Source organism: Symphodus melops (genome assembly GCF_947650265.1).
Source record: "Symphodus melops genome assembly, chromosome: 6".
NCBI lineage: Eukaryota > Metazoa > Chordata > Actinopteri > Labriformes > Labridae > Symphodus > Symphodus melops.
In genome coordinates, this window is record NC_136696.1 from 10,372,165 (window position 1) to 10,427,076 (window position 54,912).

General features: G+C 40.6%; 4 protein-coding genes across 5 annotated transcripts; 2 read left to right on the top strand and 2 right to left on the bottom strand.

Annotated features, from left to right (window-relative positions):
- Positions 1-2,890: 2,890 nt before the first annotated feature.
- On the bottom strand, positions 2,891-19,529 carry tango6 (transport and golgi organization 6 homolog). The gene is made up of 18 exons (XM_079346215.1): positions 19,316-19,529; positions 18,032-18,690; positions 17,590-17,712; positions 17,272-17,431; positions 16,821-16,927; positions 16,249-16,411; positions 16,047-16,114; positions 15,837-15,949; positions 15,333-15,512; positions 15,088-15,214; positions 14,249-14,446; positions 13,296-13,439; positions 12,541-13,077; positions 11,242-11,299; positions 10,982-11,140; positions 8,175-8,326; positions 6,868-6,981; positions 2,891-3,279 (listed from the first exon to the last, which is right to left on the bottom strand). Exons 1-18 carry the CDS (start codon positions 19,365-19,367, stop codon positions 3,103-3,105), a joined length of 3,291 nt encoding a protein of 1,096 aa, XP_079202341.1. The 5' UTR covers positions 19,368-19,529; the 3' UTR covers positions 2,891-3,102.
- A 3,481-nt stretch (positions 19,530-23,010) lies between these two features.
- On the top strand, positions 23,011-24,190 carry LOC306825957 (uncharacterized protein). The gene is made up of 5 exons (XM_079346954.1): positions 23,011-23,068; positions 23,179-23,238; positions 23,312-23,370; positions 23,453-24,036; positions 24,115-24,190. The coding sequence occupies exons 2-4, from the start codon at positions 23,234-23,236 to the stop codon at positions 24,025-24,027; spliced, it is 639 nt and encodes a 212-aa protein (XP_079203080.1). The 5' UTR covers positions 23,011-23,068; positions 23,179-23,233; the 3' UTR covers positions 24,028-24,036; positions 24,115-24,190.
- A 1,874-nt stretch (positions 24,191-26,064) lies between these two features.
- On the top strand, positions 26,065-27,243 carry LOC306824804 (uncharacterized protein). The gene is made up of 5 exons (XM_079345158.1): positions 26,065-26,121; positions 26,232-26,291; positions 26,365-26,423; positions 26,506-27,089; positions 27,168-27,243. The coding sequence occupies exons 2-4, from the start codon at positions 26,287-26,289 to the stop codon at positions 27,078-27,080; spliced, it is 639 nt and encodes a 212-aa protein (XP_079201284.1). The 5' UTR covers positions 26,065-26,121; positions 26,232-26,286; the 3' UTR covers positions 27,081-27,089; positions 27,168-27,243.
- A 1,179-nt stretch (positions 27,244-28,422) lies between these two features.
- On the bottom strand, positions 28,423-53,943 carry plcg2 (phospholipase C, gamma 2). Of its 2 annotated transcripts, none has more exons than XM_079346898.1 (33): positions 53,477-53,943; positions 50,263-50,454; positions 49,398-49,547; positions 48,311-48,404; positions 48,138-48,185; positions 47,777-47,861; positions 46,895-46,975; positions 46,766-46,809; positions 46,586-46,658; positions 45,580-45,681; positions 45,226-45,344; positions 44,157-44,242; positions 43,934-44,051; positions 43,543-43,711; positions 43,303-43,398; positions 41,071-41,157; positions 40,632-40,798; positions 39,788-39,988; positions 37,528-37,650; positions 37,273-37,453; positions 36,627-36,695; positions 36,418-36,527; positions 36,134-36,230; positions 35,971-36,043; positions 35,132-35,304; positions 34,816-34,918; positions 33,648-33,851; positions 32,809-32,948; positions 31,620-31,728; positions 31,363-31,530; positions 29,469-29,557; positions 29,218-29,378; positions 28,423-29,131 (listed from the first exon to the last, which is right to left on the bottom strand). In XM_079346898.1, exons 1-33 carry the CDS (start codon positions 53,598-53,600, stop codon positions 29,089-29,091), a joined length of 3,879 nt encoding a protein of 1,292 aa, XP_079203024.1. In that variant the 5' UTR covers positions 53,601-53,943; the 3' UTR covers positions 28,423-29,088. The 2 variants fall into 2 exon arrangements, with proteins under 2 accessions (XP_079203024.1, XP_079203025.1); XM_079346899.1 differs by lacking the exon at positions 53,477-53,943 and adding an exon at positions 50,588-50,611.
- Between the last annotated feature and the right edge of the window lie 969 nt (positions 53,944-54,912).

Genomic DNA, 54,912 nt, shown 5'->3' on the forward strand with positions numbered 1-54,912 from the left:
GTGAAACAAACAGAGTACAGTAAAAATATACAACATTTGATCACATAACACTAGATGAGGATAAATTCAAATACATACAACAACAGGACTATATAAAATTATATAAACCATTTTAAATGAGAGATTTAAGATACAATTTAAAAGTGAGTACAGCTTGGTTTGTTTAAGCCAGCATTTCACCTTTTTAACCATTCCTCTATGCGCTCCAGATAACAGACACAGAGAAGCTTCCTTAAAATCCAATAACATAAAATATGAGGAAATTCATAAAGTCTGATGCCCATAAGGGACGTGCTCAAACATTATCACTTGTTTTATGTGGGTTTTTCCCGTATTGTGGCTCACTTTTTTACAAAGCCAGGGCTCTGAGAGGACAAGACGCTGTGATCCTACAGGCAGACAGGTAGCTATAGAGATAGAGGGAAACACACCAAAGCCTTAAAGGAGACTTTGAAGAAAAGGAGCTGATATGACGTCCTCGATTGGCCAGTTGAGACCGACTCCAAGGGTGAGCAAATCCAAAGTGGCTCAGTTGGTAAAGTCGGTCATCTCCTAACTGGAAGGTCGGGATTTAATCCCCAGCCAGAACCCAAATTGCTCTTGCTGCTTCGTCGGTGGCGTAAGAATGGGATTATTTATTTCCAGTGGACTTGCATAGCAGCCTCTGCCATCAGTGTGTGAATGGGTGTGACCTGTGTGTGAAAGAGCTTTGAGTAGTCAGAAGAACAGAAAAGCGCTATGCAAGCTCAACTTGATTTCTCATTTGCCAAAGTAGCAACTACCCATGTTGAAAAATGAAGCCAAGGCAGAAGATACAGTCTATATATAAATTCTACATTTTTAAATGCAAGTAACAGACACACAATATGGCATGCCACTGGCTTTATTGTGCTAACAAATGCAAGATGTTCATTGTCACTTTAAATATACAGAGGCAATCATTACAACTGGGGATGTATTGAATTTTCTTTTAAACATGTATGCACTGTTTGATGTTTTTTTTAATTGATGGCCTCATTGAAGAAGCTTCTCTTCGACTCGAGGGCAGCAGTAAGAACAGGCTGTTGTGTGGATGTGAGGATTCCTTGATGGGCTGCAGGGTGTTCCTGTGGTACCACTGAAGACAGTATTGGTGTGTGCAGCCATCATACCTATCTTGTTAGTCTGTTGAGTGCTTTGTCATACATTGTGCTACTTACAATGGGAGTCTGATGCTGCTGGCTTACCTCTGCAGAGAGGACAGCTTACTGTAGTAATGAGAAAATCATTTCTCAGGAATGACCCGTTTGTCGTGTTTATTTGCATCATGATTCAGAAGATTTGAGTTAGAGGACAGCGAAATAACTCTAACACCGTCACTGCGGCTCGTCTACTATTTATACTCTTTGAGCCTGAGCCCTAGACTCTCATATGGGAATATATGAATATATATATCATAAAGTTATTTGTTTAGAGAATGCTGCTGTAGAGATGTGGAAACCTGAGGCATCATACCTCAAGCAACACATCTCATTATCCTGTTTCTCTCAACAGTAAACTCTGAGCTCTGTTAAATTACTAGAAATCTTTTTCTCTGTCTTTACTGTTCAGCTCATTGGTGATGCAACGTGTGTTGTATGTTAGAATATTAATAGGACACCAAGCTGTTTCGGAACAGGAGTGACCTTGATCAAAATGCTGAGTGTATTCAAATTTATGATCCAATTTAACATTTCATAGTTTCAAAACTCTTGATGGATAATTGCAGAAAACAAGATGGTTAAAAAAAACCCTGCATGGTTTAGAGAACTGTGTGACGTCCTATTAAAAGACAATCTCAGCTAATATTAAATCAACCTTTGTCTTTCCCAGAGGTACAAACACCCTGTTAACCTTGTCTGTAATGAACATCCTGCAGGTGGAGTGGTGTTAGGTGCAGTTTGAGCTCAAGAATTATATTCTCGAGGGATGATGACATTTTTTTTCTGTTCCTTATTAGTCTTCTGTACAAAGAGTTAGTGAGGGAATAAATAAACAGAGGGAGAGGATACAACTCAACTTTAATGTGGCATGCATGTTTTGGATTTATTAAATGATATAGGGATCAGAAATAGTTCATTTGTATTTTTTGGAGAGAAAAAAAAAAGTTACTTGAAGAAAGCAGTAGTCAAAGTAACACTTCTTTGGGCGGAATAAGGAAACTGACATCAGGTACCAAAAACTGCACCTGATTGTTTCATAATCAATCCACAGGTCTATATCAGTTTTTGTTTGATGTAAGAAAGTTACAGCAGATGATGATACTCAATCTATACAGTATTTTTTTTTTTATACATTCAATTTTGAAATGAGCCTATCTGCAGCACGTTACCTAATTTATGTTATCAACAATATTTACCACCACCCGAAGTGGATATTCACTTTGTCACTCAAATTCTGCCTCAGAGAATAAATCACCTGCAGAGTAATCCCAGGTGTAAGAGCCATGGTTGTGTGACTGTGGAGAGGCCTAAATCTGCCAGCATGATGAAAGAGTCCATGTTTCTGCTCGGCCTGCCTCAATACCTCCTCCACAGGGGGAAATATCCACAGATTGCAAACAAAGCTGAAGCTCCTTATGTTTGCTGTTTGAGGGACAGAGAGAAGGTCATGCCTCATACAGCGTTAGCTTTCTGCTCAATGGATGAAACAAAAGCAGGAATGTCTCATTGCTCTCTGTCAGCACTGAGCCCGACTCTGTTCAAACTGTGCTGGACCCCATTTATTCTTGTTTACACATACAGGTCCAGCTTATGACTTGACTCCACTTCAAGTTCGAATAAGTATGTGCTAAAGAAGACATTATCTTCTGCTCACCAGCAGGATGTAGTAAAGATGCATAAAAAAAAAAAAAAAAAAAGTGGAAACCGTATTTAAAAAAACTGAACTTTATTTGAGGGTCTCATTTGATCTTATGCCTTTGACATATTTCTTGTAATTTGTGATACTGAAAGTTCAACCTCGTACTTCAGAATTTGACTTTATTTTCAGAACTGCTACTGTTCATAAGTAAAGAACATCCCATATAAAGTCCTCAAAAAAGTCCAAATTACTAAGACCCAGCTAAAAAACAAAACTGAGCTTTTATGGAAGCACAACAATCTTCTTCTCCAGCTTCTGCTCAGGAAAGATATATCTCCTCATCACGTCATCGAGCTCCTCCAGAGCCAGCTGGGCGTGGAGCACAGACACATCGTCCTGGTCAGAGCGGACCACCCACTTCAGAGCTCGATACAGGTCCAACAGAACATCTCTAAGAACCTGGAGGAGTCGTAAGAAAAGAGACGGAGGTCACACTGTGGGAACAACACTCATACACCATTTTGGAAAGTTATTTGGAATAACAAACATAGAAGTTGCCAGGGTAAGAAAAAGAAAAACTGGTTAACTAAACCCTGGGTTTTATTCATCCAATAAATAAATTCAGTTTGGCACAAATCTCCCTCTAAAAAGTAATCACTTTCAATTTGATCATTTACTCTTAATTATCACCTGATAAACCTCACCTCAGAGAATATAAACTATCTCTTTATGCTTTTAATAAATCAAACCCTATTTTTGATACGATTTATTATCTGCACTTCCCATAACATAAATATCTACTGTACATGTTTACATACTAAAGACTTCTCTGTGTTCAGGTTAGTAAATGGGGATATTTGCCTTTTTGTCATCATTCTGCACACGCAGGCTTTATGTTATTATGAAGCATGCTCAGTTTACTAACAGCTGGACTCGAGAAAAGAAAGGGACGCACAGTCGAGCGTGCGTCGGCGCATCTGAGGAACAACGCGGAGAACATGACGGCTACTTTGTGGCTTATTTTGACTCATGTTTAGTCAGACACAGACGTAAAACTCTGGCTGTGGACTTCAGGGTTAAAGCAATGCGTGGGCACGATTGCCAGTGCGAGCTCACCCTGAGAGGAGCACTTTTGGATTTTCAGGTGAGTAAAAGAATAGGAGGGAGGAGCCACAGTAAGCTGATGAAGAACAACTCCTCGTCATGGTAACAAACTCTTTGTCCTGCTGTCATGTGAAAAACTACTGTCCCTGAATGCAGCATGAAACCTGACTAGTTTGAGTTACTGACTTTTATTACTAACTCAGTAAGTTTGTCAGGGTGCAGTGTAAACAGACAGTTATTCTTCTAAGAATCTTAAGAACCTTTAGCTAAAGAGCTTCTTATAAATACTACGGCCAAACTCGAGCAGCTTCATTGAAACAGTTTTATGATTCAGTACATTCGATGACCCCTGCTTTCTTGTTTGTGTCCAGTTATCCACACCACACCAGCAGACCTTCTCCCCTCTGCTTTGACCTAACGGTTGAACTCTGGCCTGTCAGGGTCTGTCCCTCTCAGCCGTTCTCATGGCCCTGTGTGTATCATTAGGCCTGTACAGCTGCTGCTGCTCCATAATGACAGGACCTGGTCTGAGACCAGCAGCTGGACAGCTCACTGTAATCGTGGCAGCGGCCCAGCAGCCACCTCAGTCTCCAGCCAGCAGCTCACACACAGGCGAGCGGCAGGACGAGCTGATAGACTAGTATTTAATCGTAATGGTGATTTGTATTTTGTCGAGTCTGACACGATTGGTGCTTTAAGTTCTCTGCTCCTCTTATGATGGTTTTATTGCAGCATGTGAGGTTGATACAGTTTGCATTTCTGTAGTTTGATAATTACACATACTGTATCACGGATCATAACTGTGTTTCATGAGAACACAACTCAAGGATAAAAAGAAACCGTTGACAGGATTCTTCACAAACTGGATGGTCATACATTTCTTGTTCCATTGATGTATTCAAAGCGAAGCTGAAGACCAGCCTTTTCACTGTTGTTTATGGCTGATGTTTATAATGATGCGTTGTGTCTGTTTGTTGTGTTTTTAAGCTGTGGATAGCACTTTGACTAAAAGTGCTCTATAAATAAAATTATTAAATTATTATAAAAGGTACGACTTTCTCATTCCCTCTGATGGGAGCTCAATGAACCTCATAGTGCTATAAAAAGAAAAGGGGTCGTGTTTATGTACTGTTTAACACTCCAAAGCTACACAGTCAATCCAGTCATCGTGCTGCCTCTCTGCTTCCTTTTAAGGAAACCAGCGAGCTGTGATGTCATTCGTTTGGATCCTGTTTGCTAAATATCAAAAAAACAACACATCAGGAAAGATTTGCCAGAGACTAGAGAACTTGACAAAGTGAGAAAGAGCTGGCACTTTAAAACATGTTGTTTGGAGTGAGTGTAACAAGCTAACATTTACTCTATAACCCCCTCCTGATGAGCACAGGGAAACTGGGGGCTAGATTACAGGACCTGTCAGCGTCTGTAACAACAGCCTCTCACTCTCAAAAACACCCTCAGCTCCATTATTCACCCTGTTTGAAACCTGGAGAGGACCAGGAGCAAACGGAGTCCCTCTGCCTCCAGCATTCCTCCGTTTGACGCATTCAAAATCTGTTAAGTAGGATCCGCTTGTTTTGATTTGTTTCCTCTGACAGAGGAGACATTCTTGAACCATGGTGGCAGGGTCGCTGGCCCCACAGTGACCTCGCTGACCTCTTAATGGCAAAGAAGTACACAAGTGAAGCTAGCCATCATTTGACCTCGACAGGGACAGGGGCTGCATATTAGCAACAAACATGTATACAAGGCATCTACTTTGTATTTGTCACATGAAGCAATGTTCATTGCACGTGTAACCGTTAAATAAAAAAATAAATAAACACACCCCTTTGCGGGTGTGTGTGTGTGTGTGTGTGTGTGTGTGTGCATTGAATGCTTTATAGATTAACAACAACAACAAAAAAACAAAGGTGTCATTTTCCATGTAGCAGAGTTTCAGTTTTCGTTTTTTAACAGAAAATGGATGCAGGTGGTTTGGTCAATAAAAAAAGTGTAACTTCAACAAAGATGGGAACCCTTCTTATTTTAGGGCTGTCCTCATTATTACTTTAATTGTGAATTATTAAAGGTACCAAACTTTTTTTTTTATATCATTCTATTTTGTCCCCTTAGGCACACTGTAGGTAAGCCATCATAATGTCTTCCTGTAGTCACAGTGGTTGTAAAGAACAAGCCCACTGTGCCTATGAATGGTGCTCAGAAAATCTCCCAGACTGCTCAGCTGAACAGTCCAAATTTATATCCACCTAATGCCTTCAAACATTTTTATTTCTTACTATACTCTTTTGCTGTTTTCACATAACTATTTTTAATACAATGATTAATGGCATGTTTTAATAATAAATGGTTAACAGACTTAATCATTTTTATAGACCACAGTGCAGAGCAAAAAAGCCTCCAAAAGGGGAAAATTGTCTTCAAACAGTTTGACTTCAACGTTGAAGCTCCTGAAAAGCACTTAAACAAATACAGAAATGAAAACTCGGAAGATCAATGTCAAATATCAAAGGAAAAAATAAGACTATTTTAAAATCAATCAACTACATTTTAAGATCAATGTGAAATGATCATTCATCTTTAAGTGATGTGACTTCCATCCCGGGTTTCTTAAAAGCCCGATGGTGGAATATTACCAGCTCTGAAACTTCCTCAAACCCTGATCACTTCCTGTCGTCACACAGACTTTGAAGTCTGTTCATTGTAAAGCTGAGACAAACACTTTTGGATAACTTGGACATTTTTTTTCTTTTGACCGGCCTTTAACACTGAAGCAATCACTCACTGACACCTTCACGTCTGACCTGGAGGTCCAGTTCAAGTATTTCTATTCTTTAAATCATTCCTATTGTTGGTTGTAAAAGGTGTTTGCTCACTGTGTGTGTGTGTGTGTGTGTGTGTGTGTGTGTGTGTGTGTGTGTGTGTGTGTGTGTGTGTGTGTACCTGGGTAGTTTTGTCGCTGAGGCCTCGGAGCAGCAGGGTGATAACATGGACGGCAGCTCTCCTCACCTCTGCCTCCTTCTCCGTCTTTATCAGAGCAGTCAGACAGGAGCTCAGCTACACACACAGATAATACATTTTAAGTTAAATAAAAATGACTTCAACAGTAAAAGAAAAGAAATAAAGAAAAAAAGAAAAAAAAAGGCGGCAGTGGAGCTGTGTTGTATTGGACACTCGCTGCCTTCACTGCTGAGGTCAGTAAGAAATCTGAACGGGAATCGACTGATGTATTGATCACATATCTAAATCAACAAGTGCCTTCAATACTCTCGACTTACACACACACACAAACACACATTCAAAGACGTGTGGCCAGTGTGGAGACGTACACAAGTTCATGAATAAGCAGCCCTGTTAATCCAGCTGACAGCGTGCCTTATTCATTCTAGAACACTCGAGTGAACACACACGCGTACACACACGCGTACACACACACACACCTCTGACCACTGCAGCAGCAAGGTACACACACGTGTAAATGTGGGCACATTTTCTGCAAACTCAGACGGTGCTCGGAGTGTGCGAGCATGTATTTGTGTAGCACATATAAGCAAGGAATCACACACACACCTACACACACACACACACACACACACACACACACACACACACACAAACACACACACCTACACACAAACACACACACACACACACAAACACACACACCTACACACAAACACACACCTACACACAAACACACACACACCTACACACAAACACACACACACACACACACACACACACACACACACACACACACACACACACACACACACACACACACACACACACACACACACACACACACACACACACACACACACACACACACACACACACACACACACACACACACACACACACACACACACACACACACACACACACACACACACACACACACACCTTTCTTATGATACGCTCGCAGAACTGTTACAAATCATTTGTTGTCTTAGGAGTAAAGCTTGATGACACCTCAGGCTTTATTGGGACAGAAGATTTAAAAAAATGTTTCTTATCAAGTATTTACAACTCGAGGCTTAATGCTGCCAAATCTGACTTACTGCCTGTTTATAAATGACTGTAAATAAATCCTCCTCTTGAGCATCACTATATTATACTGATACAACCTAACAGGGCTTGGATATATTGCTTTTAATAAAAAGTGAAGGATGTCCAACAACACTCTGATGAGTTTGTGACTAACATGCCTTTAAGAACTATGACGTTTCAGATGATGAGAACTTTACCTCCTGAGCCAGCGTTCCCAGGGAATAGTCCAGTCTCTGACAGAGCTCCCCAAGGTTGGACAGACTGCTCGCCCGCACGCTTTGGTCTGGATCCCTGGTCCCTTGGAGGAAGACGCCCAGCAGAGGACGGCCGAGATGAGGCGCCAGCTCCCCTGGAAGAAAGAGAGACGGGGAAGAAGAGCTTACTTAAAGCACTCAGCTATCATCAAGTTTAAAAAAAAAAAAAGGACCTTTTTTTTTTTTTTTTTTTTGCAGGAATTCAAAGCACACGACTAGACCACCACTGTAACACAGGAGGCCCTGCTCGCACAGTTTGTGAGGAGTCCAACCTGGATGTGACACCCCACAGGTGTTTACCAACAAGTTAACATCACTCTGTTTGCTCCACAGAGTGACAGTGCTGGGAGTCAGGGCGGTTCAGCTGGAGGAGATGCTTGCGCCAAAATCTCTACCGAAACAAGTTCTGAAGCCGTCTGGACATAAACATTTAAAAAAGACACTCAGAGCTTCAGTCAGCATAAAACATGTCAAACTAGTCAAAGCCAAAAAAACAGAACAGGTGAGAAAGAGAGAGAGGACTGTAGCAGACGGTCTACGAATACACACAATAAACAGTGTAATACTGCTGTTTATAGTTTGTCATACTCTGTTATAAGGTGTGTGAGAGACACGGCTTCAGAGCTTTCAAACATTCAAAGAACAAAGCTGACTGCTGACTAAAGCTGCTCCTGCCAGGCAGCAGTGAGGCGAGCCAGAGCCTTCATGGAGAGGAGAGAAGCAGCCGACTGGAGAGCAGTAGTAAGACCTGTTAGAGCTCTGTGTGTGTGTGTGTGTCTGTGTGTGTGTGTGTGTGTGTGTGTGTGTGTGTGTGTGTGTGTGTGTTAGCTATATTATCCTGATCCAGAAAGCAGATACTCACACCCACACATTCAACTACCTGATCTATTTGCTTGTCCTTGATTACCCTTTCAGGGAGCCAACAAACCCTCCTCAGACTCCCCCCTCCCCCCTTTAGACCCCCATCTGACCAGCCAAACACACGCTCCTTTCAGGGCATCACACCTGCACGTATCACTACATCACAAACGCACCTGGCAAAAGGGTGATACAACATTTCTACAGATACTCCTCAAACTTGCTGACCTGCATTTCCACCCTCGACTGTATAAATAGAGAAACACGACTTGTGTGTTGGTAGCAGTTTTGTTGCAGAGTTTCTCTCTTTAGCAAGCTATCGAGACGAACTGACATCAAGTAACCGATAGCAAGAGGCTGACTGTTTTTGTCAATAACTATTTACGTGTCCCAAGTTTTGTACTCACAAGGAAATGACTTCAATCAAACTCTATTCTTTATGTATATTTGTGTTTCTGCAATGCAAGCTCCACGATTTCTTCAAGAACTTTCCTGCAAGTGCAAGAATGCCAGCAACAGAGAGAAAACATAAGCAGAGCCAAACATTCATTTATTCAACATTTACTCAACCAGACCAGTCAATTAAGAAAACCTTTTTCTTTACAAATGACTGCCTGGCAAGAGTCAAACGTTGGCCCCTGAGGGTGTTTAAGACAAACACAGAGGCTCTCTGGGTGTCTGTGCAGCAAACTGAAGGTCTATCCAATCTCTGAGCTCGGTTATAAACCCCCCGATTGTCCCAGGAAAGTGGTACGATGGCAATCTGGCAGATAAAAGCGGAGCGGAGGGCAAAAACAAAACAGGGTTTTCTGTCAGGGAGAGATTGTGATACACAAGGGGCCCTACTGAACAGAGATCAGCATGGACGACACATCTGCACAGTGGCTTTCTGTGCAGTCAGAACTGTCCATCAGTTACTAATGAACATGTTGTAAACACATACAGACGCATGAATGAACAAACATCTCATCTGTCCGAAAATGTTTACCACCCAAACAAAGTCAAAGTCCTGTTCTCTTCGAGATGAACAACCGGGAAAAGTGCAGGAATCAGATGTCAGATCAGGTCCAGAGATGATGCTATTTGTTGATCCTTCATGCCAGGCCACAGTTATTAAATGTTTAGAAATCTCATTAACGACTAAAATGTGACACTGGACAAAGCTTTAAAAGAGACTAGAACAACAACACACAGAGTAATTATTAACTTCAAGGAGGTACATGGGTTCAGTGTTTTAGTCAAGACCACCCTAACCGAGACCAGAGTGCTCCAAAACAGAGACTAGACTGAGACATGTCAGGGGTGAGACTGAGACTGATGTGCAGCAGGCGTGTCACTCACTCAGACTGTCAAACCGGGAAGGTTGCCGACATAACCAGGGAATCAAAATGTAATTATGAATGAATCGAAAATTACTGGATTTTATAGAAAGAGGTGTTTTTATTCTAATCCCCGTTATGACATGAAAACAGTTGATCAGTGGTGGTCTTGATTTAAAACTGGAGTCCTCCAAGGCTGACACTGAGACTAGGCAGGGGAACATTGCTTTTGCTTTCCGAGACAGGACCGAGACCTTCAACAAGTGGTCTTGAGACCTAGACTGATTTCGAGTGTTTTCTGAGATTTTACTCAGGCAAGAATAAAAACACAAGAACCGAGGAAAGTTTCTGATGCTCCAAAAGAAAACCAAAGTGTTCAGATAACAGTCAAGAGAAAGCGGGGTGGAAGTGCGACAGCAAGGAGAGCTTGCACAGAGTTTAATCCCTCTGCACTAAAGTTGATTTTTTTCTGTTGAACACAAAAGTGGTCTGGAAGTCGTAACAAGTTCGGTTAATGTCTTTAAAATAATCAACCAAACACGACTGTGAACAAACGTTCATGCTGATGCTCACCCATCGCCCTGCTCGCCCTCATCAGGACTTCTCCCACTTTGAGGCGGGTCTCCAGGGAGCGCTCCTTATTGGATGTTGGGAGGGAGGGGCCATGCTGGAAGTCCTTTAGGAGCCTTTCCAGGATCCTCTCAGGGTACGAATCCGCCAGGGCAGCCAGACCTGAACACAGTTCATACTCCTGAGTGTCTCTTTAGCATGATCCACGGATTCAAGATGTTCATAAATGATCAATCAAAACAAGGAGTTATGTGACTTTTTACCTTGAATGGCTGACAGGTAGACAAAGGAGTCTTCGTGCTCCACGTTTTCTAAGAAGAGCTGAAGAAGACGAACCATCAGATTTATCACAACTTAGCGAGAGGGAATCAACACAGCGTCTCTAACTGAGAAGAGTCTGTGTGAAAAACATCAGCGATACAACAAAGGCAGATCAATACTGGCACAGAAGTGAATACATCAAAAAGATGTAACAGATATCAAAGGGAATAATCTCAACATGACACCCAGATATTTGAAGAAGACTTGAAGATGGGTTTGGTTTTTTTTTGGGGGGGGGGGGGGGGGGGGGGGGGGTCTGCTTAGAGAACATACAAGGAAGTACTGAGGAGATGTGAGCATAAACATCTGAAAGGTGACCTGAATTCCCCCCGATTTAAAGGGAAAAAAAAGAAGAAAAATCAATAAGAGGGGGTTCTCCCATAGAAGTGGGGTGCTGGTGTAACGTGCACACAGCGGGGGTGCTGATTACAGAGAATTCTAAATGAGTTGCTTTCCTTCTCTCACCCATACCACCTTAACAAGTCCCGAGGGTGGCTCCACCCTGGTTACCCTGGGGAGGAGGTTCAACCGCCTCATCTATTATACATTCAAACCTAGAACGGTCCAGGAGGTAAAAGCACATCATACATGACCTCTAATCGTGCTGTCTGGTACATGTACACATCAGCAGATACAAACTTGTAAGGTAAGCTTAAAGGAGCAATGTGTAACTCAAACTCAAATTAGTAGTGAAGTCCAAATTAACATTGGAGAGAGCTGCCCGCTGCCCGCTGCCCCCCCCCCCCCCCCCAAACTAATATAGACACTTAGAAGGAGGACATACAGACTGATATGACACAGTAAGGTCATTTTTTAACTTAAGTCCCAAACATGAATAACACAAATTGTGTAGACATTTCAGCAGCTGAAGTTCCAATATCAGAATGATTATCAATGTCAACATTGTCCCTCTGAAACCGTCTATCGGGTCATTGGCGAGGAATCCACTCAGTTCACTGATCAGTAATAACGAAGGAGCTCCCCAGAAAATCTACAAGTTTCATGTAAACTGTTGTTGGATTGATAACATCAATGACAGCACAGTGCGAGTGGAGAGTGTAACGTTGCTCTGGCAAGCAAACTGTCAGCAATCAATATTTTTCTTCCTGTTAATGTAGATGTGTTTGTGCTCCGCCCCTTCATGGAGAGGAACTCTGTATTAGACATTATCAACATGTGGGAACTGTATCAGCATCGGACTTTATGTTAAGACTAAAACAAAATGATGAAAAAAAACCCACCATCAGGACGTTCTCCTTGCCCTGGACGGCATCTGGATTTTTGTTTTGCACCATCTGTGTCAAGACCCTCAGGGCGAACGCTCTGGTGGGCACATCCGGGTCACATGCCTCCAGCAGGCAGTCAGAGAAAGACTTTATAGGGGGCCGAGGTTCACTTGTGGAAGTCGTCCTCTCTACACTTTGTCGACTTCCTCCTGCTGTAGACCCTCCTGAAGAAGCAGACGGTGTGACTGACGTGACGCTCTTTGAATCAACATCTGCGGGAGATGAGTTTGGACTGGTCTGTGCTTTGCTTGCTTCAGCTCTCGTCTTCGGCTTCTTCCTGCAAGGCACACTCTTGTTCTCTGCTATCGCGTCAGGGTTTCTCGGGGATTGAGCCGCAGCAGGGAGGTTTTCAGGCCGGTAAGCTCCGTGTGTGGCAATTACAGCTCGGAGGTTGGACGCCAGCTCCCGGATAAAAATGTCCGAGTGCTTCTGAGAAAGCGTCTCTAGCGGTGGCAGCAGTCTGGACATGGAGGAAAAGTCCTCTACGCTGAGCTGGAATATTTAAACATGGGAGAGGATGAACGGGTGACAGCAGGGTGTGCTCAACAAGTTCTATGTTACATTTACAGAAACCTTAAAGATACACAGGTTTTAAATTCTTCTAAAGTCAGATCTGTAGGACGTTCACTGTAAAGCTCCTGTTTGTTTTAAGAGTGACTCAGATCGTCTGTGTTACCATGCACAACATGGATGTGTTTCGTTAACTCTACCTGAGGTCCTGACAGCAGAGTGGCCACGAGGCCGATCCCCATGCTCAGCGTCTCGCTCTCTACTGGATTCTCCAGAGCTGGATCAGTGGTGTGATTCAGACCCACACAGGCCCTCTGGAGCAGAGACACCAGGAAGTGGACAACCTGGAGAAGGAAAAACAGCGTTACAGACAAAACGAATACCATGAAAGAGAGTTAAATGCGTTTCATTTAAACTTCAGGGTGGATGCGATGTAAGGACTTAAGTGCTACACACAAGAGTTAAATGTAATAAGAAATAAGTAGCAGAACCTTTTAAAGGTTGTACTCAGAGAACATTCAGCTGTTATAAAAATAATACATCTAAAAATAGGACATTATCCGGTCAGGTCAGGCTATTTTATCAGAGTCGATTCTTAATCTGTGAAGGAATGTTTGTCGGCCGCACAGCAGCCGCCAGCCAGTCAGACAGACAGCTTCCCCCGCACGCCCTTCATGACACCAACCAGAGGAGCTGGCAAATAGGCTATTTTTGTGTGGCAGCATGACTCACTGTGGCCTGATTCCATTAAAAAAAAAAAAAATCCCAACGGAACAAAGACGGGTTTTAAAATATGCCAGAAAGGAAAGATGCAATCCTAGGAGGATGAGTTAACACATGAGAGATGTTTCAGGGAGGTCAAGGAAGTTTTCAAATGACCCAGTGACATCTGTCACACAAATGTCATTAAGACTCGTTTAAGCATCTTGTTTTTAGGTGCTACGCTGCTTACAACTCAATGGACGTCACCTGAACTGGATTTCTTCATCTTTGCGCAAACGTTTTTTTAACTGCTCCAAGTGATTTCTCCAGTCATGGCTGTGACGTCATCTTTTTTGGGCAATAGCTTCCCACCGGAGCGTGCCCGTTTAAATTGCTTCCTGCAGAGACATGGTCACTTGTGGATTCTGTCAACCCATCATCTTTTGCTCACCTGGGTGTTTTTTCTCAGCAGCACAGTGTGCTCCACACACTCCACCATCACAGCCAACACCTGAAGCAAAGCCAGTCTCTGTCCTCGCCTCTCAGCTCGACCAAGCAGCTGCTGTTCCACCTCTAAGAGTGTCATGGCCGACACGTCCAACTCTTCATCTTTGTGATCGTCTTCTGCGGCCGCCCAACCGGTCAACTCCTGTCGGCAGAGCAGGGAAAGGAGGGAAAGACAGAAACACTCCACTGTGAAAACAAATAAACAAAGACATCTTTTATTGTGAAGGAGTTCAAGTATCTCGGGTTCTTGTCAGCAAGATGATTCGCAAGATTGACGGACGGTTTTGTGCAGCAGCATTAGTATTGCAAGCACTGTGACTCTGCCGTACCATCATGATGACCAGTCGATCTACGTTCCAACTCTCACCAATGGTTACGAGCTGTTGGCAGTGACTGAAACACTATAGTGCAGCTACAAACAGCTGAAATGAGGCTGGCTGGGTTCAGACTTAGAGATGGGGTGAAGAGCTCGGACATCCTCAAAGGACTCGCCTAAAGCCACTGCTGCTTCCCATCGAAAGAAGCCAGTTGAGGTGGCTCAGGCATCTGATTAGGATGCCTACTGGTCACATCCCTTTGGAGATCTTCAGGTCACGTCCAACCAGGTGGGAGAAAAACACATATCCCTTCTGGCCTGGGACATCGGGGAAAACTAGCCACTACGACCCGACTCCAGATAAGTGGAAGAAAATGGAGGGATTGACAACTTTTATTGCACTTCTTTCAATAAATTAAATCCTTTGGCGTATACATTTTGCAGCTCATATTCACTCCTTGCTGTACCTGCAGTAAGTCCAGGAAGAAGTCTCCTGGCAGGTCAGAGTCTCTGACTTCAGCCAGCAGCTGCATCAGACACTCCAGTCTCCACTGCTCTCCGGACAGCTTCTCATACAGAGCATCATCCTCGTCACTACAAGGCCGACAGTCAAGAGAAAAATAACAAGTTTATCAAATGCCTCCGATCTGAATGACACAAAAGCGCTATTCAAACTGCGTCCACAGAGGTGTGTAGGGAGACGATCAGTCACCTGCAGCTCTCTCTGGAGCAGAGTCGGACTCCTCCATCGCTGCCAGGGTTAAATCTGAAGTCTGCTGCGACTTGGTTTTTCTTCCCTCCCTGCAGGCCGGAGAGCTGCTTCAGAGCAGGCAGGGCCACAGACGGCTCAGAGTGACTCAGGTACCACAGCAGAATCTCCTGACAGGGGGCGCTGCAGAGCACGGAGCAAAAACATGCGGCTCAATCTCAGAGTCTTACCTTAAATCAATTTTATTTATTTTATTTATCTTTCCTTTTGTTTGTCTTTTTTTCCCCCACTCTGTATTGTATCTTAACATAACATAGTAATAAATATTTAAGATCAGATTGTTTTGGAATCTCTCATACATGGACGAAGGAAGATACAAGAAGAACAACAATTTCTACACAAAAATAATCCCTTGCAATCATCACTTCTCACGCCCTAGAAGTGCATTACATCTGTTTCGGATTATGTTGCTGATAAAAATATATAAAAATAAATTAGAAATCTTACCGTAGGTGGGAGACATTCTGCTTCGTGAAACAGAACAGTGTGAAGATCACAGGAAGAACGTCTTCTAGAGCTTTGAGGAGAGACGCTGATGGACTGTTTCCTATTACCCAGATCTGTGAGCGACAAGAGGAAAGGGAAGCAGCACTTTAAAGGTGTCAGACCTCTTTTCAACAACAAAGTACATCGTTATACCGTTTTTAATTCCCTCACCTTATAAACATCATCAACACAACGAGTCAGCTCCCACTCCTCCACAGCTGTCTGAGAACACCCCTCATCTGGAAAACACACACACACACACAATGATTTTAAGACACGTTTAATTCTTCAATGTGTTGATGCTGTTGTGACAACATGATGCTTCTATATAATGATCAGACACATGTGGAGAACTGACTGCGATGTGACCGACCAGAAGCCGTGGTGCAGCGGTGGAGAGGAGCGAGCAGAGGACTCAGCAGGTACTCCTGAGCAAAGCTGGGCTTCTCCTGCGCCATCGAGAGCAACGCTCTAGTGGCCACACGCTGGAACTGTAGGGCCGTCAGCTTGTCTTTGAAGTGCAGGAGCTCCAGGATCTAATACAAATACAAACACAATATGCGAGACTTAAATGAATTTATATCTCCGATTTTGTTATAAGAATAACAAACTAATGGGATTACGCGTTAAGATTTGGACACATGAAAACATTCTCACAATAAATTGCTTTGGGCAACAACATAAGCAGTTAGACATAGACCAGCAAATTCAGAACCAAATAATTTGGGGATTGAATGTTAGCATATTTGAAATCAGTGCATTGACCACTCATTGCATATTTTAATAAAACAGAAACAATTGTTTAAAGGAAAAATGTTGCAGATCATTTTAGTTGCACCGAGAGGGCTGGAAGTAATGACTCTATTATTCTCATCTGAGAATAAAAGAGTGTGTGTGTGTGTGTGTGTGTGTGTGTGTGTGTGTGCGTGTGTTTGTTGTGCTGACCTGAGGACAGACTTGTCTGTAGTAGCTGTCTGCCGACACAGACTGTTGAGGGCAGGTTCTCAGGATCCGAGCCACACACTCACATTTCTTCCAGTCTGACTCGCCCCCTACAGGACAACAGTGTGTTTCCAGTTCAGACAGAAAAAAAAAAAAACAGAAACAGAAACACAGCTTCCACAATACTAAATCAGAATGTTTGTTTCAAAGTAGTTTTTAAATAATTTAACAAATATAATTAAAAAAAACATTCAAGAATATTGCATCAAATCTGCATCATAGATGAAGTAATGAAGAGCTCTTTGTGTAGGAATGTAAGAGACACTGTTGTGAGATTTCTTTAGGCTCTGCAACATTTCACTTGAGAGAGATACAAAGACAATTATCAATGTGAAGTGATGACAATCAGGTATGGCACCTTTCATCCTCCTAGCCCTCCTTTATTCCTGCTCACCTGTTCCTCCTCCCAGGATGGCTCTGACTACAGCCTGGACTCCATTAGGCTGCATCAGGCGTTCAGATAGCAGCTGACCACACAGACGCCTCAGCCAGGCCGGAGCTGATCCTCGAGCCGTCCTGCTGCTGGAACCCCCGGAGACCCCCACAGCAGCAGACTGAAGCATTCATCAAAAAAAATAAAATTAAAAAAAATAAAGACATGACAGGCAGCTGTCGAACACCTGCGTTTATATTGTACTGACAAGCAAAGTTTATGTGAAGCACATAAAACTCTACGTCTAGTATGATCCTCTACAGACATGGACATGCAGACCTGAGTGGGTCCACCCTGGAGGATCAGCAGCTCCTTGATCACGATTGGCTGGTAAACTTTCCCGAGAAGGCTTTTGAGTGCCGCCTTACACATTAGAGCTTCCTCAGCACTGAGATCCTGGAGCTGAAGAATTTACAATAAGACAGAAAAACAAGAATGTGTATTGAAGAAAGCATGCCATGAAAACATGTTTACTGTAAACTACTGTAAAACAGTGTGTAGTGAATGGCAATAGATTAGCTAATAAGACAACAGCAATGAAGACATCATTACATTGGTCTGTGATGTCACTTTAAATGGTTGTTTGAGGCCTGTACTGACAGAAGCCCTTATAAGCTGTACCAACTGTTTGGTAATAGCGCTACACATACTAAATGCAGGCACCAGGTTTATACAAACGCATATCCAGCCCACATTAGCTCTCTCGTTTTAACATCACTACCTTATCTTCCTCTGTGCCGCCTTCCTCTGCCCTCTGTGGTTGGAAGCCGAGATGGCACAGTGCTGCCATCACATCCCCCAGATGTCGTGTGAACACCAGTGTAGCGAGAGCGGACAGCTCTGCCAGCTTCAACAGGACCTTTGTGGTGGTAAGAAGCCGGCGTCTTCTGACTACGACTGTCCCAACGCAGACCAGTTTTTCCACCGTGGCCCCAAACGCTGACCTGCAGCCCAAAGGCACCCCAACTCCAGGAGCCAGGTAAGGGCAAAGCCCCAGAGACACCACAAACTGAAGAGCAGCTCCGAGCGTCTTCTGCTGAGCGACACTAAGGACGTCAGGAGGGAGAGGAGGAGCCATCTCTGCAGTGCGTTGCTTTACTGCGGAGGGAGGAGGCATCTTCTCGAAGAGTTCCAGTTCAACGGAGAGGTGTTGTGCCAAGGCGAGGAACAGGAGGAGACATTCCTGGACAAAGGCCCAAACAGTGTCTTCCGTGTCGCTGGAGAACCAGTCCGCGTCCGCCATCACCTCCTCCCTCAGCTTCCTCACCTTCGTGAGGCTGGAGTCACTGTCAAGCTGCTCCAGGAGGAGGGCTCTGTTGGCTCGCAGCACCACCAAAAGAGCCTCCTGGGGCGAGGACTGAGCGCTGTGCACAGACCCATCTACAGACAATGCCACAGAGGTTAGATAAGGCTCTTTCTTGTTTGCATCCTTTTTGTAGATTTGCTGACAGAAAGTTGTTTCACATTGTCAAAGTCATCAGGTCACAGCAGCGATACACTACAGTCAAGCCAAATGAAGGCATGTAAGAAGTGATTTCAAAATGTTATACACTCATAATATATATTATTATAATTTCAGTTAAGAAATATTTAGTTCAAATAAACAAAACATGACAAATAGTGATTTATTAAACAATATAGCAAGTAGTACAGTATTTTTTATTGTTTGTTCTCGAGATTTTAATTTATTTTATTTTGTATATATCTATAAGAATTATTACCGTTTTGTTCCTAGGTATTTCTTACTTTGACACAAATAAATAATATTGAGTTTAAAGCTGAATGCCACTTTTCTTGTGTGTATGGAAGTGTATGCCTTGGGCACCAAAATGGTTCGGGCCAGCTCTGCATCCAGCTTTTGTTATTAAAGGACAGTAAATATACAGCACCTCCGTCAAATACTTCACACAGCTAGTGAGAGCATGCTCCTGTAAGGAGTACAATTACCTCTTTAATTTAGTAATAATAGCGAATTTATCTTCTGTCTGACAAACTCTCCACTTACCTCCCAAAGGTTTGATGAGGATATTTAACGCAGAGAGAAGAGCTGACGTCATCGCGCCATCGTATAGAATTTCATAGCCACCTGGACATGATTTACAAAACTACTATTTGTATAATCTACCATAATACTAAAAGCATGCCCTGTTTTTTTTTTTTGAAACATTAGGCGCGGAATTTAGACGTCACTGTGCAGCCTCTCACGGGATTGGCTGCAGCTACGTTCAGGGGAGCGCCGAAATGTCGGAAATGTCATTAGAAAGACCAGTCCACAATTTTGACATTAAATAAGAACTTTTTAAGAAATATTAAGCATGCAAGTAGTAAAGGAAGTACACAGTTCAGCGGTAGGCTATATGAATCATGGACTAGTTATGGAAAATACGTTTTTTATATAATATTTCATATCATTCATGCAATTAGTCTAGGAAGTAGGCCAACTAAATTCAGCAGTTTATGAATGATGAACTCCTTGTGGAAAATAAGGTTTTTATTACACACAAAAGGTGATAAAACAGCCTAATTCTCTGTGAAGGATTTTGACAAAGGATTACTCGAGATACACAGTAAAAGTACTTCATATTATTCATGCAATGGATCTAGGAAGTAGCCTACAAAGTTCAGCGCTATATGAATGATGGACTACTTGTGGGAAATAAGTGTTTTTATTAGACATCAAAATTGGGGTAAATTATTTTGGCCTCTGTCAAGGATTTCAGTACTTCATATTATACAAGCAAATAGGTAGGTATCTGGAAGGACACCTTTTTCCTTACTGGGTTTAATTACTGTAAAAAGTATCATAGGCTATGTTTCATGGGTCTGAGTGTGAGACTGCAGTCTGCCCCCCAATCACTACCAGCTCTTCAGAGCAGTTTCAGTATGATTACCGTATGGCTGGCTTGACCGCAGTATAAGAAACCGCGTATTCAACAACCTTGGGGCTAGTGTAGACATCACCCCAGTGTTACCCTCAGCCATGTTGGGGCTTGGCTTGTACAGACTTGGAAGAAAGGCGTTGCTGTCAAGGTCAGAACTCTCAGTGGCGGTGGCATGTTTGAAACAGCACGGTTTAAGAGCCTGAGGAGAAACATGCAAGCCAGAATTAATTGTAGGGAAATTTACTTCATTGTTAGACCGCTGAAGAATTTCTCCTTTCATTTTTCAATATTGCCTTACCTTTTCCAACAGGGCCACAGGTAGTGCCTCAGATAAGCCGACACACAAGCAAAATCAAATAAAATAATAAAACCTCAGTAGCTCAAGCTGGTGCTCACTAAAAACAAACTGCAATTTACTTTCCTCATTTCCACACAGGTTACTGAAGAAAGTTCAAGGGAACTGTAGCCTACTTGCCCTTACATATTTTCATAATATGGAGCCCTTGTGTGGCCTCACCATGAACTTAGTGCTGCTTTCAAATGCTCCTTGGCTTTGTTCAGACTGCCACCCAAATCAGATCAGAATCCAATCTAACTGACTGACTGACTGTCCATATTACAAATTCCAAGTGACCAGATCCAAAACCTATCCGTATTGGCGTGGTCTGATCCCCATTGTGGTCTATTGTAACAGGTTACACCCAGGAAATACAACAGCAAAATGGATGACAGAGGAGTGTCTATTTCTGATGCAAACAATCTTGTGGAGCAGTCTGTCCACAGGCTTGTTTTACCTCATGTGTTTTTATTCTTGCTGTTTCCTTTCACTGACCAAAGTTAACTTCCAGCTTGCTGGATCTATGATGTTATTTGTTCTTTTTTGATGGTGTCACATTGACAGAGATGCAGAAAATCCTGAGAATCAGAACATCCTCAAAGTTAAGACTATAGCTCCTTATAATGATGAAAGTTATTCACAAAGTGTCTTCGCCCTTAAGAGAGCTCCTATAAGTGTAGAACAGTTAGGATTAGTACGGAGGACTGGTGTCAAACTCCAGTCCTGGAGGGCCGGCTTCCTCAGACTTTTAGACGTCTCCCTGCTCTAACACACCTGCTTTAAACCGATGTGTTGTCATCAAGCTCTGCAGAAGCCTGATAATGAGTCACTCATTGGATTCAGCTGCGTCCAAGCAGGAAGACATCTAACAATTCTGAGGAAGCCGGCCCTCCAGGACTGGAGTTTGACACCCCTGGGCTAAAGACTTTCTCAAGCTGAGGAGAAAATGGATAAATATTCTTTAAACACTATATGAAGAATATTTTGGACTCATAGTGAACAGACATTTCAGTCGGTCTATAACATTTTTTAGTTCACACATGTCTGTTTCTGTACGTGTGGTCAGCTCCACAGGTGCATCCAATCACTAATTAAGGCTCTTCACCTGCTGAAGAAGCTGCAGCACAAGTGGAAATGTGATTTTAAAACATCTTGTAGACTATAAGCTTATAAAGAAAAACATCTTACAAATGATCACAAAGATGCTAATTTCATAGCGTTTATATTACACAATGTCTAACAAGATTCTATAATTGACTTTTTAATCCCCAGCCGACAAGATGTACCAAACATAACATGCCCACTTGTGCAGCTACCCCTTTACCTGCTGATCATTACATCAGCAGGTAAGAGCCTTAGTTAGTGATTGGATGCACCTGTGGATCTGACTACACAACATGCGTGTCTCATTTTACACTGAAAAAAGTCATTGATGGATTAAAACGTCTGCACAAATCATTTGTGTCTGTTCTGCCCAAATATGAGTTAAAAATACTCTTCATATAGTGTTTAAAGAACATTTCTCTATTTTCTTTTCACCTTAAAGCCTGAATCTTAAGCCTGTTAGAAATCCTCCTCATTACCCCGAACAGTTTGACACCTTAGGAGCTCTTTTAAGGGCTAAGACACTTTGTGAATAACTTTCATCTTTACAAGGATCTAGTCTGAAATTTGAGAAGAAATTCTTAGAAAATGTCCTGATTCTGAGAATTTTCTTAGAATATTGTCACTAGGATGAACTTTTAGTACTTAGGATGTTTTGTGAATAAGGGCCCAGTTTCTCCGAGCCAATGAGCAGTCAGTATTCAGGCAAAAGCAAAGAGTAATGTCTGACGTATCTCATATCCTCCAGCCCAAGTATGAGTTGGGATATCTGTTTTTAACAGATTAAATCATGCACTGTGAAACTCTAGATGACTTTGAACGTACTGTGAGAAGTTAAACAAAAAAAAGAAATAAGTAAAAGAACATAAGTCCCATATGATGGCTAAGGATGTTAGCATTGAGCGAGAGGCTTGAATAAATACATGTATTTATGTATTTGTCCCACAGCTCATTGCAATCCTTACAGAGTTCATTCTATTTAGCTTATGGAAAATCGACCATGTTTAATTACGTGTTATGAAAGGTTTGTTTATATTTGGAGTATCAAACTGATCAGAGGATACAACTGTATCCTCGTAAACTGTCCTATGAGGTGTAAAACTACATTTTAATTATCCACCTACAATTTAGCAGTTGGTTGGTTGGCTGGCTTGATAGTGGTAGAGTAATGTATATATCTTGGAATAAGTTGTTAAACTGTACTTGTCAGGTGAAACAGTGGTTTATAAGAAGTTTTATAAATCATCATGGCTAGACTTGCTAAGATTTGAGTGTTTACTGTGCAGACTGTTTCTGCGGCCCTTCTTAACGAGGAGCGTTGAACCAACAGGTGTATCTAATCTGCAATCAGTTTCCTCTGCATTAAGAATGGTTTAAAAGCAGCACTGAGCTTCTCTACACACCACAGAGAGGCTGCAGCTGGGGAAAGTTAAAGGTTTGGTTATAGCTGGCAAATGATGTTTGTTTGACCCACACTGTTTAAATGTCTTCATGGGTGTGACTTTAATGCTGATCAGAACTTTTCTGTTTGTCTGTTCTCCTCAGGATCGCTGCACTATCAACTTCAATTGATCACAAACTGGTTATCGGTAGCAGCAGAATGAGGTGGGGAAGTGGTCTTTTCAAAACAAGAAATTCAATTTTCAATTGTGTTTTAATAACCAAGTTCCCTCCACAGGGTTTTGTGGATTTCATTTCTGCTGATTGGAAGCATCACCTGTGGCCCTGTGGCAAAGGGTGAGTTGTATTGTCTCGCTTGCATCAAATTTTTGTATTGTCAAGGCTTAAGTATATCAAAGAATGTGTTCTTTGTCCTTAGGCCCTGGGTTGAACAGTGGCGGACCAAGCTACAGTCCACAAGCTCCTGGGTTTTTTTGGGGATTAGGAAGAAGGGAGAGTTCTGACCAAGGCAGCAGCAGCTCCTCTCTACCAAATTTACACAACCAAAATGCCAACATGGCCCAGGGTAACGCTGCTGGCTATGGTCGCTATGGGGCTGCTGTCTCCAACAATGTTCCTTATGCACCTTCTCAAGGGTATGGAAACAGTGCTCTAGGTGGCAACTATGGCGTTCAATATCCTGGTGCTTATGGAGGAGCGAGCTCGTACGGGTCTGTGTCTGATCCTCAAGATGAGGCTGGGAACTCTGGATCTTCTACAGACGCCGGTGCAAGTGTTGAAGCACTTCTGCCAGTGTTCAGTGACGTGTCTGATCTGGAGCCAGTCTCCTCCTTCAGTTCTCGTTCACGTTACCAGAGAGGAAGAGCCGTGTTTGTTCAAACCCGCTACAGCCCAGCAGAGCCCGCTCACTCACCCGTGTCGTTTTACAATCCTGTGAAAACTGTTCAAGTGCAAAAGAGTCCTGCTAAAGAGCCAACTAAAGGAGGCTACTAAACCTCTTGGGTAAGCTGCAACTTGCTCAACATCATGCTCAAATGTATACGCATCTGCTGACTATTGTACTTTTGTTTTTCTCTGCAGGTCTCGAATGGCTGAGCTGCATCATTGTTCCTTTGTGATCATGGTCTGACTCTAATAAAATGGATTGCATAAACTTCAGTTTTTGGGTACCTTGTTAGGCTTCCTTATCTTTAAAAAGATTCTTTTGGAGTGGCCCTCTGAGCATTTTTGACCGCATACCTTTTCAAAATGGTAAATGTTCTTAAGACTATTAAACTAGTTCCATCTCTATGGGTTAATTTTGACCCGTATTGAGTTCATACAAAAAAAAAAACTTTAAGAGATCAAATGCAAAACCAGTGCTTTTACAAAATTTGCTAATCAGACCAATAGAAATGGACCTTCATGTAGGGAAATGTCGGCTTATTTAAAACGATGCAACTTGGCATTTTAGAGTTGCTACATGGGACTCCTGGAAAAAAGACTTGAGTCTCAATGGGTCTTCCCTACATGTCTACAGTGTAAATAAAAGATTATTAAAAAGTTGACTTGCTTGTCAAATTTTGCTGTTCACCCTTGTTTGGTTTCACTTAGTTTGAAAATGTACAATTGCTTCAGCTCACGACAAACATCAGAGCTACAGCAGGATGGCTAAATGACAAAAGCAGACTTGTGTATAAGAATGCATTACAGTGGCTTAAAAAGAGCCAGTACAAGGCTACAGTAGAAGCAAGTCTGTATGAATAAAACACTAATGCAAATGTTGCATAAGGATAACTGTGTTAGTAGTCCCCGTAACTTGTGCAAGAGGTTGGTTTAGTGACCTACTGGAAGCAGGTTTGGTTGGACAGTAACTGCAGCAGGAATAAGGGACCTGTGGGATCTCTCCTTCAGATACCGTGGGTGGTTAAGCCTGAAGCTGAAGGAGCTGCCCAGTGCAGATACAGTACTGTGATCTGGAGGCAGTTCTGCTGGCACCAGTCCCCTAAGTCCAGGTTGAGTTCTCTATCCTTCCCCTTGTCCACATTAGTCAAAAGGCCGGGAAATGGCACACAGAGTCATCAGAGAACTTCTGCAGGTGACGGTCGTGTTATGGGAGAAGTCTGCAGTGTACAGGGTGAAAAGGAAGGGAGCCAAGACTGTCCCCTGTGGGGCCCCTGTTCCTCAGATGACCAGGTCAAACACAGTCCCATGTCCTCACAAACTGTGGGCGGTTTGTCAGGTAGACCAGGAGCCACGATGTGAGGTGCAGGTCAACTCCTGTGTTTTGCAGCTTGTCCCTGAGAAACATGGGCTGTATGGTGTTGAAAGCACAGGAGAAATCATAAACCACGATCCTAACATTGCTCCCATCCCTCCCCAGGTGAGACAGAGATCTCTGCATGAAGGAGATACCATCAATAGTCCCGTTCTTAACTTATAGTCTTGAAAACATGTCTCCAAAAGTGAGCAAACCTGTAAGACATGTCTCACACAATATCAAAACCCAATTAGGGTTCAGGGTTTGGGGCAAGGGTTACACTGCAAACACTTAAATCCTGTATACATTTTGGAATAATTTGTTAAGCTGTACTTGTCATGTGAAAAGTGGTTTATAAGGCCTTGTTCACACTGCAACTCCAAATCTGATTTTTAGCAAATCCAGATTGTATGTGGTTTGATTTTTTTTGCCAGTCTGAACACAAAAAGCCAAATAAGATCAGATTTTTCCAAATCTGATTCAAATCACATACGGAAGTGGCTTCAAATCTGATTCCTACAGATCAAACTCAATCTGAACGTTTTGGTCGCTTCAATGTGTCACTCTCAACACTATCAAAAAATAACAATGATCAGATTTGGGGAAAAATCGGATTTGAGCGGCAGGCTGAACAAAGCTTAAGAAGTTTTATAAATCATCATGGCTAGACTTGCTAAGATTTGAGTGTTTGCAGTGCAGACTGTTTCTGCGGCCCTTCTTAACGAGGAGCGTTGAACCAACAGGTGTATCTAATCTGCAATCAGTTTCCTCTGCATTAAGAATGGTTTAAAAGCAGCACTGAGCTTCTCTACACACCACAGAGAGGCTGCAGCTGGGGAAAGTTAAAGGTTTGGTTATAGCTGGCAAATGATGTTTGTTTGACCCACACTGTTTAAATGTCTTCATGGGTGTGACTTTAATGCTGATCAGAACTTTTCTGTTTGTCTGTTCTCCTCAGGATCGCTGCACTATCAACTTCAATTGATCACAAACTGGTTATCGGTAGCAGCAGAATGAGGTGGGGAAGTGGTCTTTTCAAAACAAGAAATTCAATTTTCAATTGTGTTTTAATAACCAAGTTCCCTCCACAGGGTTTTGTGGATTTCATTTCTGCTGATTGGAAGCATCACCTGTGGCCCTGTGGCAAAGGGTGAGTTGTATTGTCTCGCTTGCATCAAATTTTTGTATTGTCAAGGCTTAAGTATATCAAAGAATGTGTTCTTTGTCCTTAGGCCCTGGGTTGAACAGTGGCGGACCAAGCTACAGTCCACAAGCTCCTGGGTTTTTTTGGGGATTAGGAAGAAGGGAGAGTTCTGACCAAGGCAGCAGCAGCTCCTCTCTACCAAATTTACACAACCAAAATGCCAACATGGCCCAGGGTAACGCTGCTGGCTATGGTCGCTATGGGGCTGCTGTCTCCAACAATGTTCCTTATGCACCTTCTCAAGGGTATGGAAACAGTGCTCTAGGTGGCAACTATGGCGTTCAATATCCTGGTGCTTATGGAGGAGCGAGCTCGTACGGGTCTGTGTCTGACCCTCAAGATGAGGCTGGGAACTCTGGATCTTCTACGGACTCCGGTGCAAGTGTTGAAGCACTTCTGCCAGTGTTCAGTGACGTGTCTGATCTGGAGCCAGTCTCCTCCTTCAGTTCTCGTTCACGTTACCAGAGAGGAAGAGCCGTGTTTGTTCAAACCCGCTACAGCCCAGCAGAGCCCGCTCACTCACCCGTGTCGTTTTACAATCCTGTGAAAACTGTTCAAGTGCAAAAGAGTCCTGCTAAAGAGCCAACTAAAGGAGGCTACTAAACCTCTTGGGTAAGCTGCAACTTGCTCAACATCATGCTCAAATGTATACGCATCTGCTGACTATTGTACTTTTGTTGTTCTTTGCAGGTCTCAAATGGCTGAGCTGCATCATTGTTCCTTTGTGATCATGGTCTGACTCTAATAAAATGGATTGCATAAACTTCAGTTTGTAGTTTTTGGGTACCTTGTTAGGCTTCCTTATATTTAAATTTTGTTTTAATTTAATTTTTTTTTTGGTGAGGGGGAGCTAAAGGTGCTTCCAAACTCTTTGCATCAGCAAAGACTTTCCCCAGAGCCAATTGCCTGAAATGTTTACGCTCTACTTTGACTTTCAATTCTTGGGTGTTCAGAGCTCAAACCAGCTTTCTCAACTGCAGTGAGAAGTTCCTTCTTTCAAAGGATGTGCTATCGGATACCAATGAAAGCCATACAGGGAAACGGTTTGGTCTTATCTTTCAAACACTTTGTTTAGGTCAGTGGTGTTTTGTCAAGTACGATGGGTGTCGTGTCCATCACAGCTGTAGACCAATCACTGGAAGTCAAATTTTGACTTTTTTTTTTTTTTTCAAAAATAATTGGTGGGGGGGGAAATCTGATCCCTCAGCAAAGATTTCTCCCAGCTGCCTAAGATTAAACTTCCTGAAATGTATCTGTGAAGCGACTCAATACATTAATGCAGAGCGTTCATGTCACATTTTATTAAAATACTGACACTCTCCTTCGACAAGGTGCAACATAGATTAATTGCAGTTTACCTCAAGAAGCTGCAAATCTGACCGGCAACACTTTCCATTAAACCTTGTTGGTCATGATACTGCCATATTATCTTTCTTTGGCTCCAAACCCCTAAGAAATGCAGCAAATAGTACGTATCAAACTTGAGTTTACTAAAATGTGAGACTAAAAACTTTTAAAAATCAAATTGAATTTCTGTTCTATTCACACTTCACAAGACATATTTTGAGTGACGTGCCCGCCTCCATTCACAATGTTGGTGCATGAATAGTACAGTGCACCTCTAATCGGCATCATCTGATTCAGACTCATTAGAGGACGCAGAAGGCATGCAATGTATTCTCACAATCTCTGAAAGGTGTGTCAGTCTTTGGCTGTAACTCTTGAATCTTCCTGATATCTGAATGTCTTTAACACCCTATGATATTTATTTTGTGTCTCATGGTTACTGGGGGACAAATGAGGGACAGGGGGACTCTTCCAAGATGTGTGTAAATGCTTTAATTTACGGAAATAAAATATTACACCCTTGGAATCAATGCATTCTTAGTATAGAGTAATCAAAGCCAACAGCTTTGAGCAATCAAAGAAAATAGTAAAGACATAGTATAGTTCAACAAGCATACTTTATTGAATTGATTTAAAAGAAGGTCACAGAGGAATAATAGAAAAGCTGTAAATGTGACTGAGCTTATAAAATGCATAAAACTTTTTATTTTTGGGATTGAGTCGACTGTTATCACTCTTTACTTTCAGAGACAAGAGGACACTAATAAAAACACAGCAAACATCACTAGACTGACTATTATACTCAAAAGTGAAAGATAAGATGTCTTTAGATAAGACACCATACGGTTGAATTCTTCACAAGCTTTGTGGCCAAAACAACTGTTCTACTTTACTGCATTATTTTAAACATGTCTCTTTCATTCAAAATAAATATCTCTTTCATCAGGGTAGCCCACCTCTAACATGATCACAGACTGGGCAGGCAGACCGCACCTTAAAAGAAATCTTACAATCTCACATCCTATAAAGAAGTGAAACAATTCCCCTGCCTCACAATTAAAGGCAGAACAACATTTCCCAAAAATTACCACAACTACAGTCTCACAGACAAAATTATGTTGGAGTACCAAGATTTCTTGATTTACCTTTGCGTCAAAAACCTTGAATAAATAGACCGTGCTGTGCCGACATTAGATCTGGGCTCCACATTTCTCCTTTGCTCAGACAGGAAGGGTCACAGACAGGTGAGATTTTCCATGTGTGCTCACGAGTAGAATTTACTGTTGTTTATCTTCTTCTCTTTTGTCCTAGGACACAAAGAAAGGAAGAATTGAGAACTCATAATGTACTTGCCTACTCTCCCCTCTTTATATACTGTTGAGTTGAGGCCTACCTGTGTCTCTCACTAGTGCTGAACTCTCTGCTGAGGTGCTGACGGGGGACAGAGGAGCGCTGAATGTTGGTGTGTGTATCATACAGGAAAGGTTCACTGCTTTGCATCGCCTGCTTTTTCTTCAGCTGGCTGGAGGACGAGTACAACTCCTCCTCTGCTTTCTGAAAGAAAGAAACCCCGCTTTACTTAACGCTAAGCTACTTCGACTGTATTTGAATCACATTGAAAGTGTGTTGTGTGTGTAGTATTACCCCTGCTTGTTGTACATTGATGTAGACCAGCAGAGAGGCTAACTCTAAGTTTTCACTAAATCCATTTTTTAAAGGTACAGAGCGGTAACCTAAAAAAAAAAAAAATCATTAGGTCTTATTGTGCATTGTTAAACCTGTTTAATCATAATCAACAATCTATCAATCACTGTTGTATTCAGCACATTTCTTAGGGATACCATTAATTACATTCAACAGTACATCTTTAGAGCTGCAGTAACAAGAAAGACAAAAGGCAACAAGGTGCTGTGATATCAAAGTTACTCCACATTTGACTCCTTCCTTACACATGCATCCTGTAACAACGAAGTATCCATCATCTACCTATCTGACCACACAAATCTGTCACATATTTTTCAGTGCGACTAAGTTTGTGTCAGTGACTTTCGTGGCCAACTAAAAAAAACAAATGTGCAAGTGTAAACACGATAGTCAGAGTTAATAATAACAAACGTAGAGAGAGGTTCTTCAAAGTTATGAAAAGTTGAAGTTAAGTTTAAGTGACATCACACAAGAGGGAGTGATTTAGTTTAGTGTTAAATCACTTTAATACAGCAGTTCAACTTTAAAGATTAAAACGAATGACTTATGGCAAAGAACTGATCATTATTCATGGAGTTTGATTATTCATTTGTCACCAGCACAAAAACCATTATACCACCTGTACTGTATGTCTGCACATTCTTACAGACAAGCTACTTTATATTATTTACATTTTTTTTTTTAAACTCATCATTTTGTCTGATGTGTGATTGACACATCTACACAAACACCCTCTCCTCTGATTGTATTTGATAGTTTAAAGGTGATCTGAATCAAAGTGTAACATATTGACTGTATGAAAATGACAAATAAACCAATAATCTGATGCTTGATTCAGGTATCATTTGTGTGTCTGTGGCCCTGTTTATATCTGGCTTCAAAATACATCCTGACTGACCCAATCAGATGTTCTAAGTACTGTACAGGTGTAAAGGAAGTAATGTCTTGCCACTAAATGTTGCGAGTGGACCTATGTTGGGTAACTATAAAAAAATACAACAAGTAGCAGTGTCTGGATCATGGCGGTTTAATTCAGTACTTCTCTCCTTTTTGTCATGAAGCTCTTAATTTCTCCCCTGGACACGGGAGAGATGGGGAGAAACTATTACTAACTCACAAACAGTAATAGTTTATGATAATGCCGTGCAGTATGGAGAAAGAGGGGAAAGGATATTAAATCAGGATCTGTTTTCAGCTGTTCACCCTTTACAGAGCACTCATTGAAATACTTTGAAATTCAAAAATTCTATTCTCTGTCACTGTATGGCAATAATGTAGATAATGTAATAGGTGATACAAATGTTTTAGTTGGATTATCTTCATGAGAAAGAAAATATAATGTAGTAATCATCAGCCTGTAGTCATCAGACTAAAATATAGTGTATCTGTTGCCTTCTGGCTGTGCAGTTATCCACTGGTGTCTCCCATCTTCTTTTATTGTTGTAAAAGTTGTATTTTCGTTATGAAATACTTCTGAGTGATTTTTTTTTTTTTTGAGTCAGATTTCTTGACTCTGACGTCCTCTTACATTGTCTTTTGAGAGGGATCTTTGTGCGTTGTTTTTTCCACAACTCAGCACAGCTGCAGTTGACTCGACATATTCAAACGACATTTAAAGCGCTACAGTATTCCTTTAAAAATACCTGCATACAAACTGTGTACACATTCTGCTTTACGCAGGCTTAGCATTTACCTCAGAAAGTAATAAAGTAAAGTAAATAAAGAGCATACTTTCTAGGGAAAGCAGCATTTTTAGGTAAAAGTCTTGTTAAAAAAACCAGAACAACATAAATTATACAGACATACAGTATATACTCTTTGTGTGAGTTCCCACCTGAGCGGAGGCCTTTTACAGGAAATGTGGCCTGGGCCAGGAAGTTAGGGTCTGAGAACATGTCCTCCTCGTTCACCACAAAGCGCAGGAAGGTTAGTTCAGGCTCGTACACAGAGAAGAGAATCGGCTCTGCTGGAGCTTTCCACACTGGATTCAGACCGTTATCACCTGCAGCCAATAGAACGACAGCACCGCTCAAATGATCACATCGGGTTTAACTTTAACCTGACACAGTTTCTTCTCCCTGTTTTCCTTACGATAGACAACGGTTTTGAACTTCTCCTCTGTGTGTCCACACAGCTCAACCTCCACGAATGGACTAGCGATGCTGCGTCCAGCCTTGGGAAGGTGTCTGGCAGCAATCACCTGTGGAGGACAAACATAACACGTCTGCTCACCCCTATTGATCCTGAATCTTTTCTTATTGTTTATAAACACAAAGTCAGCATCAACAAACTATAAATACCCCACAAAACAACATAACATGATTCATGTGTTGGTAAGTGTAACAGTAACAGTATAACAGTTTATTTAAGGTGCACTGTGTAGCTTTGGTAGGGAAATTTGAGTTGGGTAAGTAAAACAATTCCATGCTATAACAAAATACAAAAACTTTATTCAGTGAAGAAAAAAGGGTCCCTGAACACTGTTTGGAGCTAAAAAGCTATCAGGAGAGCTATGTAGCATTTTATCCTCAAACAGTGTTTCAGGGACCACAATTTCCTCTAAGGAGTGTTTTTGTATAGAGTTATAAACATATACAACATCAAATGTACACTTCTCCAACTCTAACATTACTCTACCAAAAACCGGCAGATGGCTTCAGCAACAGAACAGAATTTGGCTGTAATGTCTTTCACATTAACCTTGGGGTGAAGTGCGCTTCAACAAAGAATGTCCACTGAATGTATTATAACATTACAGAGAGGAATTTCAATCTTTTTTTTTTTCTTTTTCCAAAGATTTGCTTTTTTTTTTCCAATCTAAATTAATTAATTAGTTAATTCAGATAGCCCAGTGGACAGAGTTGGAAACAACAGAGCCAAAGGTTGGACTGAAAGCTCCTCTCCTTTAAGGACAACAGGCTAGGTAAATGAGGTGAACAAACCCTTATGTACTGTACGTACCCATAGCTAGCTTTTAAATTTTACAGACCAGAATCGGATTGACAAAAAAAGATAAAGGTCTTAGGAGGCATCTTTTTCATCATGAAGTCAGGAACTTGTAATATTGATCTGAGCTTGTCGATCACAAAAACAAGCCCTTCCTCGCAGTGATTATGTTATATCCATGAAAGCTATCTTCTGGCTGAAGCAATCTACTAAAATGATTTAAAAAACACGTAATAAAAGCTGTTCCTGTAGACCCCAAAATATGTTAAATAAGACCCCATGTTTAATAAAAGGGTATTCCCTTTTAAGAGTTTGTGTTTTTGTATGGACATACCCTAACCACAATTGTGTACTTGGCCGACTTCTTCTCCTGCTGTGGGTCAAAGCTATCATCACGCATCAGCTCCGGCTGCAGCACATAACCTGTCCCTCCATTCAGGCTGAAGAGGGCGCTGTTCAGCTGGGTGTATTTATCTGGGTAGACATGTACAGTATGTATTGCATGCTTTGTTTTTCACATGACACAAGATAAAGCTGTGGATACATTTTTCTCCTAGCCTTGAGGCAGCAAGTGTTTTATTTAGTATACTATAGTAGAAACCCCCCACAAAAGAATGAAAGGAGATAGTGTTTGCCAAATTGATGTTTCACCCTCTCAGATGTAAGTTGCACATCAGCATGTATTTTGATATGAGCGAAGGAAATTGTAATGTATTCAATGACTGGACTGTCAAATAGGCTTACAGCTTGTGTGCAGAAACTGATAACAGTGGGATTGTTTCTTGTAAACTAAGCTCCCTTTTGCATCATTCAAAGGGGGTTACATATGAACATGAAATACCTATGGTTTTAAAAAATTGAGATAAATAAACCATCCTCATCATTGATCTTGATAAGCTGCACCCTGTCATCCAGTCTTTGCTTGGTCCCTTTTACATTAATGTCAACAAAATGTTGAGCTCCTTGAATTAAATAAGATGCAATCATGCTACTCTAAAAATAATGCTGTCCTCTTTTTACAATTTCAATGTATGGGCTTTTTGTATCCCTAACAGTTTGTTCTAGATATTTCAATTTATCATTTTGAGACTTTATTGTTTTTCACGTGTACAAGAACACCATTGCATTAAAAACGTTGTCCTTCACAGTTGTCCTTGGTATAAGCTCCTGTACCTGCAGTCTGGAAGTTTAGAGCCACCATGTGACAGCCACCAGCCCACAGTGGATAAGGGTCATAGTTGGAGGACTCCACACGCTGGCCTTTTGGGTAAATTCGACTAAGAGCCTTGCGGTTGTACTGCAGGAATTCCTTGGTTCGGTTCTTTCCAGGCATCTTGTTCTCAACAAAGGACCGGATCTCTTTGTAGCTGTAACTGTCTGGAGACAAGTTACAGAAAGGATTGGTAATGGATTGGGGATTTTGACACAAAATCAGCTAACTAGGTTTAAACTTCATCTAGTCTTTGTTAACGCTGACTATCTTTATCTTAACACGCTATAGCTAATGTTTTTAAACTCTTAACATGTTAGTGGCTGCTAACTCATGTGGATAACCCCAATGTGATATGGAGTAATCTGGTTACAAAAATGTGGTATTCTGATTAGGTTCACGTATAATTCAGTGCAATTTAAAATTTGGATCTGTTCCACTGGAAACTGTGTCGTCTCCAAATCGTTTCCTTTTGCCATATCCTATTTGTTATATTTATAACATAAATATGTATAAGTATGTATGCACTGTATGTACTGTATGTGTGTGTGTGTGTGTGTGTGTGTGTGTGTATGTGTGTGTGTGTGTGTGTGTGTGTGTATGTATGTATGTTTACTTTAATTGTTTTACAACAGAGCTTTCTTGACTGAATGTACTGACACAAGGCTTACTTTCCTTATAAGGAACAACAATCTTCTTTTACGGTGTTTTTGAACATACAGTATATTTGGGTAATCTGAGTGTCTACCAACTTACAATATGTGAAATAAACCCCTCCAGTCCTTTGTTTGTGGTCAGCTTAAGTCTTACAACACAGAGAAAAATGGTCTGTTTCAAATTTGCTCCCCTTGTGATGTCACAGTGGGATTCTCCAAAAAACTAAAATACACCCCCATCCTGTGTTGCCTACAGCAGACATGTTTTTTGGGGGTTTTCTTGCGCAGGGGGTCACACTTACAAGTTGCCAAGAAAACTCAAAGCTGAAACTCATGTTAGCACCGGTGGGGTGAGGTGGAGATCACCTCGCATTTAAAGCATGTTTCCAGTGCGTAGATGTGGTAAAGGTCATAATAACACAATCATGCTGCTTGTGTTCACAGGTTTTTGTAAAGTGCATCTGTAAGTGTTTACCAAAGCGGTCCTTCTCCTTGCTTCGTGGTTGACAGTACACCACCAAGTCTGACATCTCCATGGCAACCTCGGCCTTCTTCTCCACTTCCTCCTGCTGTCTGATCTGAGATTCGACAAAAAAAACAGCCACTTCCTGTTTGTATTGTTACGGTGACAGACCACTGGTGTAAACCCCCCGTGTCACTTAACAGTAAGCTGTCAGTTCCAGATAAAAATAAAGCAAATGTATGAATTATGTCACAAGTCATAAGGTGTTGCTCTTGCATTTTGAAGCATGGCTTTACATTAACACATAGACATGCTATGAAATACTAACCTCTTGCGCCCTGTGGTACTGCTTACTCACAGCGTTCTGAGTAATGTCCCAGCCCACCTTGTACCATTCAAACAACTCTTCCACAGATGATGATGCCAGGTCAAACTGTAGACTGTCTTGCTCGGTATCCTGCAGTGTCAACACATAGGGCTTCCCATTTTTACCATTCTTCACTAGAAACAAGGAGGCATGCAAAGACAGTGAGATAGGGGGAGTGAGATACATAAGTCTTTAACAGAGTGAACCATAGGAAGGCATGTGCAGAACTCTAAATGAAGGGCTTCATTGAATGTAGAAATAGACTTAGGTATGGGCTAAGGCTGGGCTAAGGCCATGTTAGTCCTAGAGCAGTGCAGGCCTCCGCTAAAGCACGATACAGTCCATGCAGAACAAGCAGCAAGTTGGTGGCTTGATTTACACATTTTGAGTTATATCTTTTTTTGCAACATCAATCAATAGTAAATAGTAAATGAAGTTCAGCTCGTATAGTGCTTTTAACACCCATTTACACACTGATGGCAGTGGTTGCTGTGAAGTGAGACCATCAGAAGCAACTAATTCCATTCATACCCAACTGATAAATCAGAGGGGGCTATCCGGGCTAATTGTCTTACTCAAGCACAGATTGAACATGCTGCTGGGGATCGAACCCTTGACCTTCTGTTAGAAACCAACTAAGCCCCAATCTGACAATCCAAAATACAATTATTTAAAAAAAAATACACTTTTGTGTGTCCAAATAACTATTGTTGATTTAGATCAGACCAAGCTGCTTGTTTCTTTAAGGGTCAGTATTGAGGCTTTACAACCTATACTACACAAGCATTACATTCACTCACAGTTCTGGATGTTGCACTTTGAGATGTCCACGACACCTTTACATAGTTCACCTAGTGGGTTGTCTTCCATGTCCTGTTTAAAAGAACACATCACAAATACAGATGGATTAATGTCAATCTTCCCCGTGACTGACCTTCAGGTAAACTGTGACCTGAAGCTCACCTGGTCCTTGCTCTCCCGCCTGGTGTTGTTGGACAATTCTTCCACATAGTTAGAAGGGAAGAACAGCTGCAACTTTCCACCATGGTCACCTTTCCACCTCAAGTTTAGAGAGGAAGTAGCAAGTGAACAGTCACGTTAGTTATTTGCCTGTGTTTATATTTTGCCATGTTAGCAGAAGTGTATGCAGATTAGCATGTATGATTAAAGAGGGTAAAACAATCCTTTGATATTGGACTGACAAAGCTTGCTGCTGATCTTGTGTGTCTGTGTTTGTATGGACTTACCATGCATCATAATCTTTTGTTACATTGTGGATCAATGCTCCTGCAGAGAAGCTCAGTTCATCCGGCCTCTTAGCCTGATAGCTATATAGAGCCCTAACTGTACTTTGAGGCTTAAGAAGACAAACAGACACAATGATAAATGTATTTCTTAAAGAAAAATCTAATATAAAAGAGAGCCAATAAGTATATGTTGACTGGTATATACACACCATTGCTGGCTCAATCTCGTTTGGTTCCACGTATGTCTTCATCTCGTACAGAGAGGCACAGTCTTTCTCCTGTCAACGCAAACATCAAGTTTGTTTGTAATTTGTTTGTAAACATATTGAAGTAATGTAGGCCTAATGATATAGCAGACTACTTAAGCTTGCAATCAGAAAGCAGCTGTCATGACTGGAACAAAAACTACTAACGCATTTAAGTAAATCTTTTTTTTTTTTTTTTTTTTTTTTTTTTTTTACATTGCCAGAAATGACTGAAAAACATCAGCAGAACAGACCTGAACATCAACATTTTCACAAAGAACATTTCTGCCTTCTGTTGATAGTCTTAACCTCATCGACTGTAAATAATACCCAAACAGTGACACCGCACATGCCCATGAATAAAATCAGCCATGTGCCTAATTTCAAATGAATCTTTCTGACTTTTGGATACATTTTTTCTTTAAATCAATACTCCAGTCAGTCCTCCCTTGTTCTCTGTGTGCGAGTCCATTCTTTGCACTGTACATGTTTGTTCCTCACCAACACACCAGAGAGGAAGACCGACTTAGGAGACTATGTTTACTGTATTCTGTTTAAGTGATAAAACTATCCAACATGTATAAAAAGTACATCTTCCGGGGTAACTCACTGTGCTGAAGCGGTCAACCAGCTCAAGAGTGACTGGGTAACGCAGCTTGATCTTCCGATACAGCGGTTTCTTCTTGAAGTAATTGACCAGCTCTACCAGGCTCTCAAACTCTGTCGTGGTGCCCAGCAGGTACATGTTTCCCTCTTTCTTGATGCGGCAGTGTTTTACTTTACCATCACCTCTAAAAGAGAGAGCGCTTAATGAATACAAGAAAAGCATAACGAGCAGGCAGAGAGATGCAGGATCTCACAGCACCTGAACGTGATGGCAAAGGAGTCTGGCTCGCCCTCTCTGGTTCGGATGAGGAATGCTCCATCTCTGGGAATCCTGAGCAGGTAATCCTCTGCCTGACCTCTGCTCAGGTTACTGTAGAACCACCTGCTCAACACACACACACACACACACACACACACACACACACACACACACACACACACACACACACACACACACACACACACACACACACACACACACACACACACACACACACACACACACACACACACACACACACACACACACACACACGTTGAAACAAATCTGTGACAAATGGGATTTTTTTGAGTGAGTGATTAATGAATAATACAGAGAATGCATTGTTCATACAAAGCGTGTGGCGTTTAAAAAAATGAACATAACAGTGTCAGAATGAAAGTTGGTGTTCCTTTCATTTAAATGAGTCATACTTTGTTGCCCCTGAGGGGAAATTTCTCTTGAGAAACAGTGCAGAAGAAACTAAATAAAGCTCAGAGCAAGATGATGTGCAATAAAAACACAACACTCAAAACCTGCAACAAATCAAAATCCAAAAACAAAATAAGTACAGTAGAAAAGATGAAGGCGCTAAATTGATATAAATATAAGAAACCATGACTCAAATGCTGAATTACGACATCCAGTGCTGCATACTGTCCACATTTAGCTCATTTCTAAGGCTTTTGAGTTTTTTTAGGTCCTTATGATTACAATGTTCTACTGTGGAAATGTCATTTCCATGTTTTCTTCTTCTTTCTTCTACTTCTAAATAATCATATGACACACAATCGTTTATTCAAGGTGTTTGCTCTGCTGCCATGGCACAGACTGTACTCTTCACATAATGCACGTAAAAAGGGAAAACGATTTCAAAATAAACTCTACCTGCAGCCTTGCTGTTGTTTGCCTTACGCAACTCTTCCCTCAGAATTCTAGTGTGTTTTTTCTGCATGAGATCGCCATAGGAAAGGTTGGTGGTCTCCAACAAAGAACGAACAGGTGTCACGAGTGTAAAGCAAGCATAGGGAGCGCTCGGATTAACTGAAATAAACTACATGTATTCAAATGTCCTCCCACCGAGTCTGTGACATGATGTTCTCCACAAAAGGACCAACATGTGAACAATGACACCCAATCATTTTTTCCTTCTGAGTAAGTGCAAATTTGAGCCAAATTTGAATTTGGCACAAAATCCTTGGGATCCTACTGAGGATACACATTAAAAAGACAGAGAGAAACATGGGGGCAGCCCGGGCTCTAATCCGACCTGTGACTTCTTTCCTGCATGTCATTCCCTACTCTCTCTCTCTTTCCCCGATTTCTCACCCTATCCACTATGCTACCTGTACAATGATGGCATACAAATCCCTAAATTACACATCAAAAGAGATAGAAAACTATAATGACATTCTTTCTTGCCTTAGCTGGAGTATTGGCTGACATCGTGTATTCACAGTGATTGATGGGGTTTTGCCAGCTTTATCTTACAGTACAGATTCTGCCAGAAGCGCACTATTGTAGAGTAGTACTGTTTCTTATTTCTAATGATTTAAGGGTGTAACTGTTTCAGTGAATTGAGTAGCTTTGTCACAATGTCCATTTTAGGCACTTTGTGAGGTTGATATCTTTAGTACAACTCTTGTTCAAAAGAAGGAAAGGACTTTAAAAAAAAAAAAAAAAAAAAAAAGCAATATACTGGTGGCTCTTAACTTAAAATGCAATATACTTTTAGTCTATCACTTTGTTTTGATGGGTAAAAAGTACAGAAGATCATAATTTTTTTTTATTATTTCTGTAGAGGTCAAACCATCTACAGAAGTATTTTTATCTTCATAAATGAGTTAATAACTTAAACTTACAATTACGTTAATAACTTAGAATACACTTAAGTAAAAACTATACAAGTTTAAGTGATAGGCAGTTGCAGTCTTTTAAGCACAGTGGCTGATCTAACACCCTGACGTGACCAATAAGAGCCATGCCCTATTACCTAAAGTCCCTGCACCTTCAGAAAGCACATAATCCATAGCAGGGTCTTTTTCAGGGGTAAACCTCCACCCCAGAAAGACATTTCTGCCCTGGTAGATATGGTAGAAGCGCACGTCGTTCCTTAAAAAGACAATGGTTCTGGGGGATAGTTCCTCCAGTCGAGTCTTACTTACTCACTTACTTTCTAGCTAACATTTAATCATGATTTTGTCATGATTAACCAATCCCCTGGGATGTTATCAATCATTAAGGTTGAGAAATGACAAACCCTTCATGTAGATGTGGGTTGAGCTGTGGTACAGCATCAGTGAGGCGCAGTTCAAAGTCTTGGCAGCGAAGAGGGTTGTCTCTGTAGTGCTGGATCAAGGAGTACAAGGTGGGAAAGTTCAGGTTTGGAGTCAGGTAGTAGTAAGGGTAACCCCCATCTTGACCCGAGCGAATACGACAGTGTTGGACCCTCCCATTGCGCCTGAAATACATGCAGGGGAGATTAGTTCACAGATAAACACTTACCAAAACAGGAAAACACATTGTTTGTAGTTGTGCACTTTTTTCCTCACAAAGAAAAATAGAGTGTGTATTAACTTTGTATGACTGTAAAGTTTAAAGACCAAACAGCAGACATCACTCTCTTTCTCTCTCTCTCTCCTGTCCACTGTAGAGTATAAATTCAATTGCAGGTGATTTTTTTTTTCCAGAGACCCCCTAACATGTTGCTTTTGAGGTTTTCAGTGGGGATCAAGTGTCAATCAGGGGGTCTCAGACCCCCCCAGGACACCCATATTTCGCACCCTGATTAGATCCCAAATGTCCCCACACTTTACCTTTACTTGTCCAGTCTGTGCTCATTACAGTCTTAAAGGGGCACTAATAAGCAGATCTTTTAGAGAATGCAATCCAGGTTGACACCAGGAAATATGTTAATCCAATTTAATTTAAAGATCCCCAATGTAGGTCCACATAGATCATTCATGCCAGTTTAACATAGCTCTTCTATTTACATGTCATCTATTCATTACAAAAATATGTGACCTTTTGGCCTCCATTAGTGAAAGTAATAAACATAAAAAGAACTACATTGTCATATCCCAGTTTGGCTAGTTATGTTATACCAGAAAGACAGGGTGTAGCCGTTGGCACCGGTACTTCCTCGGACCAAGAAGGTCCCATCTCTTCCACCAGTCTCTGCACAGTAATCACTGATCAGTTGCTCGCCCATATGCCTGCTTTCCTTCATGTGGCCGTGGAACCATGACGCTGAAGTGTGCAGGTCATGGTACTGAGGAAGAGAGACACAACACTGCTAATAACCCAAACACATGTTTGATGTAGGACAATACGTCCTATATTCTGTATATGTACACGAGTTATGTCAGCATTTAGGTGTATTTATAGAGGACATGCTAACACAAACCTGACCTGAGTAAGCTCTAACTTCTTTTTTTTTTTTTTTTTTTGAAAGACCAAGCTTTGAAGATAGAAATTAAAAGAACATTATTAAAAAATGTGTTACTACTTTACTCTTTTAAACTTTCCTCTCTCTCTCTTTACCTTCCTGGGATCCTCTTCTTCCTCCTCGTACTCCTCTGCGTAGTACAGTTTGTCATCAGAGATCACGCAGTAGTGCTTGTTCCACCTCTGAGAAATGGATAAGTACATTTTGAAAATTGTAAATGCAAACAGGATGTTTACACGGGGCTTTTCATCAAGCAGGATTTATTATTGTTATGGTATCATCCTCTGAGGCTAATAACAAGGCAATTTTTATGAACAAGGTAATCACACCAATTATAAGATTATTTTAACAGAATTAATAACATGTAGCTTGTACATATATATTTTATCAGTGGGAAATACTGTTGGGGGACACAGACAATGGAGGGTGGAGAGATTACAATGAAGCAAGATTAGAGGCTAAGCAGGGTCTGTTGAGCCTAAAGTCAAAGCTGGCTGTCTTTTGAACTGGCTCAATCACCATGGTAACTTTAAACTCACAACCTGGTAGAGACCTGTTCCTGTTCAGAGTAACAAGTTAAGCGGCTAACACAGGAAAGGGCTGTTTTTTATTATTACCTGGAGATGCTCTCTCTGCAGGCATTAAAGATTAACAAACATGTTGATGGGTATGCTTTGTATCGTAACGTCACATTTGTACTTCCATAGAGAATAACTTCTGTTACAGTGACTGTGGCATCACTTCACAGAGTGTATGCATTCAGGTGATGTTTTAAATCTACTCTTTTTGTTTCATTTCAGATTCATACATTATATTTTTAGCACGTCATTCAAACAGTAAAGAACAACAAGGGTTCAGCATCTCAAGATTTAGAAGAGTTATTTTTTTGGTTCGAATATCCTGCCAAATCCGTTCAACACGGCTGGTTTTGCACAAGCACAAAACTAAAATGAATAGTCTTAAAATATCATCACATTTATTTCATTTTTAAAGTGTATTTCTCATTAAGTAACAATAGTTTTTTGTCGGGAAACAAATTCAACAATTAACAAATGTACAAGTAAACCCACAGCAGTGTTGTCATGTATTCAATATGGTAAAGGTCAATATGTACATTAGTATCACAAAATGTTACTCCGACCGGCACCCTAATGCGAAGCAACGAGGCCTTGTCTCACCCTGGAGGGAATTCTTTATGATAAGATGGAACAGAACATGGTGTGAGATACGGTGGTGAAGGTAAAAGTAACAGACCCTGAAAGTGATGGGGGAAGGAAACATGAGTTAACTGTTTCTACAGATGCAGATTTAACTGTTGAATAACTTTGGACACAATTGACTGATTTTAAAATAATATATTTCTTCTGCTAAACACGTAGCCCGTTGGAATCTACAGTTAAAGCTGAGTCCATTTCAACAGTTAATTCTGTAGCCTTCATAAAATGAGCCAATTTGGACATGTGTGTCTATGATGTGCTAACAAAGCTGTTATTACATTGTACTGAACATTTGATGGTGAAGTGAGACCAGGGGAACATGTCTTGAAGTGAGAACAGCTCCTGACGTGAGTCCGTCTGCCTCATCAGTGTTGGTGCCTGTTGACGTCTTTTTTTTTCCTTTCCATTTACCAGTCTTTAAACAAAACCATATCCCACACGTCTCTGTCGGTACGTTTACATCATTCTCCATTTTCAGTCTCGATTTTTCTGTCATAACCTGCAGGTTTTTTATCTTTTAAACTCATTTATCTGCTGTGTTACAGTCTCCTCCTTTTTCCCATAGTAAACAAACAGACGTCAAAAATAACTGGACTTCTCTTCATGGATAGATATGATTACACTTAGTCCTCTCTAGGCCCTCAGAACCTTGTGCTCCTCTCATCAACAATTTGTTCTTCAACAACGGTCTATTACTGAGGGACAGCAATTATTGGCTATGTGTAAATGGTCAAAAAATATCAAGCTGTGTAATAAATATTCTCTTTATGTCAGTGGGACTAAAGCAAATATCGATCATCGTTCCTGTGCGTGCAGAAGAACAGTCCAATGACACACCTTTACACTATCTTTAGTGTGAGCAAGGCCCCAAGCCTGAACTAACAGAGAAAGTTAATAATCAGTTTTCTCACTGCAATGTGCTTTGTGGTTGACCTATATGGTTGAATATGTAATGTCTACATTTATTCAGGAAAATGTAATTGGACATAATTGTATACAGATGTAAAAACTGATAAGACCAGGCAGCCTTATGTTATGCTATGTGGACATATGTTCCAGCTAGAAGAGGATTGTAACCGTGCTGTAACCATTCGGTCTCGGTACCATTACCTCATCAACAGGGTCCCAGATCTCCAGGTCTCCCTGTTTCTGCCCCTTCCTGAAATCTCGAACGACGCCTCCTCCCTCCACACTAAGCTTCTTGTGCTGCGTGAGGATAACAACGAGAGCACAGACAAACATAAGTTCCAGCAACTCACACGGAAAAAAAAAACCCCAATCTTTTTTAATTGATGAACGCATTCCTCTGACTCATACACACACATAAATACACACTGACACACAGAGCACCTTCAGTATGATCTTTCCCTTCAGCTGTGTCGGTGACGGCAGCTGCTCTGCCATCTGCTCCACAGGGTCAGTCAGAAGTTTGTCTCCAAACACATCTCTGAAGATACGAGCCATCTGACGCTGCTGCTCGATGGGACAATGCTCCTCAATGGACAGGATCAATGGAAACCTGAGAAACAGATGAAGTGGTTCTGACAGTATTCAAAGACTGATTGTATTAAAAATCAGTCATGACGATCATGGTAATCAACACATGAGGGAAGCAGGACTTTGGTGAACAACTCTTAGTAGTCTGTACAGTGACTTCTCAAAATGACATCCCATAAGACATACCCAGTTACTTGTTGTTATGAAGCCATGAGGTGTTTGACAATTTTTTAGTCATTCTTACTCTGAAGTGACAAAAGCATGATTGTTTATGGCTTTGACCACGTCCTCAAACTTGATCTTTGTGGTCCTGGTCCAGCCGTGGTAGATGATCGGTTCCCCGGGCCCCTCCCAGCAGTCCACTAGAAAAATTCAGCACCACACAAGTTAAAAAAAAAAACACACCAGCACTTTTTTATTTTTAATTAGTTTTAATTGTATAGCACATTCAATAGATATGTACTCACATTCGACACAGCGACATCCCAGACGCAGACAGCGAGCATAAGCCTCAGTGGATGACTCACTACGAAGCTGATCACCTGTCAGGTAGCTGGTGATGAACATCAAACGTTTATGTGAATTTCACAAATATAAATAATGTTATGGTTTTATTATAATCACTATTTATAGAATGCAGCTTTGTTTTAATAACTTTGACATGAGTATCAGATATTTAACTTCATTTCATCTTTTTTTGCTTCAATTTATTTGCATGGATTTTCAAAATTGCTTGATATTGACTGAATCAATTCTAAATCAAATTGGATTTTCAAGATACTTTTGTCTTTTTAATGTATCTATCTTGATTTCTACTGACTGTCTTTTAATATATGTTTGATTCCATTCAGAAGAGGAAGACGATATAGTTTATTAATCCTATGATGTCTTGATGTATATTGGGGCAGCTGTGTGATATTGCACTTAATTTTATTTTTTGGGAGTTGGTGGAGTTGATCGTCTGTCAGCCGGAAGGTCGACTGTTTGATCCCCAGACCCTGCAGCCACATGTCCATGTGTCCTTGGGCAAGACACTTACTGCTCCCGCTGCTTTGTCGGTGATGTATGAGTGTGTATAATTGGGATTATTTACTTCTGATGGCCACTTTACATAGCAAGCTCTATCAACAGGGTGTGGATGGGTGTCAGTGTGTAGGTGTTACATGCAGTGTTAAAACACTTTGAGAAATCGGAAGACTAGAAAAGTGCTATACAAGCTCAACCATTTAGCAGTCCATTTATATACGTAGTCATTTTTTAAATCCCTTGTGTAACATTTTAATGTGTAGTTTGAGACACTGCCTTTTACTTACAGTGTAGAAATTGTTCTTGTCTGTTATTTTTTAAGGCTTTTTTTTATATCTGCGCTTTTGAGCACTTTGGATCAACTGTGTTGTGTGTAAAGGGCCATATAAATACAACTGAGTTGAGTTGATTTGTGTGTGTGTGTGTGTGTGTGTGTGTGTGTGTGTGTGTGTGTGTGTGTGTGTGTGTGTGTGTGTGTGTGTGTGTGTGTGTGTTTGTGGTCATACTGACGTGTTGTGTGAGGAGTTGATCCAGTAATGGGACAGAGGATTGTTCATGTCCAGGTTGCTGATTTTTGAGAACTTCTCGTCCCACACAGAGTTCTCCTTGGAAAACAGGAAGCTGAGAAACTAGATAAGGAGTCGACAGGAGGTTGAATCAGTCTTTTATATCCCGTGGTGCATTATATTTAGAGCATGTATTCTCATCCCATTTCTAACACTATGATCTTTACCAAGTGAGTGGACTGAAAATGTAGAGTCTGCTCATGGTGAAAGATACAGGTTCAAAATAATGATAAACACAGTGGCCTATATCTTTGCCTGTTCTCTATCAAAGGCAACAAGAGCAGGCAGAGCAGTATACCTCGCTGACAGTGAACTCTGGATCATTGGTTTTTCTCATGGTGTCATCGATGAAGGTGGTCATCACGTCTCTGACCTGGTTCAGATCACTGGCCCATTGCTCCTGAGGAGCACAGCAAAGGAGACAAAACTTAAAGCTAATGCTTGCCACTGTCTCCAAAGATATAATCCATTCAAACGTGCATGAAGAAAATAAAAGTTTTAATTGATATAACATCTGCTCTCTAACAGAATAGCAGTTTCCCTCACTGTAAATAATGACATGAACATAGTAAGGGGAAAGCCTCATGTATGTATGTGTCCTGTATTTGATCATGCTTATAAACCCCTCTATTTCAGCCCTGCACAGAACAGGCTGTTTCTGTGTCTGTAGCTTTAAATGAAAGTGAGCTGTGTCTGACCACGTCGGTCTAGAAGAGCTTGGGTGATTCGGGCTTTCTTGAACCAATTGATTACAATGAGAAGGCCAACTCTGAAGGCAGAACAAACACCATTGTTACTACCCTTTGTGATGTCACAAAGGTAAAATCTCCAAACAGCCTGTTTGAGCACAACTTTTATTAAAAGTGGAGCAGACAAAAGACAGAGAGGATGGACTTTTCCATCAGGATAGAGACACATGTTATAGTCTGATAAACATGGTGAAGTGTATTTGGCATAATATGTGGCCATTATGAATTTGACCAAAAAGGTACTAAAGGTGCTAAGTGTTTGATGAAGTACATTAGCAAATATATAAAAAATGGGTATAAAGTATATTGTTTCAAAAAATGTTTTTAAAAAAAAGGGAAATTATTTGTGGAAAAAAGTATTAAAGCAAGAAAGCACACATGCACAGGCATTGTTTTTGTTATTGTTTGTCCACAAGCAAACAATAATGACTATAATTGTCATTTGTTGGAGGGATTTAGATTTCAATTGTACTGAATTATTTGTTGCAATGAATAAAGAAATGTTTAACGCTGACAAATAAGCAAATCAAAATGGGTGCGTTGTACTTATATTACCTTCTGCTCATAGATGAGGAATCTCTGAAAGTCGTGAAGCAGCACTGCTGAAGCGTCTGGCTTATCTGTGTTGCTGTAGGTAAAATAAAAGAAAGCCAACAAACAAACAACAGTGACACACTTCAAACTGACGGGAGAAGCTGCTTTTGAGTTCACGCGTTTTGCAGTGAAGGATCTCACCCCAGGATAAAAGCACACGATTCCTTTTTGAACTCATCAAGGATCTGAGTGTGAAAAATAAAATGAGTGAAAATGCTAAAAAAAACAAATACATAAAGTGTAACTTCAACGTGATTAATGGAGACCCACCTCATTCTGTTCAAACATGATATGGTTGTATAATTTATGAAACTGCTCAAAGTCCAGCTTGTCTTTTTTCGCTCCAATTTCCTTTGAAAGTACAACAAAAATACAGATGAAGATAATAACAAGAACAGCTGCAGTTGATTAATTTTTACAATTAAAATCTGTTACTGTATGAAAGAGCACACATTCACATTCTTATTAGGCTTCATTTTATAACTTTTTCTCCTTTTGCTCATGTCTTGTCACTGTTCCAGTGCCTCACATCTCTGTAGTTTGTATGTGTAATATATTGTCTGTGTTTTGTGAAATGTATGTGACTCTCCCTACAACCACATTTCCCTATGGATACAAGTTAAGTAATCTGAACCTGAACCTATACTCTGAAATACGAAACTTCTCTGACTTGTTATTTCCTCATATTTTTAACTCAAAATAAATACCTGAATGTAGAAACATAAATGCCACATTTCTCACCACTTTCAACTCTCAATTTTAAGTTTTCAAGATATCTTGTTTTTTTATGAGAGAAGGGTTTTTGATAGATCCACCTTTAAAAGAAATACAGTGCTCACATACATAACTATGTTTGCTAAATGTTGTGCCTATTTTGGACGTCAATCAACACCTGCTACATCATTATGCTTAAATCTGTATCATCTTGTTGTTTTTACATGTTCTGTCATCAACTTGGAGTGATAGAAAATGTTACATACTTATGAGCCCCTCTGTCAGCTTTTGGCTACCCACTACATCCTGAGTTCTTACATCATATGAAATGTAATGTAAAACGTCATCAGCTACATGATGATGATACGGAGAGAAGCCTTAACTCTCTAAAAAGATTTTAAACATTTGATAAAAAGAGGTGTCCAAAATGAATAAAACCTGGAATCTGTCTTTGAGGACTCGAGAGTTCGGGGCCTTGTAGTTGAGCAAAGGAAGCAGAGCCTTCAGCTCCTTCATGGAGATGCTGGTAAGACAAAATGCACCATTAAAATCTGGTTTGAACGCTCTGATGCTGTTTCTCACCTTAAATTCAGCCTTCAATTTAGTTATCGAATACACCATTTTAACAAAACCAAGTTTAACAACTTTGCCCAAAACAAATTCTACAATTTAGCAATTAATGTATTAATCTAGTATTAATGAACTCTCAGGAAGTCATATAAAAACAAAGCTAGCACACAAAATAACAATTCTATTAATTCAGTTCAGAGTTATTGTGACACAACAAACAGATTAGTACCTGTTTGTTTTTGTCTGATTGACAGAATACATCTGCTTTCTCAGCCAACTGAAATGAACAAACACAGAGAGATAATTAAATGGATGACCATTCATAACTGGGAAAATGTGTTGACAAGAATGTGTGTGTGTGTGTGTGTGTGTGTGTGTGTGTGTGTGTGTGTGTGTGTATACCTCTCTATAAGAGCTGGAGTTGACGCTTCCAGTGTCTCTTGTATCAGGAGTTCAAGTCCTAACAGCCATTTTTGTGCCTCTTCCACAGAATCCGCTGAGGGAAACAAACAATAAGCTTTGTGGGATGATGGACTGCAACTGTGATTAATAAAAACATGTAAAAACTCTGATCTGTTGTTCTAGAAATACTTAAGGCCATTCAGATATTTTTGTCTTACATGCCAACATGCTCCCTGGAGCAAAAGCTCAACTTAACAGAGAGTGTGATCATAATCTATATTTTTTTATTACACCGGACTTTGAGGGGTTTCCCATCAGTTTTGTAAGGTTTTTCAGTTCGTACTTTCATTTGCAGAAAGTTTTGGAAGTTGTCCAGTAGAAAGCTGAGGATAGCAGCAACCCGACAGGCCGTGATGATAACTACAGCGTCTGTCTGCTCAAATGCACACGTTCAAAGCACTGACAGAGTGAGATTGTTGCTACTTCCTGACAATTTTACCAACAAAAAAAAGTTCCCCACAGAAATAGAAATATATTCAAATGTAAGGCCCTTTTACAGGAAGCTGACAGACTCCATTGACATACAGTATTTGTAACTTGCAGAAAAGAAGAGACCCTCTTCCACTTCTGCCCCAATTGGTGTGTTTAGTTTTGTTATTGTGTCATTTCTACAAACTACACACAATAACCCAAACAACATGATCTGTGAAGTAGAACTGTATTTAGAGTCTTCTTTGAAGAGGGAGATGTAAACACATCAGTTCTCCACAGGAAAGACTAATTCTGCGGAGTTTGTTTCTATGATGTCGTCAGATGCACTTTGATCAAGCTCTATACACACTTGCTCTAATAATGAAACGGGTTATACACTTTCTACTTTCAAGTACCGTACCTCATACAAACCCACTTCAAAAACTATTCATGAGATGGTCAATTGAGCTCATTCTGAACGATGGTGGTTGACATTGTTGTTTGTTTTCCATAAATTAACAAAATAAAAAAACGACCAACAAATGTATTAACATGCATTTTAAACATAAATCCTCTTTAAATGTTCGATAGATACACAAGACTGTGACCAACTCACCTCCCAGACTGAGCGTGTTCAGGACAAACTGTGAGCCGTAGAAGATTGTGAAGCAGGAGTTTTCTTCATGTTTGTCCTTTCCATCTTTAAAGCGCTCAAAATCCTTGGAGTTCCTCCCTGGACGAACCTCTCTGATCTCAAACAGGTCCACTAAAACACAGAACACATGGTTACAACACTGGTTATATTATTACAGGGAGGAGATGGACTACTTGTACATGACGATTTCTGGAATCTGTACTTACATTAACCAAAAACGAGTAATCCAAAAAATTAAGAGATGAAACAAGATTTATTCAGTTTTGTACATTTTCATCTCTCAAACTGTGCCAGCTGCAGCTACAGTAGAGCTTCATTATTTTCACATTTTTCTATATGCTGCTTACGAGCCGATACATGATGATGTGCAGACTGTACTAACCTCTACAAATAGTACATAACAGCAGTACAGAGATTTTAAAACTGCACAGACCCTTGTCTGTGATTGTCAGTTAGAGCAGGTATGAGAAGAACGAAACTAGCGATTTATCATAAACGAGTCCAATGAAAAGCAAATAGTTTTATGGTCATAGACTTCTGTGAACTTGTATTCCTACATTCTCACACGCAGCAAACAGGCAATGTGAAGAAATGCATGTTAAGACACAGATATTGTATTCATAAATGCACTGCAGATACAGGCTTATAAAAGTTGAACATCACGTTGCTGTCAATTGATTTTGCAAAACTCGGTGATGACATAATGTCACTCACTTTGAAAACGAAGCAAAGTGACAATAGGTGAGTAATACTAATAACACAGTATAGATTCAGTTCAATGTTAGTGATGAAGGTTGTTCTATTGTTGCAGCATGAACATACTCACAGACACCATCGGTCTTGTCTGCAGTGCGTGTCCATGCCACCTGCCGGGTCTCCATGATGACCTGCACTGTGAGTCGCTCCACCTTCTGCCGAAACACTGTCATGACCACGCCCATCTCCAGGTCCCGTTTGATCAGAATCTTCTTGTACTCTGTCATCTCACCCTGCTGCCCCCAACTCGCCATCTCTGCAGCTGAGACGGAACAGACTGGTGGTTATTATCAGCGACTGAACACTGTCCGTGTGAAAGGCTTAAGTTAGATTTGCTTGTGGGAACATTTGTACCACTCTTATCTTTTAAGAGATTGAAGAATCTTTAAACATACCGATACAAAGTTAGGGGAAGGGTGCTGCCAATGATGCAAACACCCAGATTTTAAACTCTGATGCTAATGCTAACAAGTTGTCATGCCCTACGTTGATTCAGAAAGTACTATACGAGCTGAACAAAAATGTCTGTTAGCTAGATCTTCAATAATCGCTATCCAACATTCGTAGTTATTTGAGTCACTTGGGAGTTGATTTTAAAAGTATAATTTAAAGCAAAAGAAGGATTTTAGCCTGCTAATGTAAGCAGACTCAGCATCATTTGGCTTGCAGTGAAAACCACGTGAACACTAAATACTGGAAGGTCATTTTGAGACTCAGCCTGCCATGCTGTGGTACCTGCATATCTGTGTCCAGTGATACAGCAAAAAACAATAACTTCCTCTTTCTTGTACGTCTCTTTAAACAAATGAGATTCCAGTTCTATCAGTATTATTGATGGCAAGTAGAGAAATGTTTGTATTGTACACATCACAAACATTCCCTTCAAATGAAAAGATATGAGCAAATGGAAGCCAACATTCAAAAACAAGAGGTCCACATTGATCATCAGGAGAGACATCATAACAAAGAATGTCCTTTTCTCTCTACGTTTCCTGTAAAGCCAAAGATTGTCAGCAGTGCCCTCCTGCAACATATCTGTGTGAGTTCTCAGTGATTCAGGTATTTGGTAAATGGACTTGAGTTTGTGTAGCACTTTTCTGGTCAGGTCACACCTACACATTCACATACTGATGGTAGAGGTTCCTATGTGAAGTGACCATCAGAAGTAACTAATCCCATTTATACACATTGATAGGCTGCTGATAAAGTAGCGGGAGCAACTTGGGGTTAAGTGTCCTGCCCAAAGACACTTTGGACATGGGGCTACAGGAGCTGGGGATCAAGCACGCGACCTTTCGGTTGACAGACGACCGACTTCAACCGAGGTAATTCAAAGCTTGATCCAAAGGCAACTCTTTAACCAAGTCCAGCTGCACTTGAATCAAGATTCAAAGATAGAAAACATGTACATACAGGTAGATTGTTCGCTAATTGTTCAATAAAAATAAAACACCGTTTTTATTTAACAATTGAACAATTGAACTGTAAACTCTGACCATGTAACAGAATCAACACTTCATCTTAATGTGATGTTGTACAAGGTTTTCCAAAAGAACACAGCTCACAGCTGCTGGATGAATATCTAAATGAATGGATCAAAACCCCAAAAACATTTTAACTCCAGATATTCACGATTCCATTATGACAACATATAGATCTGCATGACATCAAACAGTTCGTTATTTTTATTTCTTTTGACGTTAAGTCATTACTATAACTTTCAATCAACCAGGCGGTTCAATTTTCCTTTTAAAAAAATGTTTTCTTTTAAACTAACAGGACATTTTAGTTAACACTAGATTTGTTGTTTGAGTATAGATAATGTCAAACAGTGGGTGTTTATTGAGAGAGAGAGAGAGAGAGAGAGGGAGGGGGGGGGATTTACATGTTACATTACACATAGAAGCCACAAGCCAGAATCTAGCACTCAATGTAACTAGCACCTAACCGCTAGGCCATCTGCATTCGACTCCTTGCCAAAATATATATATTTTTTATTATACTTTTTTGTGTTTTTCCATCTTTAACATACACCACAAATTTAAAAATCATATCACAAATAACAAATTTCAAAGCAAGTCAAAAGAAACAAACAACAAACAAAAACAAGCAGACAACAAAACATGAAAACAGATAAGAAAGAAAAACCTATGAAAAAAAGAGACACATTCACAAACAGACAATACATACATATACACATACATACAGTTCAGGAAAAGAAAAAAACATTTAACACAAAGGCAAAAAAAATTTAAATTTTGTTTCCTTTCACAATATTTTTTTTCTTTCAGATTTAAAATAAGGGATCTTCGGCTGCTTTTTAGGAGACTACAATATATACATGTACTACAAGTAGTACAATGATATTCAATAACATGTTTTGATCCATATTAATAGGAGACAGAAGCAAAATGATTGCTTGTTCAGCTAGTCAATCTGCCCCTGCTACGAAAAAGATGCTACAACAGGACAATATCAAAATAAATGCAAAATGTCCTCCTCTGAAAATCTGCCTTTGACTGGACTCCATTGATCTCTAAAGCTTTTATGTAAACCTTATTTCTTATTTTTCTGGGGGGCAGCCTGAAACCTGGTGAAAGTTTAGTTGGGTCAGAAATGTATGAATGTTAATGTGGATTTTGACAGAGCACCCGTTTAATAAAACCAAAATTATAGTATTGTAAACACTGAAAATAAAAAAATGTTCTTATCATGCAAAATTATTCTTAGCATGATCAAATATTTTTAGAAGACAGAAACGATATCTCCTATAAATCGACCTTCCAAAAAAAAAAAAGTTTGATCAAAATGTATTCATTTTTGAATAACCTGCTATAATCTGAGAGCAATACAGACAAAATACGAGCATCAGAGCATAAAAGTGTCAAGGCTCTCCAGACAGAGAAAGTCAACATCAACCACAAATCAAGTCTATTTTTGATCTGTCACTCCTTTTTCTAGATTAAGTTCATGTAAAGTTTATTGACTGAAGGAAGCTAAAAGGAGGTGTTCTTTCATACAGCTTTAATGCATCGTAAAAAGTTGACTCTGAAGTTCCTTGTCATAAGCATACAACACTTGAAATGTTTGAGCATCAATAGGAGACTCTCACTGAAACAAGACTTCTGATACTGTTACTGACAGAGAATAATTCATAGACCACTGCTGTGGTGAGCAATATAATACAATAAAAACAGACCTTTTCTATGTAGATTCTACACCAATTATGTTTACTGAAAGCTGTTTTAATAGAGAATATTCAACACCATTTATTGTCAACCTACCTTGTTTGGACCACAGCCTGCTCAGCTGTAATGTTGGGCTGGGAGGATCGTAAACTAAGGAGTCAGAGCGCTCTGATGGACAAACTACCGTGTTCCTACCAGCTAGTATGAAGGTGCTAAGCATAAATGCACTCTATGTGCCCTCCTCAGGGCTCAGGATTGTTATCTTCTCTTCTTCGCACACAACAGCAGTGTTAAAAATAAATGCAAATGTCAGAGCTCAGACACAGATACATATCTTACAGTGCTCTCTTTCTGAGACTGTTGATTTTAAACTAACTTGTCTGTTTCATTCATTTATGATCTCCCTTAAAGATGCAAATACAATATGTAGGACTTTTACACCAAAATACATCAATTCATACAAGATTGTGTGCTTTGTACCCAAATCTTCTTAGCTTGATGTCTAATTCTGAAATAAACAATCTATACAAAAAAAACCCACATAGGGCCTACAGTAAGAAGCGACGGCCATTATCAACACACTGTTGCCGTAGAGACAAGTTAGGCGTACAAACGCTTTGTGCAAGAGCTTCCAATCGTGTAAGTGATACTTCCATATGGCTTGATGGTGAACATATTCATTTTCTCGGGTCCGTTTCGCCCGTCCATCTTGACAACCGTTAACTCAGAGTTTGTTTTTATCGGGGATGGAATAGCAAAGTCACATGATTCCCTGCTAGCATCAACATCATCTTTTGTTGTTGTTTTTAATGAAAGCCCCCTGGTGGCAGGAAATTACATACTATGCTTTTAAGTATACAGGCCTATACTGCATTGATACACTGCCTGTTGGTGGCATAACACTAGAGATAGGGATGCCCAATACCTCTCTACCAGTCAATCACAAAGGTAGTGTGGGTAGATCGCACAGCATTATAAAAAAGCAGACATCAGCCTACCTATCGTCTGTCCTCACTAAAAAATAAAAAAACCTGGCTCGGCTCGGTGTTCGTGGAGAGGTTGGTGTCAGTCTGTGCTTATGCTTCAATAAATCTCTTAACCTGCTAGCCCTGGTCTTTAAAAATAAGGTTATTACAAAAAGTTATAAGGAGGAGGGAGTTGGCTAGATTTGGGAGTTAATATTGACACACAATTTGTGTAGTTAACGTTGTCATGTTCAAGGTTTTTGCACGGTATAATTGTCGCTGCATGTTTTTAGAGGCTGCTATCCGAACAACCCATATACAAGTGGTATAAATGTACACTCCAGCTGTCCACCATGTTAAAATGGTTAACAATTGTGGACATGTTAAATAAATCTGCCTTCTTCTCGAGAGAAGTGCAACTCAGAACCCTATCTGCATGACTTCTTCCACACAAGATCATCACAATACCTTTCTAAATAAATATACATTTTTGCACGTTTATATTAGGTAGGTCATTTTGACTTGGTGATTTTATAAGAAGCTCCCATGCCCAAAACGTGTGAGCTG

Coding starts and splice junctions, on each gene's coding strand:
- LOC306824804 (XM_079345158.1), top strand. Junction 26,424..26,505: donor CTGTGGCCCTGTGGCAAAGG/GTGAGTTGTATT, acceptor CTTTGTCCTTAG/GCCCTGGGTTGAACAGTGGC.
- LOC306825957 (XM_079346954.1), top strand. Junction 23,371..23,452: donor CTGTGGCCCTGTGGCAAAGG/GTGAGTTGTATT, acceptor CTTTGTCCTTAG/GCCCTGGGTTGAACAGTGGC.
- plcg2 (XM_079346898.1), bottom strand. CDS start 53,600: ATGCTTAGCACCTTCATACTAGCTGGTAGGAACACGGTAGTTTGTCCA. Junction 39,989..40,631: donor GGCTACACCCTGTCTTTCTG/GTATAACATAAC, acceptor CATGTATTTCAG/GCGCAATGGGAGGGTCCAAC. Junction 36,231..36,417: donor ACAAAAGATTATGATGCATG/GTAAGTCCATAC, acceptor TCTAAACTTGAG/GTGGAAAGGTGACCATGGTG.
- tango6 (XM_079346215.1), bottom strand. CDS start 19,367: ATGACGTCAGCTCTTCTCTCTGCGTTAAATATCCTCATCAAACCTTTG. Junction 16,412..16,820: donor ACAGACAAGTCTGTCCTCAG/GTCAGCACAACA, acceptor TATTTGTATTAG/ATCCTGGAGCTCCTGCACTT. Junction 11,141..11,241: donor CTACCTGTCAGCCATTCAAG/GTAAAAAGTCAC, acceptor AACTGTGTTCAG/GTCTGGCTGCCCTGGCGGAT.